The sequence below is a fragment of the Prosopis cineraria genome, unplaced genomic scaffold, assembly GCF_029017545.1.
Source record: "Prosopis cineraria cultivar Desert tree isolate PC_DT_omini unplaced genomic scaffold, ASM2901754v1 PC8, whole genome shotgun sequence".
NCBI lineage: Eukaryota > Viridiplantae > Streptophyta > Magnoliopsida > Fabales > Fabaceae > Prosopis > Prosopis cineraria.
Genome location: NW_026555339.1, coordinates 19,571,292 through 19,643,380, shown reverse-complemented (window position 1 = coordinate 19,643,380; position 72,089 = coordinate 19,571,292). Strand labels below are relative to the sequence as shown.

The following is a 72,089-nucleotide window of genomic DNA, read 5'->3' as shown; positions in this document are numbered from 1 at the left end:
AATGCATATGCCAATCAATGGCTTACGGAAAGCAGCTTGCCTATTTAAACAAAGCTGTGGAGGAACTTTTGAGTCATGAGTCATAGTGCCTATCATAATAATAGACAAATAGTAGAAAGAACAAACTGAGAGAAGAAAACATATCCAGCAACGCATCAATGAGAAGGGGGAAATAATACAGAGGAAAAGTGATTAATTGCTATTAGACTCTCATGTTAATAGCTGATTGCACTGAAAAACACACTCATAGAAGATTCAACCAAATTACCATATTTAAATAAAAAAGCAAAAGCATAAAATCTTTGGGTTATGATTGATTTAAAAATTACTTATTAGATTCAAAGGAATAAAAGCATAAATTATCACACACACTCTCTCTCTCTCTAAGATCTACTACTGAAGCACGCCTTGGTCAAAATAGGCAAGCAAACACGTGAGATCAGCTATTCATTGATATAGTGTAATGAGTTTGGTCCCGTGTATCAAATACTGACTGTGAAGAGGGCAAAACAGGCATATGGGACTTTTTCTTAAAAGCAAACTGGAAAATACTACTGTGCAATAGAAACTAACTAATGGATAAACTATGTAGCCTTAATGTATTACATGCGATCATATCATTTATGGCATAGAAAAGCAAAAAAATTAAGAAGTAGGATACAAACTTCATTGTGCAACGCTCAAGGTGTCCTTCCATATCTCCATCCTAAGAAAAAGGTCCTGTCAATGGATATATATCCCGAGCTGTAAGCATATATAAGTTTCAATCCAAATAATGACAAAAGGAAGCCGAAAATCGACTGATGAAATGCCCCTGCTTGTCCCTTGTACTTCTCTGCATGAAAACAAAAAAAATGTTCAAAAACAACTAAAAAAAATAAGAATCAAGATACAGAGAAGCAAACTAGTTGTCAGTCTACCTCGCACAATGAAGCCCTCTAATCAAGTGACCCTTTCTTGATGTCATTGCTTTCATTGAAGATGAGGATGCTAAGTAGTGAAGAAGCTAATATTTACTAATGGATAAAATGAAGCATATATACTGGTCATGCAATGAAAGTTGATGGGAGATAAATATAAGCATATAAATAAAGGGGACTGGCGAGAACAAAATTGAAGAGCCCAAATAGCAAGAGAACACATGACAGTACTTTATATAACCACCATGCAAGAGAAACTAACTTATGGATAAACCAATATATATTACACGACAATACTTTATTTATGAAACAGGGGAAAAAAGAAGAAGCAGGAAGCAGTCACAGAGTCTTGGTTGCATAGTGCTATGGGATATCAATGGTATTAGTAGCTCAAATTTTTTTTTCATGCTATGGGAAAAACAAAAACAGAAAGCAACTGATTCAAGTCATCAAGGCAACCAAAACAAAAATAAAATACAATCAGATTCATTGGAAAAATACAAAAACAGAAAGCAAGTCCTTCTGAAAAGTGGTTGCACAATGCTCCCTGACCCTATAAACCTTCAAACTAATAGCCATGCCTCGACATGTTTGGCAAAGTAAAAAAGTTTTATTTAATGCATAGAGCTGTTAGGATTGCCTACATGATTTAGCCCAGGACTCACGCTTATGTTGCAGATTCTTAATAATTTTAGACTCTAAAATATATAGAAATGAGAGATTAAAAGAGATTACACAAATTCTGACGAAACATGTGGGGCAAAATTAAAAGGTAGAAACATTATATTATATTTATATTAATTACAAACAAATGAAAATATTATATGAGAAAATATGAATATAATCAGTTTAATTACTCAATTTGTGGGATCGGACATCAATATACCAATTCAAGTCATCAAGGCAACTAAAAAGAAAAAATAAAATAATCAGATTCATTGGAAAAGTAATCTCTATATAATCATAAATTAGATCAAGGAGAGATAGAATTACAGTGTCTGAATGCAAGTATCTAGTCTGAAAAAATTCCATTTGCTTGGGTCTTAGGAGTCGATCTTGCTATACTTGCTCCTCCTTACTGCCGTTTCGCTGAGATTTGGAAAAAGTTGACAACAAAGAAATTTCAAGTTATAGATAACCATACCACATTGCCTTGCTCTAGAGTTAGATATTAACCATGCTTAGCCTATATGAATAACATAAGAGAAGTCAATAATCAACTTTTAAAACACCCAAATAATATAAACCTTTAAGAATGTAAAACACATCAAGATGCACTTAAAAATGCCTATCAGCAAGAATAAATGGGTTCATGTACCTAAAAAGAATAAGAATTGATATTTATTTTATAAGTAATTATAGGTATATAATTATAAATCTCAGTACATCATTATAAGTAATACAACAATAATTTAATCATAGTAAAAAAAAATCAGGGGTCCAGGCTTAGCAGTAAGTGAAAGATAGCCTATTTTGGAACCCAATGGACTTTGTTAAACTAAGAGACCCCAAGCCACGAAGGCTCAAGCAGTGCCATTTCAACAAAATCAATTCTTTATTAAAAAAAGAAGAAGAAGCAATTATTCGTGTTTGACCATAATATCATAAACTAATGAACATATCTTTAATAAGGTGAATAAAATGAATAAAACGATAAGCACCTGTAGTGGATCCGTACTATCCTTCGTGACATCATTAGTTGTCTCTCCCGCCTCACAATCTTCAGCAGCATTAGACTCCAGCTCATGTGGCCTTGTTATTCTTCCTCTGTATCTGATAGAGAAGGTTGGAGAATGCAGTAGTCTCGGCTGCCATCGTTGGTGAGATGAACGTGATGAGAAACAGAACAAACAGGAGGATCTGTGGCTTGTCCATAGGGTCGGAGGCTACGATCTATTATAGGGAGCAATGATTGAGGGAAAACTAAATTTATGCTGCTCACTTCAATTTCTCCTTATGTCCATAGCAGAGTAATGGGATGAGATAAAGGAAGGAAGGAAAGATGAGATTAGTTAGAGAGAAAAAGGTTGTCCATACCTACATAAAAGGAAGCGGTGGTCGGAGGAATCAGAGGATCTGTGGCTTAGTGGAAGCTGTGGTCGGAGTCGGAAGAGTTGGAGGACTTTTGGCTTTGCCGATTGGGGTTGCAAGCAATGATCTGAAATGGAAACCTCATAACCGATAGATGAAAAAGAATAAGGGGAGCAGTGTAGGGGTCACATGAAAAGACATCTCTACACGGAGCTTGAAATCTAGGCTCAAAATAATTATCATCTTTTTTAACAAATTTTAAAAGGATGAAGGGAGTTTTGGAAATTAAAAAGAAGAAAGAAGAGCACTTTTTTTTTAAAAAAAAAAAGGTTGCTCATGCACCCCAATATAGAAGCTGTTAGTGTTCATTGAGCCAAATAGCCCTATGAACAATAAAACGTGAGAAGAGCCATATTGTTGGAGTGACTTGTCTGGACTAGATTTATTTGTTAGATTGATTTGTACTTTTTGTGCTGTTCAGTACCTGTAGCTAAGTTATATCAACAACTTTCATTGAGTTGCTATTCTGAGTCTCTAAATCTATGTTTTTTGTTGACAACAAAGGCATGTTTCTCATACCAAAATAAGGTCAAATAGGAGTATCTTTTAGCTTGCCTTAGTTATTAAGCCTTTGCATATACAAGGATACAAATTATCATACAAAACAAAACTCAAAACATCATACATTAAGATTAAGTCAGCACCCAAACATCAGTTATGACAAAGATGAGTTTCTCATGTAAAAACAATGCTAACATCTCATGCCTTTGAATTTAAACAAGTTTTAATCGTCACTACAAAGACCTGATGGTGCTTATATACCATTAAAAGTAATACTTTAATGTACACACGCAACAGAGGAACTACTAACACTCCCAAGAATACAGTCATTCAAGCAAGGAATTGAAAAGAAGAACACCGGAAAAAATATATCCACTCAAACTACAAATCATGACAGCAACCACTGCTTTTAGTTCGAAAACAATTGGGCAGTAAACTTCCCAATGGACAGGAGTTTCACACGATATCACAATATGAATTACAATTCAGACATGTAAGGAGCCAAGAGATAGTCATTAATGTTCTGAGGAGCAGCATTGAAAACTTACAAACAACATCACCGTGTTACAACATCTTTTAAAAGTCACAATGTCCATTAAGCATTTAATCAAGCCAAGGAAATGCAAGAGAATGAATGCCTCATAGTTATGAACAATATTTAACAAATCTAAAACCAATTTGACTTACCAAATGAACTCTATAGATATGAAAGTTTGTAACATAATAAAACTAAGAACACAGAAGAACATAGATGAAAATTCCAGCTCAGAATCACTTTTGTGTAAATACAAAAAAATTCATAAAGTTGGCCGTAAATTCAAAAGAAGGCATTTTAACCGGCTCTCAAAACCAACCTATTTAACTAGACATGTGGACTCAACAACACAAGAAATTTCTGTCAAAATAAGCATGTGGAGAATCAATTCAAAATATCTACTTAACAACTGAAAATCTAATATCCATTCATAACATCAAATATTTGGAGGGCTATCACACCTCAAAAATGGAGAATGACCATCATGAGATATTGATATTAAAGCCTAGGTTTTTATATGATTATGTTGAGAAAGAAATTTCAGTGTGGTCTCAATTATCATTATGAACTTAGGCATAATTATAATTGATGCATCATTGAAGGTTCTATAGGAAGTTTTTGAATATTTGTTTCTTGTCATTGGTTTCTTTTATTGCATAGAATTGTATTTTGAATTAGATATTTCTTTTGTTTCCTTATATAATGAAATATGCCACCCAGACGTCGAGTGTCTACGAGGAGTTCTACTAGCAGTAGGGCCTCTAGTAGAATTCCTTTAACAGATGATGTGCCCTTGAAAGGTAGAGGATGATTCAGAATAGGATTAGGACTAGGAGTGGTCAAACCCTCAGGTCCCTTCAAAATATTCCTTCTAAAGATGAATGAGTAAGTTCTTAGTCTGAGGAACAGACTGCCTCTTTAACACATGACATGCAAGAGGAAAGTCCTGTAGTTAAATTGTCAAAATTTATGAAGTTAAATCTACCTTCTTTTTCTGGGATTAATGCATCAGAAGATCCAATTAAGTTTCTTGAAGTGATTGAAAAGAGGTGTCATTAAAATGCCCTGATGTGCAGTATGTTGGATTTGTAATATTTCAGCTTCAAGGCATGGCAAATGCTTGGATAACAACTGTGCCAGTATAATGGTAATCAGAGTACCATCCTTGTTGTGGGATGAGTTTAAGACTATTTTTTAAAGCACTATTTACCCTAAAGTACTAGAGATACAAAGATTGAAGAGTTTTAACCTTGAAGTGTAGTAAGGGAATGTCAATAGCAAAGTATGATAAAAAATTTACAGAATTGTCTTCTTCTTATATCATGCCAACTGAGAGGGAACGAATTAGCAGATTTATACACGAGTTGCTATTAGGTATACACGATTCTATAGCTTTTATGCTAGATTACTTTAACACTTATGATGAAGCTGTACATAGTGGATTTAGAAATGAAATCATCATAAGGAAGACGAGACTGCTTCTAAGAAATGCAAATAGAAATAGATGAGAAATTTCAAGGCTTTTCCTTTAGAAATCAATGATTTCAAAACCAATCTCACTTTTGTGCCATGCAACCTAAACTGAATCATATGGTTTTGTCATCAACAAGCACTCCTATTATGAGATCTAATTCTAGTAATGTTAGGCCCTGGGTCCAGTTAGTTTCAAATCAATCAAGTTACACCAAAGTTCTGTATACTAGTTGTGGGAAATATGATTCAGGACCATGTCATGTCTAGTACATGTTTGAGTATTGGAAATGGGTCATTTGAGAAGAAATTATCCATATCTCTAGTCTATATCAAGCCACAGATCAGTTTGATCTCCTTCTCACCCTACTTCATCTCCAGTACCACCTCCTAGGGCTGCTTCTATTTCAGCCCGTAAAGGTATGTCTAGAAGAGGAAATAGAAAGCGAGGATAGTCTTTTTAAGGCAGGGACAAGGAAAGTATATGCTATGACAAATCAGGATGCTAGGGCTTCAAATGCTGTTATTATAGGTATTATAACTGTGTGTTCTAATCAGGCTTATGAATTATTTGATCCTAGATCAACTTATTCCTATGCATTTGTTTATTTTGCTAAGAGGTTGGGTAAAGAACCTACCAAACTTAATAATTTATTTATAATTTGTGGAATCTTTAATTGTTTCTTATGTATATAAGTCTTGTGAAGTGTATCTTAAGGGTAGAAAACCCCTTATTTATTTGATGATGCTTGATGTAATTGATTTTGATATAATTTTGAGCATAGACTGGTTAGCTTCTTATTATGCTACCATTGATTACCACTTAAAAGTGGTGAAATTTGATATTTCAGGAGAAACTCCTTTTGCATTGCAAGGGAGTTTTATAAAAAAAACTACTAATCTTATTTCAACCTTGAAAGCCTAACAACTACTGATGAAGGGTTGTTAAAGGTTCTTAGCTACGGTAAGAGACATTGATAAGTCTACTATTAGTTTGGAGCAAATCCCATCGTTTGAGAATTTCTTGATGTTTTTCTAGAAGAATTACCTTAGCTACCACCTGATCAAGAGATTAAATTTTCTATTGACTTGGTTCTAGACACTCAATAAGTTTCTATTCTGCCTTATAAAATGGCACCTTCTAAGTTGAGAAAACTAAAGATTCAATTATAAGAACTATTAGATAAGGGATTCATTTCACCTAGCACATCTCTTTAGGGAGTACTAGTACTCTTTATGAAAAAAAAAGTATGGGTCATTAAGAATTTGCATTGACTATCGATAGTTTAATAAGGTGAAGATAAAAAATAAATACCTACTACCTCAAATTGATGATCTTTTTGATTAGTTGCGAGGAGCTCAGTGTTTTTCTAAAATTGACTTGCATTTGGCTTGTCACTAGTTAAAGATCAAAGAAGAGAATATACCTAAAACTACATTTAAAACTCGATATGGTTATTACAAATTTCTTGTAATGTCATTCAGGTTGACTAATGTACCAACAACATTCATGGATTTGATAAACTAGATGTTTAGACCATTCCTTGATAAGTCATGATCATTTTCCTTGATTATATTTTGATATATTCAAGGAGCCATAAAGGAGCATGAATAGCACTTGTAACTTTTTTTTACAAACGTTGAGGGAGCAGCAACTTTATGCTAAATTCTCTAAATGTGAATTTTGGCTTAATAAAGTTGCTTTCTTAAGACATGTTGTTCCTAAAGATGGTATCCAAGTGGATCCAAGCAAAGTGGAAGCAACACAGAATTGGCCACGACCCATGACAATTACAAAAATTTGCAGTTTCTTGGGTCTTGTAGGAAGTTATCATTGTTTTGTCAAGGATTTCTCCAAAATAGTTGCTCCACTAACAAGACTGACTTAAAAGAATGTGAAGTTTGAATAGGATGACAAGTGTGAAGATAGTTTTCAAAAGCTGAAGGAATGTTTGACTTTAACACCAATTTTAAGCTTACCATCAAGCACAGGGGGATATGTAATTTATTGTGATGCTTCTCATATAGGTCGAGGTTGTCTTTTAATGCAACATGGATGCGTTATTGCTTATATGTTAAGAAAACTTAAGAAGCACAAGCAAAACTACTCAACTCATGACTTAAAGATGGCAACGGTGGTTTTTGCATTGAAGATCTAGTACTATTATCTTTTTGTGAGACTTGTGAGATTTATACTCATTATAAGAGTCTTAAGTATATTTTTGAGTAGAAGGATCTTAATCTTAGACAAAAAATATAGATAAAGTTGCTTAAGGATTATAATTGTACAATTCTTTATCACCCTGGCAAGGCAAATGTCATGGTTGATATGTTAAGTAAAAAGTCAAAAAGTAGCTTAGCACATATGACTTTGATAAGAAGGCCCATTTTTATAATGTTGATAAGTATGCTCCATTGTATATTGAGGAGATTGTTTGATTGCACGGGGTCCTAGTATCTATAATTTCTAATAGAAGCCCTCAGTTTACTTCTCAGATCTAGAAATCAATCCAAGAGGCTTTAGGTACTTGACTAGATCTTAGTACTGCTTTTCATCCACAAACTAATGACCGATCTTAAAGAACCATTTGGATACTTGAAGATATGCTAAGATCTTGCATTCTAAATTTTGGTGGTAGTTAGGATCATTACTTAGCCTTGGTAGAGTTTTCTTATAACAACAGTTATCAATCTAGCACACAAATGACTCTATATGAAGCACTTTATGGCAGGTAGTGTAGGTCTCTTATCGAATGGTTTGATATTGGCAATGTTAAAAATTTAAGACTGAATTTGGTACAAGATGCTATTGAAAAAGTGAAAATAATTAGAGAAAGATTAATAACATCTCAAAGTTGATAAAAGTTGTAACATCCCAAAAAAAACTTAAGACTCAAATTTATTTTAAAAAAAATAAAATAAAATATTTATAATTAAATTAAAATTTAGAATAATTTAATAGAGGTCCAAAGTTTAAATTTTACTAAGAAAAAGTTAGGTTTTACTTTATTTTTAACTATGGGAAAAATTACCAAAGTTGACCCAGGCTTTTGTGTTATAATAAAAAATATTGGGCCCTTTATTGTAATTTTCTCCAAAGTCTAATATCAGCAATTTAAAGAGCAAGAAAATGCAGAAAACAAGAATTGAAACAAGGAAAGAAATGCACGAACGGGAGAGAGAGAGAAGAAGAAGAGAAGAGAAAGAGAGGGAGTTAGGCTTGGATTTAGGAGGCTTTATGACCATTGTGAGTTCGGCTACACGATAGGTAAACTCCCTACTTCAATCCTCTTCCCTTCCTCTTGATTTTCTTCAATTTTTAGAAGAGAAAATTTTTAAATTTTGATCTTAAAGGCTTATTCTTGTAAGCTTTTGTTTCTTTGGATCCTAAGTGATCTAATGTTTTGAGTAGATAATTGGATAAAAGAGGTGTTTTAGGCACAAATTAAACCCTGAGAGATTGGGTTTTGCTCCTCATGGTTTAAGCTTATTGATTTAGTTATAATTTTCTATTTGAGCCCAATAAGATTTAAATTAAGGTTTGATTTTCATTATAAGGGCTAATGGTGAAAGTTAGTGACATTAAGTGAAGGTTTTTAATTGATAAAAAATTATATAAATTAGAAATTAGCCTAGTGATGGCTAATAAATGATTTTGGTGGTTAAGTAGTATTATGTGAATGATTGGTTTAATATATGGACCATTATGATAGATTATGACTTATTAACTCAAGTTGTGTGGTATGAGTTATACTCTTCATTAATACTATTTGTCGTGATAAGTGATGTGGATCACTTATATGTTGTAGGGATTGTTGGTGGAATTTGTTAGGAAGTTAAGGAACAAGCCAAGTCCTATTTTGTACAAGAGAAACCTTTTGGTACTAAAGGGTTGATTGTTGTAACATCCCAATTTAAATTTTAATAGTTAATTTAGGTTAATAAAAATTTTAAAAAATATTTAGAGGTAAGCAAATTAGTAGGAGATGATTATTAAATCTAACTTAGGATATAATTCTAAATTAAAAAATTAAAAAAAATTAAAAAAATATTATTATTATAATAAAAAAAAGAAAAGAAAAGGTATGAGAAAGAGGAAGGAAAGAAAGAAGAAAAAGAAACCACTTTCGGCCGCCGCATGCATCAATAATGTGTATAAAATAATAAAAAGAAGAAGAAGAAGAAGAGAGAGGAAAGAAGAAATAATAAAAAAAATGTGAGACCCGCTGAATTTTTATAAAAACTCACCTGTTTCCTTCATTTCTTTATTCTTCCCTGTGCACGAGCGAGGCAGAGAGAGAGTGTCTATGAGCGTGATTCGCCGGTGTGGGAGATCTGAGTTTTTAAGGTAAGAGTTTTTAATAGGATATTTAGGGTGTAATTTCAAGTTTTTCAAGACTAAGTAAGTGTTTAAAATTTTTTCTTAGTCATCCTTCTTCTTTGGTTTCTGATTTTGTGGTGGTAGAAAATTTAAGATCTGGAAGAGGGATGAATTTATGTTGAATAAATATAGTTTTTGAGATTGTTAGTAGTATAATAAATGTTCTAAAGTATAAATTTGTTGATGATATTTCAATTTGTGGCTTATGGATCAAATTCTAAACTAGATCTGAAAATATATATTGATTATTGAGGTTTAGATGATTATTTGGGATGAGAAATGAATTATTATGGCTATAGGATTATGATTCTAAGCTAGAGACTTAATTTTAATTTTTGGATATTTTAGGTGTGAATATGAAATAAAAAGAAAATTTTGATAATAGAAATTAGTTTAGAAGTTGATTTTTAAATTATTAATGTTTATTGATGAGTAAAAGAGGAGTTAAAAATTTTACTTAATAGTATTAACTCTAATTTGTATTAAGATTGAGATTAGGAATTATGTTATATTTTAATTCTATTATTAGAATTATTTTATTAGTTTCAAAAATTGAAACTATATTTATAAATAATATGTTATTTGTAGATTGTATTATTGGTGAAGTTGTGGTGGAAGAGAAATTTGTAAGGAATAAATTTAAAAAGCCACGAGGTAACCATGCTTTTAATTTGTGATTAGTATTACTTTATGTTAATTAGGTGATTATTGAGAAAATTATGAATCTTGTAATATTGTATAATTGTGCAATATTATTATGAATTTATTTGATTATTGTGGGAGGTGTTAGGAGACTTGCTATTATTATTGTATTTATGTGCCACGTGGTACGCTCCTATTGGAGCTCAATAGGTGGCTTGTAAGGGCTCGGGCTAATCTACCTTTGGTCGGGTAATTTAGCACCGAGTGAGGGCTACGACTCGAGGTTAATGGAGGGATATAAGGATAGTTATTTGTGTGTATTGTAATATTTTTTATATTTATTAGAATTATATTATTTTTAATTCTCACTTAATAAGCACACACTTAACTGTTTGTATATACTATCATAAATTGGCTTTGGTTACTGGGACTTTTGAGTCTCATTATGTGGTTAACAATTTTCAGGAGAAGAGTCACGAGTGACACGTGGAGGAGTCCCAGAGGCTTAGTGGCATAGATCCACTGTCTCTTTTGGTATTTGATTTATGATTTATAATGTTTTATATTGCCAATATTAAGGCTTTTTGTTTATTGACAATTATATGAATATATAAATGTAATCATGCCTTTCAAAATATTTCTATTTTTGGTACACTTTGGATGACTGTAATTTTAATATTTGATTTACTTTAGATTGGTTATAATGGCATGATTATGAGGCTAAATAACTGGCTTGTTTTGAAAATTGACTAAATTATTTATTTTACTTGTTGGGAGTATAAGGATGGACAAATGTGATTTAGCCTAATGGCACGTGGGAGGTAAAAATTTAGCTAAAATGTTGTATTGTGCGAGTTGAAGTCAATTATAAAATATTTTTATATTGAAATTATTGATATAAAATGTGTTGGGTGGCTGTAACCCAACTATGGTTGAGTTAAATTATAAAAAAAATTTGGTGTGTTACAGTTGAGGTAACATGGGAATTTATATTTCTTATTACTTTGTTTTAGCTATTTTTGAATAAATATTACTAGCTATCATGCATTACATGTTTTAAAAAATTAAATGTGCTTTATAAGGGGTTATGGGATACTACTTTGATTATAGTGCAAATATGTTTTTCTAATTGTTTAACAATAATATTTTTATGGAAGTGAGATTTGTGTGTATGTATTGTAATCATAAAGAATAGAAGTTGCACTTAATGAAGTGTAACTAAGTAAGGTACCTTAGATAGGCTAAGGAATTGTTTAAGGGAGATTTATAAATGGTATATTACCTTAGAGTATTGAAGTGGTCAATACTCGAGAAAGGTAGACATGAATAAAAGGCATGATCTTGGTGGGAGTTCACCAATGAGAAGGTGTGGACTTTTGATATTATATGGCACACTACCAGTACTCAATGTTGCCTTACGTATTGTGGGCTCAGTGCACTAAAGTGGTTAGTGTATTGAGTGATCGAAACCTCTCAGTAGGAGAGGGAATCCGACATATGAAGTGTGAGGTTGAGTGCCTAGGCCAAGGTAGCCCTCACATGGAGAGTAAGTCGGGCTGGCTCTGGGAGGGTGTTAGCTTTGACTGCTCAGGATTTACGTCGAAAGGGCATAGGTGGTTTGGTGGATTAGATTATGCCTTAGATTATGTTTTGTTCCTGTGGAGGTATAAGTGGGTATAAGGTTTACCTACGAGTTAAAGAGTACCAGAGGGCATTCTATTAGTTATGAAAGGCCATATCGGCCTACATCATGCATTCATGCATTTTAAATGGCTAAATTATATACTATGTTGAATTTATTATTCATTTATTCAATTATGGCTTACTTTGTAATAATTAATGTAAATTTCTCTATTACTGAGACTGTGGTTGTCTCATCCTTTTCTTTTTAATATTTTCAGGTCCAGGCGAAGGAATCAGTGGAGGACGGGGAAAGGATCAGAGCTAGGGGTTGTTTGTGAATCGTAAAGAATTGTAACCCCTTTTTTTTGAACAAATCTATTGTAATGTATTTAGGATTAGGATGCCAGTAGGATGTGATTATGTATATGTGTGTGAGTATGTGTGGATTGTATGGCTTGTGTATAAATTTTTGTTTGCTTGTAGACTTGTGGCTAAGAAACTTAGCTATGGTGTGTGGTTTTGATGGATTTATTTAGTAGACTAAGTTTTCACTACAAGCAAATATTTATTTTGGTATATATGTGATTCCACAAGCAAATGCAAAGTGGTTGCATTGCAAATGGTATCCTATGGGCAAACATACATCGTGGATAGGGAGAGTGGGTGTGTGGGCCCCACAGAAATATCTGAGCTAAGTGAAAATATTTAGCGTGTGTATTCATATATGTATATGATATTTGGAATAGTTTTTGGCCACGCTTGTGTGATTTGTGCATTTTGAGGGTTTAAGGTCCATTTTAGGAAATGGTACCCAGGTGGTTAAATTTTGGTATAAAGAGTTTTTCTATCATTTAAATGTTCTATCAGGTTTTTTTAGTCTTATTTGATGTGTCCAAAGTGTTCCCATAATTTTGTGACCATTAGGATGAGATTTGGACAATTTTAAAAATAGTTTTTACCAAAAAACTGTACTTTTACATCTGGGTGTCCAAATCTTAATCCGACCGTTGGATTTCTCTAAAATTTGGGTCACAAGTAAAACCTTTTATAAGCTTCGTGTGGGCTTTGGAATCACATCAATCGGATATCAGATGGAGAAACGATGCACTCCAGAATTTGCTTCGAAGGAGCTGTCATGACAGCAAAAGTGCTGTCATGACAGCAATATTTGTTGATGTTGCAACATGTACAAAATTCAATCCGTCTGTTGGACCTTTTCAAAATTTGGTATGCTAATAGTACTATTTAAAAGTAACATGTGAGCTTTGGAATCACTCTGACCGGAGGTCGGATGATGAAATGGTGCACCTCGAAAGTTAGTCCGGAGGTGCTGTCATGACAGCTTTTTAGCTGTAATGCAGCAAAAATGACTAAATTTTTAACATGTCTAATTTTTAATCTGACCGTTGGATTTTTTTTTGAAATTTAGTACACTTATAGTACTCTTTAAATGTGACGTGTGGGATATAAAATTACTTCGATCGGAGGCCAAACGGTGAATCGGCAGCTCCTGAAAGTTTGCCCAGGAGGGCTATCATGACAGCAAAATTAATGCTGTCATGACATCAATTAACTGCCCCTGTTTGCCTTATTTGCTTTCGTGTGCTACATATTAATCCTTTAAACTTTTCTAAGAGGTTTTATACATGTGTTTTTCTATTATGTAAATTGTTATTGATTTAAATAGTTTGTTTCCTAAGTTGGTTTTAAGATTAACTCTTTAACCACACTTAGTTATTTGAATTGTGTGATTTTTAGATAACACTCAGGACAAGTGTTACAGAAGTCTTATGTTGATAATTGATGTTGGGAGCTAGAATTTATGGTCAGGGATAAGGTATTTCTTAAGGTGTCTCCTATGAAAGGAGTGAAGAGATTTGGGAAGAAAGGTAAACTAAACCCAAGGTATATAGGCCCATTTGAGATCTTAGAGAGAATTGGAGAGGTTGCTCATTGTTTGGCATTACTACCTAAATTGTTAGGTATTCATCTAGTGTTTCATGTGTCAATATTGCGAATATACTTATATAATCCTTCTCATGTGATATAAACTCAAGAAATTCAGATAGACCCAAATTTATCATTTAAAGAAGTTCCTATGGCTATTTTGGATAGACAAGTAAAGAAGTTATTATCAAAAGAAATTGCTTCGGTGAAAGCATTGTGGCATAACCATTTTCAAGAAGAAGCTACATGGGAAGTCAAAAGTGATATGCCTGCTAAGTATCCACACCTATTTAAAGATTGAGATAAGCACAAATTTAATTTGAAGGACTGAATTTCTTAATGGGGAGAATGTAATAACCCTGAAAAAACAAAAATAAATTGTAATAATAATAAATATATAATAAATTGTTTAGAATATATTTTATTTATTTATGTTTGGAATAATTATGATAATATGAGGTGTTGGTAGAGTGGAAGTATGTGTGCTAGTCATTTTTAAGGTCACAGGTTCGAATCCTCTAATGAAAAAATGGGATTTTATTTTTTTCAACTCCTCTAAAATTACCAAAATACCCCTCCCTCACCATATTTTTTTTCTTTCTCCTCTCTCTTATTTGAGTTGGCTTACAGAGTGTGAGAGAGAGGTAGAGAAGTTTGGAACTCTAGTGTAATTTATCTCTTCGTCCTTTTGTGTCTCTGTCTTTCTTCTCATTTTCAATGGTTATTGATGAGAGTGGAGGTTGTCACAGCTCTTAAATGTCCAAGAGGTTCGCCTTCGTATCTCCCATCTCTATCTTTCTTTCTCTGTCTGTTGCTCTGTCTGTGGTGTTCACATTTGAGTTACTACTGGGGTAAGAAACCAAGTCACCGGAGCTGTTGGTAGTGCTGTTGTGAGCTTGATCAGTCAACTCGTGACTCCTGCTCTCTATTTTTTTTCTTTTATTCTAAATTATTTGGGTCTTTCTCCTTCCTCTGTTCAGGTGATTGTGTGAGTATTTAGATTTTCCTCCCCTTCACTTTCATTACTATTTGTCGCCAGTGAAGACTGTGGAAGCTTTATTGGTTTTCTCCTCCCTATAACGTGTGGCAACATTGAGCTTCCTCCCCTGTTCGGTGTTAAAAAAATCTTCTTTTCTTTTCTCTATTTGTTTACCACGGTTCAGGTTAGCTAAGTTAAGGTGAGGAATTTTAGACCTTCCATTTGTTGGCTTGCTGTATGTGTGAGTGTATGTGCTGCTGTTGCTGCTCTGTGTGTGAAGTTACAACATTTTAGTTTGTTCCGCTGTTGCTGCTCATATTGTTGTAGAGAGGAGAAAATTCAAATTTTTAAGCATGGAATTTATATTGAAGTCTAATAATGATGTATGTATATATATGGTTCCAAATAATTAAGGTGAATTGATTTTTGTTGGATTGGTTAATCTTAAGCAATTGTTAGAATGAAAGTGAAAGGGAAGAGCTTAGTTGTGAAATTTGAAATTGGTGCTTATAAGATGTTTGTTAAAATGCTTGTTAAAGAAATTAAACTTGATTTTGAAATATTTTGAAATTTTATTAGTTCTTGGGATTAGTATGGTTATTGTCAAATTGTTGGACATTTAACTGAATGGTGGTAGATAATACACCTAAGGTGTTTGGTGAAAATCATAGGATAAAATTTTACCTTAATAGAATGGCATGGCTAAAGCAAATTGGAGGATATTAACGATATGAATGATAAAATTTGAGCCAACTCTAAAGTATGAATTTTACTTTTTGAAATTTTAGATGATAATGGTTAATTGAATTGTATTAGGAGTAAACGAAAGTTTTTATAAATTAAAGAAAATTTATTAAATTTTATTTACTCATATCCTTATAGAGTGTGTGGAAGAAGAGAATTCTGACAGAAATTGAAGAGAGAATAATTAATAATTTAAAACTCCGACATGTAAGTCAATGGAATCCCAGTTAATTTACTTATAATAGTCTTTTATTAAAATATTTATTTTTATATAGATCATTTTTATTTACCATGATAAGTTGGATATGCTGTAAATGAAAGTATTTTATCATGAGAAAATACAAATGGTTGCAAAGAATAACTAAGATGTGGTATGTACATATATTTTCATTCATGAGTTATATTTTCAAGATTTATGGTATTATTTCTATTTATTTGAAAATTTTTGAATATTTAATAAATGTTATCATGCACATTATTTATGAAATTTTATTTTTAATGAATATTAAATTGGAATTTGAAAGAATTCATGTGAGTTTGGTATTGATAATGCAAATTGTATTTTAGAAGTGATTATTTTTCTTGCACGTTTGAAAAATAATTTTTAAAAGACTCTAAATAGAACATTATTGCTAATGACAATTTTGTTAGCCCATAGCGTGTTATAGTTAATAACTAGCTAGTTTGTCTCGTGGGCTTGGTCATCATGTTTGTTATTTATGGGCTTCGTACTTGCATTTGATTTTCATGGCCTTGATGTCGCGTTTGGTTAGTATTATCCTTGTGGATTGTATGTCCACGTTTGTTTTATAGCTTAGGTGCACTTGGTTACTTACCCTCATAGACTATGTGTTTACATTTGTCTTCGTGACATAAGCCGTGTTTGGTTATTTACTCTCGTGAATTGTGTGTCTATATTTGTTATTTGTTATATTGAATTCTCACAATTCTAAATTTTGATTGACATGTGTTTTTAAAATTTCAATGATTCAATTAGCAAGTGTATTATTTTGATTTAAGTATGAATAATTTGTTTCTTTAAGCATGATAGAATGAAGTGCTTTCAATTGACTCTCATTTATGATTAAAAATTTATATTTTTTTAGTTATTATAATGAATTATCCCCTTTTCAATTATTGTACATGATTATTTAAACTTATTATTTTTACTCTTTTAAATTTTATTTGTGGGGTGTTATTCACAGAAAAAATTATTTTAGTCTCAAATTCACTAGCTGACACTAATTCAACCACTTACCTTTAAAGGGCATACAAATATTGGGTGAAAATTTTGTTTTGTATTGTATTGTTATCTTTTGATGTAAATATTTAAAACTCATGTATTTTAATATAGAAGTAAGATTAGTTGCTCCACATAGATTATTGTTAGTGTTTTACTTTTATATACATACTGTTTGTTGGCTAGAACGAGCTAAACTCTTGATTTAATTGATATTTTGAGTGAATTAATGTATCGTAGAGTTTTCATGAGGTCTTATATCGAGGGAAGATTCTGCCAAAATTTCTATAAATGGGTTGAAACTTTGTTGTAATGATCGGTATCAAAAGTGTTATGATTTCAATATAAATTTGATTTCATTTTTGAATTAGAATGAATTTAAGATTTGATGCTTATGAGGATGTGTGACACAATTCACATCCCATGTCAATCATTCTCCATTTTCGAGGCATGACAGGGGCATTCTATAACTAGATCATCAAGCAAATTCAAAAGTTTTTTTTAAAAAAAATTACTAGCAAAACGACTTCTAAGCATCACTAGAAAAACACAGAGCTTCCCAACTTCAATTATTTAACAAGGTTTAGCTTTAAAGTAAGTAAAATAGAACTATGTCCTTTTTCGTCAATAAATTTCAATCAGCTTTGCGCTCCAATTCCGCTCTTACTTCACACCCATTAGATATACACAGAAAAGGAGGGAGGAAGATTTAAAGACACCACACTCCCATCAACACACCATAAGAGAAAAGAGATAGAGCATTAAACTCTGACACATGACAACCCACAATAATGACAAGTATCTATTAAACTAGATGCTTGAAAAATCAGTCGTTTAATTGTGTAGTCCAACTCGTACACACAGAACATACAACCCTCTGCTAGCTACTCATGCAAATTAAATATAAATATACATGTAACTTGAATTTAAGCTACAAGACATCACCTTTTTTACTTCAACATTCCTCTATCAATCATTCTATGAAGAAGTTTTGATGCCGTATAATTTTTATTTCGCTCGAGAAGATTTTGAATAGTGATTTCAAACGTTACAAAATTAAGGAGGCAACCATTCTCTTTATGCTATAAAGCAAGGCCTCTGCTTCGTCAAGCAAACCATTTTTGCAAAGTCCATAAATCATGACATTATATACATGGACATCTAATCGATAACCTTTAGCCACAAGATAATGAAAAATCTTCCACGCATCATCTAATTGACCACCTTTGCATAAACCATCAATAGGTGCGGTGTAGGTCTCCATGGTAGGCTGAAATTCTTGATTACCAAATTTCTTAAATAGTGTGATTGCCTTATCAAGATAGCCCCTTTTGCAAAATGCGTCTAATAAGATTGTGTAAGTGATTATGTTAGGATGATGACCCCTATCACGCATCTCATAGATAACAAGGTTTTCCTTGACTTGCACAAGCCATGAATAACAGAATTATAAATTACAAGATCAGGAATCAAATTTCTGTAATGCAATTCCTTAAAAAGATCCATGGCTTCATCCACCATTTTCATCTTAAAGTATGCATTGATCAAGATACTATAACTAAAAAGGTTATGTTCCAAACCCCCTTTTATCATCTTATTAAAAACTCCCTTAGCCGTGACAATATAATTAGTCAAACAATGCCCATCTATTAAAGCACTATAGGTAACGACATTAAGTTTTTTATCAATCTTCATCATCCTAGCAAAAATAGCCCCAACTTTTATAATCCCTCCTTCTTTACATAATGCATCAACTAGGATGTTAGAGGTATAAACATTAGGAGAGATGTCTTTCAATACTGTTAGGTTATCTACCTTTAGTGGATCAAGCCCATATAAAAGCCCAAATTGAGGAATGGGGCTCTTATGACAATTATGAGAAATGTTTGGGTTCAATGTCCAATTTACTCAAGGTCTCAAATGTAATATTCTCCAACCTTTGAATTTGAGTCATGAACGATTAAGAAGAAACTGCCACACGTTCCCATAAGAGATGGTTATGGGTGCAGTTCTCAGTTAGTTTTGTTTTTTGTGTGAAAGAAAGAACCAAATGCTTTTGTTTTCTTGGCTTCTCATTCTCTCAAAGTGTGCATTTGCTGTGTATATCCAAATGAAGTTCGACCAGTGTAGCTTTATTCTCACATACGTACATTTAAATCAATGACTCAAGGTATGTTTTCCTCCTTAAATTCTCACATTGGTATTAGAGCTTTCATCTTTCCTAGGCTATGTTTCCTATGTCTAAAGAATCTATAATGATTTGCTTAACCATATACATGCAAATCTATAAGCTTAGTTTTTTTATTTTCTTACTATGTTTATGCATGAGTCTATCTCTATCTATCTTTAAGATTATTACTGCTAAAATGAATGTATTTATATGCTTCTTGGTTAATATGAGTGTTTCACATATAGCTATACATGTTTTACATGCAATCAACAGTGACAAACATAATGATTGAAAACAAACCAAATAATGGGTGTTTGAAAAATAAGTTTTTTAAACAAAAGGATTGTATAAACATGTAGAGCTCAAAAAAATGAAGAAAACGACACCAAGAATGCGTAAAATGGAGACTAGACGGAGGAGATATAGCCTCTAAAAGTATCGGGTCTGATGGACCCGACCCACTAAAGGAATTGGGTCAAGTTGACCCAGTTGGAGAGATGACAACAAAAACAATGTGTCATTTCTGTCCTCATCAAAACAACACGTCATGTTAATGTGTCGTCCTAAAAAAAAGAAAAGCAATACTTTTGGGCTATGAGCCTAGAAGCCCCCAAAAAAAAAAAGGAAAGGTCTTGGGCTTGGAAGCCCAACCAAAAAAAAATTGGGTTTATAGGTCTACGGGTCGTGTATGTAAACCCAACCTAGTTTAAAAAAATAAATAAAAATATATATTTAATTCATTTTTTTGAAAAATAAAATATAAAAATGGACATGTGGTGCATGGGACCCATTGGGAGACTCCATCGGCATGTGGTTGACCCCACCATGAAGTTGTCGACGCGTGGAGAACAACGGTCTAATGCATGTCATCACTAGAGCATGATAAGGCGGCACGTGTTGTATACGCGCCTCCCCAAGAGTGGAACTTTTTTCTCCTAGAATTTCTTGATCCAAAATCATTCGTAGGGCACGTGCCAGTGCGTGTGGGATTAGATTAGGACAAAATTTGTCTTAAAAAATTCCTAAATTCGAGATCTACATTTTGATATATATTTTTCATATTTTAGAGACAAAAAAGAATTTATTTTTTGAATTATCTAGTGCTGTTTATGAGTTTAAAAAAATTTCTAATTTTTTTTCTTCTTTCTTATTTTTTTTGACAAATATGAAGCAAGAGGCTTCTAGCAGCACTGATAACTCAAAAAATTATTCTATTAGCATTGAGCATCTGGAAGAACCAGATTATGAGACTTTGAGTGAGGATTTCGACCCGAAATCCTTCGTAGAGGAGGAGGAGGAATATGAACCTCGAAGTGAGGATTCTAATTTTGATCCTGAAGAAGATTCCAATGTTCATCTTGAAAATGTGTTGGAAGAACTTAAAGAGGTGTGCATGCTGTCAGGACCAAAACATAAATCAGAGGGTGATGAGAATGTTCAAAATGAAAATGAAGATTTCAAACAACCTTTCACACCCTTAGTGATCATAAATATAGCAAAAAGAGAAGCTAAAAGAATAAAAAAAATTGGATCAAATTTCTCCAATAGTGAGAGCATATTTAAGTTTCATAACAAAAGAAAAACAAACTGTAGTTGTAGGAGAAATTTTCAAACAATTTAAGAAGGAGCTTGTGCAACATATGAAGCGAAACAAGTCATACTCTAGAAATCCTCTATAAAATAGAGCCATCAAGGGGATGAAAGTACAAGAAAAATATAAAGATATAATTGAGAGTTGTCTTTTTAGGTCTGCACCTCAAGCATAGTTTTGTTTTTCAAGAATTTATTTTTTATGCTGTATTAAGACCTTGATGATTTATGAAATATATGAAGCATGTTGTTTTATGTTTAATTGCTTTATATATACTTTATTTGAGTAGGAGCTCTAAAGTGATAAATCATTTAAGAGCCATATATAAAGATTATGAAAATATTTGTAAAATTCTTTATAGACGATAGTGATTTTGTTAGAATCAATATGATGGGAGATACAAACGTAGCCTCCTAATTGTTGACCTAATAGAGTTGTTATCACTCTAATAAAGAATAATACAAATATAAGACATTGTATGTTTCTCATAAGTATTTTATTCTTGGTTTAATATAGAAAACTATTAATGTGGGATAGTTTCATCTCAAAACTAAGAATGACAACAAAAAGCATTACCGCTAAATTAAATAAGGGTGACAAATTAAATGGGGATAACTGGAATATCTGGCACCATAAGGTGTCATATATTTTAGAAGAATAAGATGCTGTTAAGCCACTGATTGTAGTCATGGCCGAGCCTAAGGTAGGAAACTTGGCTCAGCATAGGAAAGACCAAGAGGCATTTGAGGCATGGAAATGAAAAAATAGCATCACACGAATAACACTTCTAAATGCTATGACGGACGATTTAATGTGCGAATTTGAGAAAAACTCCACTGTCCAAGCCATGTGGGCTACCTTAAAAGAAAAATTTGATGATACCTTAACTACCAAACTGAGAAAACTTATAATTAAATTCAACACTTATAAACTAAAGCCGAATACTCATATGTGACAGCACCTTATAGAGATAGCTAACATGATCCATAAACTTAAAAAAGCCGGGCACAATCTTTCTGATGAATAGCAACTACATGTTATAATCAGATCACTTCCAACCAACTGGGAGCATATGAAAGTTAATTTAATCCACAATGAAAACATCGTTAACTTTAACGATGTGCCTAAGCACCTGGAGCTAGAGGTTGAACATTTGGAGGCTTACAAGTCATCTAGACAGGCTTACCTTATCGATGAAGGTAGTCTTTCAAAATCTAAGCCTAAAAGGGGCAAGAAGCAATAAAAGAAGGGTAATAAGAGTGGCCTTAAAGTAAAGAATGGCAAAAAAATTTTCAAGAAAAAGGGCAAGAAGAGCGGTAAAAAGAGAATTAATCTTAAAAAGGTCAAATGTTTCGCTTGTCAAAAGATGGGCCATTTTGCAAAGGACTGTCCTGAACAAAGTGGACGTGATTAGATACTTGTGAATCATGTGAATTCACATTTTTTATATGTTTCCAGTAATGTTTTTCTAACGAAAACTATTTTCTCTTCTTAGGTTGTAAACTCAAGGTCTACAAACCACATAAGCAAGGATCGTGGATCTTTCGTAGAGTACCGTTAATTGGTGAATCAAAGCAAGTGACTTTACGTTAGCAACAACGTGAGGATCGAGGTAAAAGGCATTGGAACTTGCGAGTTGATCTTGCGAGGTGGAAAAACCTTAATTCTCCACAATGTTTTACATGCATCGGACATCTGACGGAACTTAATTTCAATTGCTTGCCTTTTAGAATTTAGGTTTGTAATTAATTTTCATGACAAGATTGTTGACATTATGTACAATTCAACTTTTTATGGTTGTGCTTTTCTTTCAAAAAGGTTCTTTATTATAGATATTGTTAACAAATTTTATTTTCATGATTGCTTTACTACCTCTTTCAATAATGTAGATATGAATATTTGGCATGCTAGACTAGGGCATATTAATCAAAATAGAATGATTAAGCTAGTTAAAGAAGGAATGCTAGGTCTAATTACAAACATAAAAATGTCTTTATGTAAAAATTGTCTAGCAGGTAAAGCAACGAGAAAACCTTTTAGTAAAGGTGTTAGGGCTGTAAATCTATTGAAATTAATCCATTCTGATATATGTGGTCGTATGAGTATAAGGGCAAAACATGGAACTTGGTATTTTTTTACTTTTATTGATGATTTTTCACGTTTTGGTTATGTCTATTTGATATCACAAAAGTTTGAAGCTCTTGAATGCTTTAGATGATACATTAATGAGGTTGAAAATTAAATGGACAATAAAATTAAAGCATTATGAACTAATCAAGGACGTGAATACTTGTTTGATCAATTTAAAGAATTCTATGAAGAAAAGGAAATAATTAGACAACTAACTATTCCTAGCACTCCGCAACAAAATGAAGTTGCTAAAAGAAGAAATAGGACTCTTTTAGACATGGTTAGGTCAATGATGGTGCAAGCAAATCTTCCAATCTCATATTAGGGGGACGCTTTACTAATTGTAACCTTCATACTTAATTGTATGCCCTCGAAATCATTTACTTCCACACCCTGAGTTATGGATAAAACGCAAACCGGATTTAAATATCTTAAGACTATAGGGGTTAGTTACATATGTCCATGATGATTCTCATAAATATGGAAAATTAGGTCCAAGAGGGAAGAAATGTATGTTTGTAAGATATTCTGAGCAATCAAAAAATTATGTTTTCATTAGTGAAAATGATGATGGAACTGTAACTGAATTTGAATCTAGGAATATCACATTTTTAAAAAATGAGTTTCCTAGCATGGGAGAAATTGATCAAACTGTATCTCTTTATGAGACACGAGAGCAGCATAATATAGAACACAAAAAGGCTTGAATCATCGTAAAATTCTTATCTAAGTGGGAGCTCTAAAAGGTCTGCCAGAAGACCTAAAAAGAATTAAAATCCACAAGAGACCCCACTTTAAAAAAGTAATAGAGAAAGTGTGCCAAAAAGACGCTTCCAAATTAAGGGTGAAGCATTGGTGGTAACTCCTCTAAATGATGATGAGCCATGTTCTGTAAATGAAGTTTTATCAAGACTTGTTAAGAATAAGTGGAAGAAAGCAATGGATGAAGAAATGGATTTCATGAGGACCAACCAAGTATGGAAATTACTTAATTTACCACATAGCCGAAAGGCTATTGGGAATAAATGGGTTCTCCAAATCAAAAGAAAAGTGGATAGATCAATTAATAAATACAATGCTCGCTTAGTAGCAAAATGGTATACACAATAAGAGGGAATAGATTATGAGGATACATTTTCTCCTGTTGTACGCTTCAATTCTATCAAACTAATTATGGTAATAGTAAATAGTCTGGACTTAGAGTTGCACTAGATGGATGTAAAAATGGTGATCTAGATGAAGAAATTTATATGCAACAGCCATTAGGTTTTATTGAAGAAGGAAAAGAAGATAAAGTATGTAAATTAAATAGATCAATTTATAGACTAAAACAATCATCCAGATAGTGGTATTTAAGGTTGCACAGAGCAATAACCTCATACAACTTTCAAATAATTGAGGAAGACCACTGTGTTTACATCAAGAGGTTCAACGAGAACTTTGTAATATTATCTCTTTATGTAAATGATATTTTACTAGCGGAAAATAGTCTGGATTTGATAATCGCTATTAAAGAATAGCTTTTGTTGAATTTTGAAATGAAAGACATGGGTAAAGCATAATACATTCTTGGAGTTAAAATCTAAAGAAATTGCTCTAAGAAGCTTCTTTCTCTATCACAAGAGAATTATATAAGGAAAATTTTTGAGCATTTTAATATGAAAAATTGTAAACCCATAGATACCCTAGTAGCTTCAGGTGTGAAGCTTAATCTTGATATGGGTCCTAAAACTGAGATAGCCAAAAGGAAAATGGAAAGAGTTTCATATGCTAGTGTAGTCAGAAGTTTGATGTATGTAATGATGTGTACAAGACCAGATATCTGTTATGCCATAGGACTTGTGAGTTGCTACCAATCCAACCCTAGAGAATGACATTGGAAGGCTGTAAAGAGGATCTTAAGATACTTCAAAGATACTGTTGACTATGTACTATGTTATCAAGGGAGTGATCTACACCTAACAGGATACATCGACACAGATTTAGGTGAAGATGAAGATTAACAAAGATTAACTTCAAGCTACGCTTTCTTACTAAACAATAGGGCTATTTGTTGGAGCAACAAGAAGTAGACATGCATTTCCCTACACTCTATGAAAGCTAAGTTTGTAGCATGTACTGCAGTAGTGCAAAAGGCTATATGGCTTAAAAGATTTTTAGTACACCTTGGGTTTGGAAATGAAAGTACAAATCTAGTGTTAATTCATTGTGACAACACTGCAGCCATAGCCTATACCAAAAATCCTAAATATCATAGCAAAACCAAACACATAAACATTAAGTACAATTTTGTAAGGGATTATATAGCGCAAAAGGTTATCACTGTTCAACACATTTTCATGAAATGTATGATAGTAGATCCTTTAACAAAACCCATAGCCAAGGAGATATTTGAAAAACATGTAAGGGTTCTTGGCATGGCTAGATTGACTTAATGTAATATATTGGTTATATTAATGAGAATCTTTATTATTTCTATATGTGTACAATTGAGAATATACAATGTCTAGTATGTCGTACAGGTTGATAAGGTTGACTCTCTTATACGAGCAACTACCTTTGACATTCAAATCAAAGATGAGACATTAATGTTCACCAGCAAGGCAACAAAAATGTTGCTACAGTAGAGCAGAAACACAAATCATATATTGCCTTGATCAAAGAGCAAGTCGAGATAAGATCCGTAAGCATACTTGGATCGAGTCATGGATCTCCATATCCGTGATACCTATAGCCAAACAATAAATTCTTCTAAATTGATGTCATGTGAGATCAATAAAAAAAGAAGAATTTGGGTTTAGGTCCAATAAATATTTGAACTTAAGTTTGTATGGTGTTAATAATAAATAAAAATGATATACTCTTACAAGCAAGAGTAACACCATAACATGTGTTTCATATAACATATGCTTAAGAATCACAATAGGAAGCAAGAGAATAAATCCCTGCTTCATTGCTGTGTGAGTCTTAGAAAGGAAAAATCCTTTCAATGATGTCCTTTGACTTTGACATTATTATGGAGATATGTTACAGTGTCTGCTACTTTAACATACAGCTTATGGTCATAATTGATGCGACCTAAAGGTTTCATGTTAGGAAAGCGACTGTTTCCTATTAAAGTGGTATATGGGCGAGAGAAAGATTATCTTAAATATACATGTTTATGCTCGTATTCAAGACATGTCCCTTATGAAATAATTTGTGAATTCATAAGTGTGGATATTACATATATAAGAGAGACTATCTGAGTCTTGAATTGACTTAAGAGGGATCAAATCAGTCATAATGAGAAAAAGTATATATTGATAAATCTAGGACATTAAGGCACAAATTTAATTAAAAATAGATTTAACTTTAAGGTTATTTGTGCTAGTCCTTTATAGGATTTCCTAATACAAACAACCGAAACAAAGACGTCAAGCTTAAGCGGTCACAGAAAAGCACCTTGTATGAAGAGAAGAAAGAGAAAGATATAGGACTGACATTATCTTCTCCACCAAGTGTGAGTCGAAGATGTTGGGTTATCCACCTTTAGTGGATCAAGCCCATATAAAAACCCAACTTGAGGAATGGGGCTCTTGTGATAATTATAAGAAATGTTTAGGTTCAGTGTGCAATTTACTCATGGCTTCAAATGTAATATTCTCCAACCTTTGAATTTGAGTTATGAACAGTTAATAAGAAACTGCCGCACGTTCCCATGAGAGATGGTTATAGATGCAGTTCTCAATTAGTTTTGTTTTCTGTGTGAAAGAAAGAAACGAACGCTTTTGTTTTCCTGGCTTCTCATTCTCTTAGAGTGTGCATTTCTTATGTGTATCTGAACAAAGTTCGACCGGTGTAGCTTTGTTCTCGCATATGTACGTATAAATCAATGACTCAAGGTATGTTTTCCTCCTCAGATTCTCACAAATACCATTTTAGTGAGTACTTGATTTGCTTCTTGCCACTTGTGCATAATACAAAAACCATAGATTAGATTGTTATACGTAACAACATTTGGTGATATCCCATGATCAACCCTATCATAACACAAACCAAGTGCTTCAGTAACAAGTCCATTTTTGCAAAAGTGCACCAATGATTGTGTTGTAGACAACTACGTTAGGTTTCACTGACTTTTTTTCCATCATTTGCAACAATTTAATAGTAGATCTTGTTTTCCCTGATTTACATAGCCCATTGCTCAACGTGGCATAAGTAAACTAGTCCAACTGAAATCCTTTAGCCATTATGTCATCATAGAAATCCAGTGCCTGGCCAATGTTTTGATTTAAACACAGTCCCTTTACTAGCATATTCAACGTTACCACACTCGGATGATAACCTAACTTAAAAAATTTCCCCAACGTAGAGAAAGCAGAATTCATCCGACCAATGTGGTAGTAGCAGTTCATCAAGATGTTCAGGGTAACTAAATTCCGTGTGAATCCGTTCAACTCAGATTGTGCAAAAAGTAGGATGGCAGCAGCAAAATATTTCATCTTAGCCATGCATCCTAAAATCTTATTAACTTGGGGTCCGGAGGCAAGGGGCCGCTCATGAAGGATGTGGTGGAATGAAGCGATGGTGCCGTGGATGCTGTATGGATTTGAGGGATGGGAATGAAGATAACATGTGAGAGAGAAGGAAGAAGGGAAAGAGAGAAGGAAGGTTGGGGTGGAAAAGAGAGGGAATCTGGTGATGTACCTTGTCCTTAAACTTGAAGCAGCAGAAGATAACATATTAGGATCATAGATTGAAAGAAGACTACCTCCGATGCTTCAGAATGCTTCCTCCACGAGATTCCAGTTAGGGCTTCACCGAAAGGAAGACGCATCAAGCAAATATTCATGAATAACAAAATATTCTGTTGTTAGCCGTTAGTAATTAATAATGCTAACTACGATGAATTCAATAGTCATTGAGGGAAAGAAATATTCTTGAAGCCAAATTATTTATATCCATTTTTTCTGCATATTTATATCCATTTTTTTGTCAAATGAATAACAAAATATGCCTAAATTTTTTATAAACAATTATTTTTACAAAATAAAATTTTCATATTCATTAAATGGGCGTACGTATTTGATAGGAAATAAACTGATAATTTATATTCTGTATTTCCTATCTTATTTAAATGATGAATTCAAATGTTGCAAAAACATTTAATAAATCCAAACTATTTATATTAAATTTAAATATTTTCCATGTTAGGTAGCTTCAAATTTTTTTAAAACTAGTATGTGGCGCATGCGATGTACCGAGCTTTAAAGAAAATAAAAAAATAAATAATAATTGTTCATAATATATTATTTTATTTGGTCAAAATAAATTTTATAGTGCTAGCTATTGACATTTACAAAGCATAAGCTAATTCTAAACTAAAATTTATAAATATCACAATAATGTTTCTTATTAACTTCTAAATAAAATAATTTGTGATGCATATGATATTTTTAGGTTTATTTTTGTAATTGTAATTATGATACAATTAAGAAATTATGATACAATTAAGATCAATTAAATTTAAAGCAACCTTCTAAAATAAGTTTGAAAATGATAATCCAATAATTAATCTTCTATTGATTTAAAAAATATTGAAAATGGTTCAAATTAGTTTACGCCAAAAATTAATTTCACATCAATTTGTTTTTCACTGAATTTTATGAACAATTATTATATTTTATTGAAAAAACATAACTTTAGGTCCATACACTTTGCTCAAATTTTACTATTAATCCCTATACTTTTTTTGGTGTTTTAGGTTCTTCTAAGATCCCTATACTTTGTTCATGAAAGGATCTAAAACAATGAAAAAATAAAAGTACAGGGACCAAAAATATCATAAAAAAGTACAGGCATCAAAGTACAGGGACCTAAAGTTATATTTTTTTTATTTTATTTATTTAAGAAGAACTTGCTATGAATAAAAAAGGAATGAATATAAGGAGCAAAAGATCATGGTTGCCAAAAAATAATTTAGAAATCTTGAATCTTTACTAATTTAGACAGAAAAATTCATAAAGTTGGCTATAAATATGAAAGAAGGCTTTTTAACCAACTCTTAAAACCAACCCATTTGACTAGACATATGGACTTAACACGTGAAATTTATATGTCAAAATAGCATGCTAAGAATCAATCAATAAACTAACAATATCTATTATTTGGTTGAAAGTTGTTGAAAGCCATTTGACGCACCCAAAATGCAACTTGAACGGTGCGCAAGGGTGGAAGTTTTGGCTTTCAAAGTGAAAATTAATGAAATAGAAGTCGTCATCAAAATTTTAAGAAAAATATTGGATAACCATTTAAAGAAAATAAGGATGGTCTGTAAAATTAAAAAACAGGTTCAGAAGTCGATTAAGTATGGGAAAGGTGTTAGGTGTCTTATAACACCCATTTGTGAGAACGGTTACCTAAAGTTAATTGTGCTAAAATAATATGACTTTAAAGTTATTTTAATTATCCCTTTCTTATTCACATGTTTCATATATATAAGAAATGATAATAATAAAATAAGAAATATTTATTTATTTATTTATTTATTTATTTATAAGGGACGACTTGACTCAGAATCAGACTCTAAGATTTACATACCTTGCGATGAGAATCAAAGTCCATGTAATTTGGGATTATAAATTGTTGGTGAAAAATTTTTTGAAGAGAAATTAATTAAAAATAATTTACCATTTTGCAAATAAAATAATTTTCTGAAATTTCGATATGTATGTTTTAAATTATAAAAAGTGATTTAATTTTAATTATTTTTTCAATTTTTGAAATTTTAAAATAAGAAAAAAGGAGAAGATTTTAAAATTGTTTTGTTTATTTTTTTTATTTTTCATATATTTAACTGTTATACTTGTGGAGCCTTATTGGCTTATATGGTAAAACAATTACTCTAAATATATGTGAAGATTCTGAAATCTCGCACAACAAAAGAGTCTATCGGCTTAATTTATTTTACTCAATGTCTTTAAGTATTAATAATAAATTTCTAAGCATGTGTGTGTGTGTATTTTTTTAAAGAATCTTAATCATCATACCTGCAAAACCTTATTAACTTATACAGTAATATGATTATCTTAAATATTTGTGGAGATTCAAAATCCTCACACAATCAAGAATTAAATAAAATTCATTTAAGTATATGTTTAATTTAATTGATTTATCATGTATGTATATAATTTATATATTTCTTTAAAAAACTTAATCATTATACCTGCAGAGTCTTATTGATTCATGCAATAATATGATTATTTTAGAAATCTATAGAGATTTACAATCTCACCTGATCAAAAGATTTAATATTTAATATTCAAATCCAATAATTAATTAGTTAGTTTTTATTATGTCAATATTATTATTTACAAAATGTGTTTATTTATTTACTATATAAATTAGTAATTGCAATAGTTATGAGGACTTATTATCCCACATAATAAGGCGATTAATTCAAATATTTACAGAGATTTAAAAATCCCACATGACCAAAGATCACATCGGGTAAACATGATTATAATTTAAATACATTAATTTAATTAATTGATTTGTTGTTTTTTAAAGGTGTCGATTATATTATTATTTACAAAATCCATTCATTTGTTTACTATATAAATTAATAATCGAGACATTTGCGAGGATTTATTATCACATGATGATATGATTAATTTAAGTCTCTATGAATATTCTTGAAATCTTACATGAGATTTAAATATTTTATTGATTTAAAATTATAAAATAGAGAATTAATTTTAATGATCAGCCATTGAAACCCATTCTTAATATATACAATATTGATCCTCATACCTACGAAATCTTATTGATTTACATAGTATGAAATTATTCTAGATGCCTACGAAGATTCTTAAAATTTCATATAACAAATAGGTAATTGAAATATTTGCATTTGCAATCGGTGCATAAAATGAATGTTTGCTAAAAAATTTATGCAATAAAGGCAATGGATGGAATAGAGAAATAAACTATTTTGATAATTCACCCTTCTTTTGACTTGAGGATATATTTTTTTAAAAAAAATCCAGATTTGTCCTAATGCTTGGTTGGAATTCAGAGAGGAAATAACGTGAATAATGGCACCATATCTGAATGTTTAAAATCAAAAATGATATTCACGTAACAACATTGCTACCAATCACCCAATTCATCTCTAATAGAAATTAAAAACAAATTGATATCTTAGCCTTAAAAAAAGAAAGAGATGCGAATTAGGATTTTCTTCAATGTTTGAATCAAAACCATCATGGGAATGCATCAAAACTAACTCAAACACAATTAAATCAGTAGCCAAAAAATTATTTGGGAGCTTTCTTTCAAACCGAAAATAACCAAGAACGCAATCAATGCATGATACATATTTTAGAGATTAGGGGGGAAAGAAAAAGATCAAGTGCAATAATACAACTTGAAATCTAGATTAAGAAAATAGGAACATCTAACTTAAAAACACAATAGTGTAGCCATTACTTTGAAGTTCTTTTTTTCAAAAAATGGAGATCATGTTTTCACTTGCAAATTTTAAGCAGATCTAGCACATCAAACAAATTTTTAACAAGATCATAGCTAGAGTCGGGCAAACGGGTTGAGCCAGCGGGCTAACCCGTTTAACCTGCACAATTTGATGGGTTGGGTTGAAAAAATTAGCTCATTTTTTCAAACGACCCAACCCACAAAATTAGCGACCCAACCCACAAAATTAGCGGGCTGAAACGGGCTAACCCGCGAGCTAAACGGGTTGACCCGCAAACTAGCATATTTTTTAAAAAATAATTTTTTATTTTTTAAATATATTATATCTTTTTTTAAATCTACAATAATGATAATATTTCTTAAATATATAATTTATGACTCTCAAATATATTCTTTACATTTGAAATATAGTGTAAATTCTTTTTACAATTTGTAAATAAAATTTTTGTTATAGTTTGTGAAGATGATTTATTGGTTTTTATAGAAATATTTTAAATATATATTATTTATTAATCTCATAAAATCTATTGATTGAAATTATAAATATGAATTCACTGAGAAAAATAATATGAGTTTATATTTAAATTTTCTTTTCAGTGACAAAGATAGCACACCTAAGCGAGAAGATGATTGATAGTAAAAATCTAGCAAAATGAATTTACTTGGTTGAATTCTATGTTTATTTTATTTATTTACAAGTTTTTTAATTGCTAATTTGCTTTAAAATATGAAATAAATAAATATATTTATATTATAAAAATTTTAAATTATTAAAAAAAATTAGATAATTTTTTGCAGGCTAGCTGGCGAGTTGGCTAGTCCGCTAGAAAATGGGTTGGGTTGGATTTTTCAGCTCATTTTATCTAGCGGGCTGGCCCAACTCAACTCACAAAAATACCATCCCGTGTGGGTTAGCCTGCAAGTTGGCCCGTAAATCATTTGCCCAGTACTAATTATAGTCACAGTAGATATGGCTTCAAGCCATAATCAATTCCACAAATTATCAACAATATTATAAGTTTTTTGTTTGTCAAACACCTCTCGAGTATGTTCTAAATTTTGCAAAAAAAAATTGATTCTTGAATCTTTAATGCTTAAACATCCATCCAAATTAGTTCACACCCTCAATATCTATTAATATATATATATATATATATATATATATGTTACTTGATGAATCTAGATTAAGGAAAATGACATAATTTAAATGGTATTTGATTTAAAATATGGATCCCGAAATGTCCTTATCATTCCTCTTCTGCTCTGATCTAGCTTGAACTCTTCTGAAAGCATCCCACTCAGAATGCTTGATCACATTCTTCTGACCCTCTAGCTTCTTCTTTCTCTGTGACTTCTTTCAAGCTAAGACCTCCTCTGCCTCCGGCTTCTCTAATTTTGGCCTCCCTTAAACTCTGCCCTTCTTCTCTCAAACTCAGATCCTTCTAGAAATTCCCTCAATCTCCCTTACTCCCTCTTGTGTCGAACTCTGTGGTTCTTATATAGGCAAAGGAGGTTGGATTTTCGAAGGTTATCATGAGTATTTATCGCCTCTGCTTCTCTAATTCCTCATGCTTCAACATCTCAGACTCACTTTTCACCTTTCCTTCTGAACTTTCAGCCACTGAGGTTCCACTATGCTTCAATCCTTCATCCTCCTCTAAGCTCGCCGCCCTTGCTTTTCTTCCTTTCACTTGCGTGTGCCTCTACTCACTTGCTCTTCTCGCTTTTTCCTGCCTCCTCTGTGTTTTCTTCTGCATGCGGTGAAAGCATTTAGGGCTGTGGTGAAACACTGCATCATTAGCGTTTCACCCATCCCATTATATTTTTTTAATGCTTTTTTTTTATCTTATGTTAATTAATTTTAGAAATTAGATTAAGAGAGAAAAAATATAATTTTAAATTAAACAAGAATATCTTTTTTTCTAATGAAAAACAACAAAATTTAAGGAAAGAAATTTAAAAATATTGAACTCTCAAAAATTTGATTCTCATTATCTTCAAATTGTTGAGATAATTTGGGAGATATTTTTCAAATATTTAAGCAAGAATTTTTTTTCTCATTTTTAAAATTGATTCTGAAGAGAGATTAAATTGATTTATCTTTTTTTATTTTTTTTAAAAATAATCCTAAAAAGGATTAAATTTCATTTTTTATAATTATTAAATTTTTTTTGGAATATAATTCTTAAAAGAATTAAATTTCATCATTTTCATCACTTATTTTTAAATTTTTTTGAAATATAATTCTTAAAAAATAATTAGTATTTCTTTTACAAATTAACTCTTGAAGAAAGAATTAAATTTTTGTATTATTTTTTATATATTTTTAGTTGTTTCAACTAACTAAAAAAAATTTGTTAAAAAAACTAACTAAAAAAAAATAAAATCCTAACCAATAGAAGATTACTTAGGCTAAAAATAAAATCAATCCTTATTTAGTTAATTAATTTTTTTCATTTTATCTATATTACTAAAACTTCATTGTTTTGTTAAATTTGTTATTATTATTATATTTAAAAAATATTTGGATAAAATATAGTGTTCACACCATTAATGGTGTTTTAATGAGTTTATTGTTGTTGATTAGAGCTAATGGAAATTTGTAAACAAAATGGTTGTTGTTAAGCTCAAGAGTTCAGAGTTTTGGGTGTTCAAAGTGATGGAAATGAGAGTTGGAAGAGTGTTCATGATGATATTAATGGTATTTGGTATGGTTAATTGTAGCTTAGTTTTGTTGGGCACCATTAGAAATTGATCAAGTGAATTAATATTGAGGGGTAAATCTTTGATGACCTATTAAAGGTTTGAGATTATTGGAGGAAAATCTTCTTTTATGCATTTGCTTGTTAATCATTTGATTGTAGAACCTTGTAAATATGCTTTTGAATATGTGAATTTGAGTTTATATTTTCTAAAAGAGAGCACATATTTTTTAAAAGAATAAATGCAAGTATGTGATTTTGAAATTTATGTTCAAAGTGAACTTGAGTAAAATAAGTTTAAATGAGACTTTACAATGAGCATTATAATGATTTATGTAATTTGTGGATAATGTAGTTGTTCATGAGGAAGCTTGTAATTGTTATATCATTGCAATGAGATATTACAAGATGAGATGATGGTTTTCGAGGCATAAGGTTATGGGCTGGGTCATAAGTGATGACAATTGAAATGAGACGATAAGTATCATGTGCAGTATTGTTTTGAGCATGATGGATTGAATACTGACATGCTATTTTTTTTAAGCATGTACATTACATGATCATGATTGGTGAAAGTTTGTCTTAAGAAGAGGAGTAGTATAAATCTACATAATATGGCTACCTTTCGATAACCGAAGGCTAGCCTTTGTCTTACTATTTGTCAAGGGATCATCCCACTATTTGTTGAGGGATTTGAATCAAACTTGTTTGCACTTGTTTATCGAGGAGACTAGCTTAAGGATAATGATGCCCTAGGAATTTAAAAATGAAAAAAAAAACCATAGTCCAAGAGTGAGTGTAATGACCGTTGGTCGGGTTGCTTCTCACAACTAGTGAGCTTAGGTAATCCATTCACATAAATGGAATCCTATTTGATTTAATAGCTCATTGTTTCAGTCAAAGATATCAAGAGGTTAAAAGGGGGTGTTGATCATGCATTTCATGGTTAAATTATCACACAGTTGATAAATTTGTGACAGGATTATATTTGTGCTTGATGAAAATGTGATTATGAGATTAGTAGTGGAATATGTGAATTGTAGTGATTTTAATTTCTAGATGAATCTATGCCCCTTTACAATTACTACTTATTAATTGACATGCATATGCCTTAATTAGATGTGCCTTAGCTATTAAGAACTTGTACTCACCATCTAAAGATTTTATAGGCACTAGCATGGCATAAGATAAAGGAAAAGCACTGGAGGCTCAGGAATAGTGTTGCCTAACTGTAGGTCTCCCATATTTTAATTTATATGTGCATTTAAATTGATAATGCTAACTAGGAATTTCATATCTTGAGAATTACTTGCACTATTGATTATCAATGTTGAATTGTGTATTTTGGACTCTTGAGTTCGTGTATGGTAATTTGATGTATTTAGATAAGATCAAAATATTAGTGTAAACAAGAATTTGACTAAATTTGAAAGTCCAGTCTATTTCAAGGTAAAATTAATGACTTAATCATATCTTGTTGGTTTTGGTAAAGTAGTTAAAGGTGTCTTATAATGGAAAGAAGGTGAGTATGTAGCATCTTTAAACTCAAGCTTCAAGCATTATTGAAGCTCAAAAATATTTGGGATAAAAAATTTTAGTCAAATAAGCAACCAAGACAGATCGAGAACAAATCATGTCTTGAAACTCACAGACTTAAAAGCAATAAAAAGTGCCCAAAAAAAATGCAAACTATGCATCCAAAAATAGGCCAAAGCCTAGATAAGAGGGTCAAATCATTAAAATAAAATTGAGTAAGATGGTCTTACCTTCCTTTTGTTTCACCTCAAGTACAGATATGTCCCTTCTGGTTTTCTAACATATATGAACCTCCCCCTAGTATAAATAGTTTTAAAACACAAATATCTTTATTTTTAAAATTTTATTTTCATCCATCCAATTGTTAGTCACATATGTCAAACAAAAACATCCTTCTTCAAATATAAATATTATCCAAAAATCACTCAAGTTACCCAAAAAAATTTAATCATAAATTTGCTAAAATATTATTCAAACATGGAAGTAGTTGAAAAGTTTATGAAATAAGAATTTAATATAATAGATTACTCAATGAAATTTATGTTTATTTTGCAAGAAAATTGTGTATAGGCCTCGTGGAACACACTTATTTATAAATAAACCCCCCAAAATTTAGAAATTACAACTAGGTCTCTTGAAATTTAAGTGTAATTTAAAATTAAAATAAGTAGACAATAATTCCCCTAATTAATTATTTGACTGATATATTGTGAAGTCACAGTTATAAAATGTTAAAGTTATAGTTGTAAATTATTGATGAAGTCGTTATAAATAATTAATGTTAAACTTTATTAGTAACACATGATTTAAATATTAGATATATAAAATTACAGTTGTAAAAAGTTAAAATTATAGTTATAAATCGCTGAGAAAGTAGTTGTAAATTAATTATTTAATTAACATAATGTATGTTTAATAAGGGCATTATTGTCTTTATAGTCTAATTTCAAATTATACTCAGGTCTCTTGAGACTTGGCTGTGATATTTCAATTTTACAAGACTTTTTTGTAAATAAGTCTGTTCCATGCGACTTATATGTAATTTTCCCTTTTTTTTAAATTTCATTAATTTTAACACAAAAATTTTAAATTATTTATTTAAACATTAACATGCTTAATTATTTAAAGTTTCTTAAATTTGGAAAGACACTAGGCAATCAGATCATAAAGGAAGATTAATAATTTTAAAATTTTCAAAATGAAAATTAAGCATTTTATAATTTTTAGTGGGATATTCCTAAAAGATTAGACTAAAATATAAGTTTTGAAAATAGAGGAGATGTCCCTACAACTTCAGCAAAACGAAGGAAGGTCACTATATTTACTCAATAAAATTCTAAAAAAATATTTGTATTGATAAACAGAATTACAATTTTTAATGTTTTATTTATTCATTAAGTTTCCTATTTCACGCTACTAATCATGTCCTTTATCCAAATTTTAGCCGAAAAATTCGGCAAGTTAATATTTCGCATGTATATATTTTTGAAACAAAAGAGCAAGAAAAATACTTTCTTAATTCTTAAACGAATTAATGCTTCCCAAATCATCATTGTTTATGAGCCCTGACCAGAAGTCCACAAAGCCATTTATGACAATACTTTTTAATAAATTTAAAATATTGTGTCCGTTTCCCAGATTTTTTTTTTTTTTTGCGAGCAAAAATTGATAACAACATCTTATCAAAAATTTCGAATCAAAGTCACCGAGAAAAATCAAATCAATCTTGCTAAGCAGTTAAATATGGATATTCAATAAAACGAATAAAATATTATCTTATATTTATTAATTTTTATAGCATAATTAATAATTTTAATAGCAATTATGGACTCAACTGTTTCTGATTAAAAAAAGTATTTTCAAGAATATTTAGAGATTTCATAGAGAATATATTGTGCTAAATAATATGCAGATTGTGAAAATCATCGAATATAATGCGTGATCATTTTAAATCCCTCTCGCCCTTATCTTCTTAAATATATTGGATGTATTAATACTCACTATAATTCATTATTAAAATTCAAATTTTAACATGTTTAACAAACAGTAAAATTAATATACAATATTTATATCAAAGAAATCAATGACAATTATAATAGGTAGATTCCAGTCTACGAAGAGTGGATAAAGACTCCAATTTTGAATTCAAAGATGCGAATGAAAATAATGGACAGTACTTTAATTCAAAACATTATGGAAGATTTGCATCGTAAATAACAAATAAGTATATTTAATTGTAGATTTTTTAAGATAATTGGACTTTAAAGTTCAATGACGTTAGAGGTAGCAATTTAATAAATATTTAAAATCGGTAATAATTATACAAAACAGAATATTTCGATCAATGTATTTAATTTAATAATATCAATTACTTAATTTTACTAATTATGTTTTGCAATTCAAAAAATAATAAGATATTGCAAAATAATAGGTCGATGATGAATAACCCGAACCCGTAGTCTAATATCGCGTCATCTTTTTAAAGCTGCATCACCCAAGTCTTCTTAATTACTAGAGAAAAGGACAGAAAAATCCTATCTATGAAATATAATTGAAAAAAAGGATTATTGCCATCAATTGTCTTCGAATAACAATATTATCACAGATTTAGTTGAGATTCTAAGTTTGACAATAAAATAAAACCATATCTCATGAGATTTGAAAACGTGCAGGAGTTTGTTTAAAAGGAAAATTAGGTATACATCTTGTGAGGCAGACTTATTTATTAATAAGTTCTATAAATTTGAAAATCATAGCTAAGTTTCTTGAGATTTAAAATTAGAATGTAAAAATAATAATATTCTTATCAAACATATATTACATCAATCAAATAATTAATTTACAATTATTTCATCAGCAATTTACAACTATAATTTTGACCTTTTACAATTGTAATTTTACATATTTAAAGTTAAATTGATATGTGAAATTACAATTGTAAAAAATTAAAATTATAGTTACAAAATACTAATAAAGTAACTATAAATTATTTAATTGATGTAATGTATATATATGTTTGATATGGTCATTATTGTCTTCTCATTCCAATTTCAAATTACACTTAGGTTTCAAAGGACCCAGTTCTGGTCTTTAAATTTTATGGGACCTATTTATAAATAAATTTATTCAATGGGACCTATAAAATTTTCCCTAGTTAAAAAGATCTATAAATAGGAGCGACTTATTGGAGAAAAATTATACGTGCTTTTCAATTGGAGTGAAGCGATTCTTGTCACCGAAGAAAACGAAGATGGATGAAGACTATTCTAATTGTTCACAGAAATCTGAGGGGCAAAATGAACACAGGCAACAAGAGGTACGTATTAGCAATTGCTTTTAAAATCAAAACATCCTTTGTTTGATTAATTTCTGTGACTGTTATGAAGATGGAAGCATTGGATGAAGAAGTAAGGAGAAAGAGAAGGAGGAATGAAGAGCTAGTGACTATGCTGCGTGAGTACAGTATGTCAATAACATTGGCTACTTATACAAAACTGCTGAAACGTGACGATACTGATTTGAATCCACCATATAACCGGAGCAAGAGCATTGAAGATGCAAAGGAAAGATTAAAGATTCTTGAGGAACTTGATTACCATTCAACGTGTGCTTCTTATCACGAAAGCAAGCATGACGAAGCAATGGAGGTTTTATATGATTATTACGAAAAACGTGAGAGGAATGAAGACTTAGAGAAAGAGCTCGAGATGCTACAGGAATCAACGCGTGCGGCTGAGACGGCTATATATCATTTCAAGAAGGAACGGGAAGCAATCGTTGCCTTTGGAGAAGAAACGTAACTATCCTAAAAGTCATCCTCTCCCAGAATGCATTAAGAAAATTAAATATCTTACTATCAAAGATTGAACAATTATCATTGATTAGAGAAGCATCGACTTGCTAGCCCATCAAACATCTCGTGATAGTTTTGATAGTATGATTTTAGATAATTTGATTATAGTCTCTTTAAGCCTTGTTAAAAAAAAAGGTCAATTTCATTAATGATCATGCCTATTATTTTCCTTTAATGTTTAAATGACCTTAAAAATGCTAATTATTTACAAGAATGTAACCGATGGAAATGACAAAATTTTAACATTCAGTTTTTTTTCCAATTTATTGTCAATTATGTAATAATTTGCAACTCATGTTTTAAAATTTATTAAGTGATAATTATAAATGGAATTTTATTTTTTTGATAAAATATGAATGAAATTTGATATCCACTCCACCATATATCTCATATTTTGGAAGTTGTATCATAATAAAGGTCGCCAATTGTGAGTTTAATTAAATTTAAATAAATTCTGCAAATTTTCTCGCCCACAACTGGCTCTGTCATTCTCAATCATCATTATGTATGTAAAAGTGGGATTAAAGGCTATGAAAAAAATTACATGTTTATTTTTAAGTTTGTCGCAATTTTATACTTTAAGATGCCTTTCTTGTGATTCTCTGGAGTCAAGTTTGGGGTTCGATTCAAAATTTTTTATTATTTTTTAATGTATACAAAATATATTATTTAAGGTTGGAGTTAGGTGTAGGATAAATTATTAATTTTTAAACATATACAAAAATTATTTAGATTTAAATTAATATTTATCTATTTAAAGTTTTCATTCACCCTAAAAATATGCCAAAAATTATTATTTTATATTTTTTATACAATTCTAAAATTATATTTTATTAAAATTAATTTGCCATGTATGTGGAAGATTTTTTTGAAAATATCTATCTATTTGAATCTAAATTAATATATATATATATATATATATATAAAAGAATCTGTGTTTAAAATTTTTGATCTATCTTAATCATTTCCTAAAATTAAGCCTCAAATAGGCATATTATTTTTGAAATCTTCCGTAAAATCTATTTGACATTTATTTTTCTTTAGCTAGATCTATCTTTTTTGATTGCACATATATTAAAAAGAAATAGAATTAAAAAAATATTGAAGTAAAGCATATTATATATTCAGTTAAATTATTCCTATTAAATAAAATTCTTTAAATTAAAAAATTTGTAAAGGAATATTAAATTTGAATCATAAAAAGTTCTATTGCTGACAAGGCCTAGTTAACTAAACATTTTTTGCTCACATTCAAAATTGGCGTCCAAGTTAACAAAGGACTAGATCTGATATCAAATTTAGGATACATATATGTCGGAATAATGAAATTTGATTATTCTAGGAAATTTGATTATACTACAGTTCTGCAACAGTGACCATGTGTTCATAATAACAGTGTCATTTGTAATTTTTGTGTTGCTCAGTACTTGTAGAAAATTTATATCAATAACTTTCATTTTGAGTTGTTGTTCTCAGTCTGTAAATCTGTGTTTTCTTTTTTCTAACAACAAAGGCATGTTTCTCATACCAAAATAAGGCCAAATAGAAGTATCTTTTAGTTTGGCTTAGTTATCAAGCCTCTGCATACACAAGGAACAAATTATCATATAAAATATAATTCAAAAGATATATATTGAGATTTCATCAGCACCCAAACGTTAGTTATATAACAATGACAAGTTTCACATCACACACAAAAACAAAGCCAAATAACGATGCCTTTGAACTAAAACAAGTTATAATCATCACTATATATTATGACCTGCTTTCGCTTATTTACTATTGAAAGCAGCAATACCTTGATGTACACACGCAACAGAGGAACCGGAAGGACCCCCAAGAATACAGTCATTTAAGCAAGGAATTTCAAAAAACAAAACCGGCAAAAGTATAATCATTAGATTTAAAACTACAAGTCATTACAAGAAGCATAGCTTTCAGTTCGAAAACAATTGGGCAGTAAACTTCATAAAGGACTGGAGTTTCACATTCGTAATAACCCAAAATTTTTTTTTAAAAAAATTAAAAATTAAAATTAAAATTAAAATTTAAAAATACATAATATAGTGTTTAAGTGTATTTATATTAATTTTGGAATAAATTAGTAAGGAGAAGAGTTTGTCTAGTGGCAATTATATTGCTACTTATTTAGTAGGTCATGAGTTTGAATCTTATGGGCCAAGAGTGCAAATTTTTCATATTTTTTCTTTTGCTTCAACCTATTGACAAAATTACAATAATGCCCTTCTGAAAAAAGAAAAAGACAGAGACAGAGACCTAAATGCGTGGCTTCTTCCGTTCTTATATTTTTCTTTTCTCCGCCGAAGAGTCCAGAAACAACGGAGAGAGACAGGGAGCTTCGATTTCCTCCAGTCCACTGTCATTCCTTCCCTTCTTCTGTCGTCCTCCACTGTACTTTATCTCTCCCCTCTAGTTTCCGGTGATCGCGCGGTGAAAGTGGAGACTCGGCGTCTCTATGTGATGCCCAGGTTGTCCGTCGTGCTTCCCTGTCTCTACGTGTCTTCTTTGTTGCTTCTCTGTTCTCGCTGTTCACGTACACGTAGCTGGGGTCCGAGAATCAGGTCGCCGGAGCTGGTAGGGTTGTTCGCGAGCTCATCTCTGTTTGGTCTAGTGCTGTGATTCTGTTTTCTTCCTTTCGTGTGTACCCTGTCTCTGATTCGTTCCCTGTGCAGCTCGTGATCTTCTTTTTCCTTCTTCTTCTATTGTTGCTGTGGTTGAGTGCATCTGGTCTTTGACTCCCTTTAGCCTGCTTGTGCATTTCCGAAGAGAGAAAGAGGAGTGGTCTGCCATTGGTTGAAGCTGGAAACAGGAGAACTCCTCTCCCTGTTCTGTCGGCTTCTTCTCGTTCTCTCCCTCCTCTGTTACTGTTGGTACTTAAGGTGAGGATTTTTGAACTCTTCTTGATAATTTGGTGTAAGAAGATTTTGAATAGTGATTTTAAACGTTATAAAGCTAGGGAGGCAACCATTCTCTTCCATTCTACAAAGCAAGGCCTCTGCTTCATCAAGCAAACCCTGTTTGCAAAGTCCATGAATCATAGCATTATATATATGGACATCGAGTCAATAACATTTGGCCACAGGATAATGAAAATTCTTCCATGCATCATCTAATCTACCACCTTTGCATAGACCATCAATAAGTACGGTGTAGGTCTTCATGGTAGGCTGAAAATCCTTGATTAACCAATTGCTTAAATGGTGTGATTGCCTTATCAAGAGAACCTCTTTTGCAAAATGCGTCTAATAAGATTGTGTAAGTGATTATATTAGGATGATGACCCCTATCATGCATCTCATAGATAACATCTTGGCCACGTGACATTTTCCCATATTTGCACAAGCCATCAATAACAGAATTATAAATTACAACATTAGGAATCAAATTTTCATAATGCAATTCCTTAAAGAGATCCATGGCTTCATCCACCATTTTCATCTTAAAGTATGCATTGATCAAGATACTATAATTAAAAAAGGTTAGGTTCCAAACCCACTTTTATCATCCTATTAAAAACTCCCTTAACCGCGACAGTATTATTAGTCAAACAATGCCCATCCATTAAACCACTATAGGCAAATCACATTAGGTTTTTTTATCACTCTTCATCATCCTAGCAAAAATAGTCTCAGGTTCTATAATCCTTCCTTATTTACATAATGCATCAACTTGGATGTTAAAGGTATAAACATCAGCAGAGATGTCTTTCAATACCATTTCATTGAGCAATTGATTTGCTTCTTGCCACTGATGCATAATGCAAAAACAGTAGATTAGACTATTGTGTGTAACAACATTTGGTGATATCCCATGATCAATCATTTCATAACACAAACCACGTGCATCAGTGTCCTGTCCATCTTTGCAAAGTGTATCAATGATTGTGTTGTAGACAAATACATTAGGTTTCACTAACTGTCTTTCCATCATTTGCAACAATTTAATGGCAGATCTTGTTTTCCCCGATTTACATAGCCCATTGATCAACGTGGCATAAGTAAATTGGTCCAACTGAAATCCTTTAGCCATTATGTCATCATAGAAGTCTAGTGCCTGGCCAATGTTTTGATTTAAACACAGTCCTTATGCTAGCGTATTCAAAGTTACCACACACGGATGATAACCCAACTTGAAAATTTTCCCCAAACAGAGAAAGCATAATCCATCTGACCAACGTGGCTGTAGCAGTTCATCAAGAATTTGTAATAATTTTTCACAAAAGTTTTAAATAATTTATGCCATTTTTTTATGAACACAATTTTTGTGATTTTTACATGCAAATATGATTTGTGGGTTTTAAATCTTACAAAATCCCATAGTTCTGTTTAGAAGTTGGATAGTTACAAGGCATGTGAAACAGAAGAATGGGTAGTAATGAAAAGCCTTCGGTTAGTTCGGGATATGGGATTCAATAATGTTCTTTTTATGAATGGATTAAAGATTGTTTTGTTAGAATTTGATTGTAAGCATCTAGTTGATCATGTTAACAATGAAAGCGCCAGCAAAGACGTGTACAGTCTGCACAGTACAAATCTCATCAAGGTTGATTGATGAACATGAAAGATAAACTCATTACTCAAAATGCTTTAGTGTAATTGGAAAGTGAAAATCTTGTAATTTTTTTTTTTTTTGTAAAAAGGACAAATTATATTAATTAGACAGATAAAAGTATATGTTATGAATATCATATCAAGGGGCTTCAGTGAAGTAGGGTTTATAAGTTCAAAAAATTCTTCCTCCTAACAAGTTAGTCTTGTAAAATGTTTTCTTGAACTTGTTCTCATAACATTGATGTTTTTATTAAAATGCTAGACAAGTGAAGTGCAGTAAATCAAAACTACTGTATATGTTGGTTTTTGAATGAGGTGACATTATCATGGCTCCTGCATCACGGTAAATCAAATATAGAAGAAGCCAAAATAAAGAGTTATTTGAAGATTTGCAAGACCCAATCCTTCTTTTGTGGGACTGCAATGTGACCGTATTTGATGAAGAGAACGATGATATGTTTTTGGATGAATGATTTCATTTCCCCTTGACCATTTGTTGTGAGCAGTAATGATATATTAAGTCCAAACCAAATCGCTCAAGCAAAATCATGTGTCATGGATTTCAACCTCCCAAGCTTGTAATTTTTCATTGTGTCGAACTTAGTCCACTTCTTTATCAAAATAGAATTATGTTCCTGTATTGGGGTAAAAATGCTTAATTATCTCTCCCCTGATGTTAATAGGCTTGTTTCCTTCTTCTAGGTGGTTAATATTTTTCTGCTGAGGCATTTAGAGGCTTTCATCCTTAGTTCAAATGATCATGTAATGAGAAAGAATATGTATGTGGAGTATGCATCTCTCCCTAGAATAACTTTTTTTATTTTTTTCACCAAGAAGTTCTATTGATTCTTTAACATCAATTGGTTGGGACCTCTACTTAGTTTTACTCAAGTTTCACCCTAGTCATAGATAGATCACCTAAGTTTGGGTCCATAAGCAGTGACAATTGTCCTATGAAAATTTGTTTTTGATATGGCTTTGGTGGATGCCCTTAACCAAGCCATTGCTTCTGAGTCGCCAGCTAATTTTTCAACAGGCACGTGACAGAGCCCCAAGCTCCTCCCACTGCTTGGTGGCTTACAATTGTCACTGTGATCAAGTTTCGTGAAGTTAAATTCTTTCACACTACACAACGTTGCTTCAATTCTTTTTTATTAATAACGATTAAAATAAAAGTCATCTTAAAATTTCAAGGATAGACATTCAATAAAATAAAACCGAGAGATATAATTAAGATTTTGTTCTGTACAATATTAAGAAAAAATGATACTTCAACAATAGGGACTTGAAGCAGTAGAGTTGTCATGCACTATAAAATATTTATTATGTATAATATTTTTGTCAATTTAAGTATGTGTAATAATAAATATACTCATAAATAAAAATATTAATTCTTTCATTAAAAATGTAAGGCATTTTTAATCGAATTTTATCGTCTAATAAAAAAATTATTTTTTTTCAAACTAATCTTATGTTTCTATGTTTACTTCTATTTAATAGGGTGTTTCACTTTAAAATAAATATAAAGTAATTTATTCAATAAGAACACTTTAAAAAAAAATGTAATGATTACTTCTTAAAAAAATTAAAAATGTTTTATATTTTTAAATATTTAATTTTTTTAAAAATATTTTATATTTTTAAATGAAGGGAGTATTTATTATAGAAAGAGAATAGAAAAGTGATTTATCTACTGTTAACATTCACATGGACTTGAGTTTCACACAACACAGACTATGGATTTGTTATAAAGTATATTTAAATCTGAATCTTTCATAATAATTTTAGATAGTGAATTTATAAAAATTTAAAAAATTAATATTAAATTTGAATTATTCAAATTAAATATGAACTATTGATTTGTTATAAAGTAGATTTTATTAAAAAATTTGTAATTTATATAACTTTTTTATTTTAATATATATATATATATATATAAATTTGAAAGTTTAAACATGGAACCTCCAAATTAAATTTAAATGGTTCAGATTCATATATCGAGGCAATGAACAGTATGCCGCCCATCTCGGTTAAAAGCGCAGTCGAAGGTGGACCCTGGTTATTGTGTTCAATTCGGCTACGGAACTGGAAAAAACAAATATAAAGTTTTATCTTTCTGGCCATCTTTTCAACTCAACTTTTGAAATGTTAAAATATATATATATATATATATATATATGATCGAATATTGGTCGATCGAGAAGAGATTAGATTAAAACAAGCTGAGAGGAAAACTAGTTGAACGCCATGAGAAGTGAAGAAGATCAGGTGAAGGTATTAAGCTTTTATTTGAGTCCAGTTTGTTGCAGAGTTGTGTGGGCTCTGAGACTGAAGGGCGTTGATTATGAGTATGTTGAAGAAGACATCTTCAACAAAAGCAACCTTCTTCTGCAAATGAATCCTCTTCATAAGAAAGTTCCTGTTCTGATTCATCGTCTTAGGCCAGTCTCTGACTCACTCATCATCCTCGAATACATCGATGAGACTTGGATCACCCAGAATCCATTGTTGCCTCAGCATCCTCATCACAGATCCCTTGCTCGCTTTTGGGCTAAATTTGCTGAAGAAAAGGTATGCAATATATTTTTAAATTCAACTCAACAATGAGTTGTTCTAGCCTTCTAGGAGCAATGCCCCTTTTCTTACTTAGAAGAGATATGGATTCAACTCAACTCAATTTTTTTTATTTTTTTTAAATTTAATCCTAATCTAAACGATGCATGCACCTAAACATGTCAAGGTTAAGTTTTAATTTGAGATCTCTTCTAAGTAAGAGAGATCATTTGTCACTAGAATAACTAGCCAATGACTTAAAGCTTTTTATCTAGATATGTTAACATAAATTTGTTTTTTTAAATCTTTCTACTTCATATTATTTATCTGTATTTTTTTAAAAAAACTGTGGCCTTTCTAATTTATCTTTAATATGCTTCCAAAAAATATCTACCATAATCAAATAAATTTTAAACAATTATAAAGACTAAAGATTATGGTGAGTTTCTTTTTTAAATTGAATTTTCATTTATATAATTTCATTTATATTTCTTAATTTTTAAATAGAAAGCATTAGAAAGCATCATTGATGAATGATATTATCATCCTAATCAGGCATTCATCAACATTTGTTCACTATTGTCATATATTCAATATTTCTTTTAAAAGAATCTATTTCAAAGTTTTATAGTATTATAATATATAATTTTTTTATAACAGGGAAAGACTAAGAGACAGAAATATTAAATATTATAATTTATAAATTAAAAAATATATTAATATAGTAGTGACCAGTCTGACGACTATTTAATTATGGTCTGATTAATGAATTGTAAATCATTGTCTTGTCTGATTTAATATTCGGTTTAGTTTTTGATATTCTTTGGTGCTTATATTACTTAACTTAGAAGTCATGATGACATGTAATGTTATTGTGTATTTATATCTTGAAACATCACAGAGATATTATGAAATAGGCTTCCTAGGCCCAATCACCAGGCCCAAGGCTTTCCATGTACATGAATATTTTCACCATTTGAAAAAAAAATCCACCCGTAATTAGAAATGACACACATGTATAGACACGCAGGCCAACCCCCTGAGAAGCTACATCAACAATCTTATGAGTAATAAAACAAAAGGTTGAATGGTAAATTAACTCTTAAACTATTATTCAATAGTATTTGAAATTTTAAATTTGTTTTTCATATAACATTTATCTTTCATTTTTTAAAACAGTCCAACATTGTCTCTATAGTTATTAATTTTTAACTTATTTATAAAAAAATTATAAAAAAGAATCGCAAAAATTACAGCAAAAGACTAAGGAATTTTTCTTGATCTTTTTTTTGTAATTTTTTGATCATTTTCTGTAATTTTTTTGGAATCCTTTTTGCATTTTTGAGCTCTTTTTCTATAATTTTTTAGTCAATTAATTGTCAAAGTTAATTTTTATTGAGGATAAGAGTGAAATTTCACCTTTTTAAAAATTAAAGAAAAATATTATATTAAAAAGGAGTTTAGGACGTTAGACATTTCTTGATTTATAATTTAAAAGTAAAATTGTCTTTTAACCTTAGAACAAATTAAGGATCCAACAATCATGGGACCAAATTACAAATTTTGTAAACTATATGAACCAAATTAAATTAAATGTTTTTTAACTATTCAATTTAATATGACAGATTTTGTACGGTGCATTTCGGGCCATGGGTTCTGATGGGGATAACAAAGAAAATGCAGCAAAATTAGTACGAGAAGACATGGAGAAGATCGAAGAACTAATAAAGGGAAAGAAATTCTTCGGAGGCGAAAATATTGGGTACCTTGACATTGCGTTTGGATGGATGTCTTATTGGCTTCCAGTATGGGAACAAGTTGGAAATATGCAAATATTGGATCCTTTCAAATGTCCAAACTTGGCCTTATGGATGAGCAATTTCCTTAATGACCCAATTGTCAAGGACACTTTACCTCCAAGGGACAAAATGGTCCTTTACTTCCATGATCGTTTCGTGGCACGTAATAATTAGACAATGACAATAGTTCATGATTATAATAAATGATTAGAGGAGATTACTTGTAATGCATAGAGTTTGAAAAATAAGGCACATTATATTGTTATAACTCACGGATTAATACAAATTATCTTTGTATTTAACTAGTATTTGGTAGTTTCACGGTCAAGTATTTGTACTATTGTGTGGCTATATTCATTACTTATTTTATTAATATCTAGCAAATTATGTCAAGTTTCAATGTAAAGGAAATGTAGAGGTTTTATGGGTTAGAATACTCATTCATACATTTAGGTTAAAATAAAGTTAGTTTAACATAACAATCGACTATTTAACATTTCTATTACTGTTAAACATAATAGCACACCATTCCCAAGAAAAAAATTCATCAATGATCATATTGTTGCCACAAGCTACAATCTCTATGCACCATGTACAAATAGTTGCCAATCTCTACACAACATTCCTAGAAAGAGAGAAAAAAAAAAAAGGATTGAATACATTGTCTACAATTCATCTTCTTCACTGGTTATGCATTTTCAGTCACCATGTTTTATGGTATCTACAATAAAACTCATGAGCCTACCAGAAGCCTTGTTGAGTGGGTGCGTACTCAGTCAATTTATAATGCCCAAACGCATGTCAAACAATTGCTCCTGTTACCAAAAAAAAAACCATCAAAGCTAGTAACCCCTCTAAAAGATAATTATTTTGTATTCAGCATTTACCACATGACTTAAGCTTTAAAATTTGACAAATAACTTACATTGGTGAACGTAGGTATTGTTAGTCCGTCCCATTCTTCTTTAGCGTCATTCTCCCAGCGTCTTAAACAATAGACAACATATAATTCATAAGAAAATCTGTGCAAATTTTGTTAACATTATGTCATAAAACCTTTTACCAGGTTAAATAACCAATTAGCATATTTCAACTTACATATCGAGTTAGGTAACCATCTTCACAATTTTGACTTTCAAGTCCTTTAACTGGCTATATGTCTCTCCTTTCAATTTCTTCAAAAGCACAATAAATTTATCATTCAAGCAAGTTAAATAAACAATGTAAGTAATAACAACAAATCTTATTTACAATACAATAAAAATAGATAGAAGTCATACCATCACTTGAACCATCATGGGTTCTTGATTTTGTCTCCTTCACTTTCATACATTGACTTTTTTCTTTGTCTTTTATTACTCACATTAGAGCTATCCACCATTTTCAATGAATCCAACACAAACATTTTACCTATTTTTTGTTCTAACACATAGCATGACCAATGATTATTTACATTTATAGGCGCAAACATCAATTCATATTTGCTAGATTATATCTCACGTATCTAGGCATTAGGTTCTCCAAATTAGATTCCAACTACAATGGATATGGAGAACAATTAGTTAGAAAATCCATTATTGAAATAAAACATACAATTTATGATCTCACTATTGAATTGACAAAATACACAATCACTCACTACAAAAAACATTGAATTATTTCTTACTAAAAATTAGGGTCCACAATATGTCATTCTGCATATATGTGTTTCACTTTCTGCTCCTCCATTAACAATTTACCCATTAAAGTTATCACCTGCACAAAACAAAACATAATTAGTTGTATGCTTTTAAATAGATTATAATTCAAGGAAATATGTACAAAATAGGAACCTATTTTTCCATTTACTGATTTTCTGAGTTCAAGACTTTGACTTTCGCCCCTTATCATGTAGTAACTATCAACCTCAATAATAGTCCTACATACCAGTTAATAGATGTTACATTTAATGCCTTCTTACCTTGTCACACCCCAATACTAAAGATATGATCGGTATGGAATATGATGTGGATTCACATTCCATAAGCCTTGATTATCTAGAAATTAAGTTAAATTGGCAATATATGCAAGTTATATATAACAATAAAGTTCTTAAAGTTTTTAAAATTTTTGTAGAAATTTCAACAGTCTCCCTTATAATTTGAACCTCCCGAAATTTCTACAACAACTACAGAACCTATCAATTAAACTAGCAAGGAGACTAACTCCATTCCAGAAACTTTCACAATAACAAAATAAAACTAAGATCCAACTATGAGATACGTGAAGCACTAACTTATAATTTGCAAAATACAATATAAGATTTCACCGAAAAGAGTAATCACCATGTACTTCCTTTATCCAAAAAGCAAGAATGACCCTCAATGGTCGGTCAGAAGCACAGGGTCAACTACAATATCTGAGACAAAAAATTTATCAGTGAGTAGTGTCCTAATCCAAATTTTAATAAAGAAGATATATAAAGACAATAAATAACAAATTTAAGTTCAAATAATTTAATGAAATAATGAATTATCAAAAATTTTAAACAAATAATGATTTTTTATAATAGTGTGATTATGAATTTAGACAAGATTGAAGGAATCACATATGTGTATTAAAAATTTCACTGTTCACAAAATATAAAGACTTACAATAAACACAGTTCGATAAAGTATTTTCAAAAAATTTTATGAAAATGATAAATTTAAACTTGAAATTTTAAGAGGGCTTTATCAAACGAGTAACAAGCATGTACATATAGTCCATGAGAATAAATAACCAATTAAACGTGGTTAAAGGCCATGAAAACAAGTGCAGCAAAAGCCATGAATCAAGCGCAGGCATGAAACCCACGAAAACAAGCATGAGTACAGCACTCACAGATACCATCCCTTCAATCCACGTGCATTAGCCTTCGCATAAGGCTAGCACCCCCTATAAGTACCCTACTAGCTAGGTGAACTATGACATGCCAAGAGCTAATGAAACTATCGTTAGCATCCAGTGTTTTAAATTCAGTCCCCCTAATTAAAATCAAGCATGCATAGAGAGTTGAAAACCATTTCAAAGTTTTCACTTTCAAAATATATGATTTGGTTGTCATATTTCATTCCCATATTCATTGTCATTTCATCCATGCACGAATTGCTGTACTAAAGGTTTGCATATCGAACATAAAGTTAAAAAAATTGAGTTTTTTTTTTGAAAAATAACATCGTTTGTCGTGTACCAACTTTAATTATTACTTATCAATAGTATAAATCATTAGAAAAATCAAGATATCATCATTAATAAAATAATTATAAAAAAATAGAATTGACAGGAACATTTACATAACAAATAAAGAAATAGTATTAAAATCTAAATAAAGAAATTTTTTTATAAATAATTGCTTGAAATTCATTCGGAACGCTATCCACTCATTTGAGTATTTTTCAAACATTCTAAAACTTGCTTCTTTTAACTCGTTGACCTCTATTCTAATGATGCCCTCAATATCCTAGCAAATAAGTTAAAATTTAAATCATTTATCAAATAATTTTTCAAGTATTTAATGGGTATCACTATTTAATCTAGTCAATGCTAAAAATACTATATCCAATTACACTACAAGTACACTTGAGTTAACCCAATCATTTGAGAAATAATTTTTTCAAATACTTAATGGGTATCACTATTTAATCTAGTCAATGTTAATGATACTATATCTAATTACACTGCAAGAACACTTAAGTTAACCTAATCATTTGATAATCCTGAATATATATACTCATATCCTCTTATGACTCATACTCATTCATAAATTATTATAAATCATATCAATCATTTTAAAGCTTCCTAAGCACATTTCTTTATTAAAAATAAATTAAAATCCTTAAAACAAATCCTAAACCTTTGGTACTAGTCTTTAAACATTGAATATACTTATTTCCTCTACTTCGATTTTTCTACACATTTTCTCAACACCTTAAGGCGTTAACATTCAAACCACATCATCAACTATTTATATATTACTCTAGACCAGCAAAAGAAAACCCAAGAATTCCCTTTTTATTCAATCGTCCAGCGGCAACAGAGCAAAGAAATTCTCATCTAACATATAGAAGACAGAAAAGATTTAATCCTAGGCCAAACTTCTAACCCAAGTGCAATACTTCAATTCTAGCTACAAGTAACACAGGGAGAATAAAGAACAGAGACGACGTCCATCGACTGAAGGAGGAAGAGATTAATTATGTGCTGTCATTGCACTGAAAGAGGAAAAGAAAGAACATCCGCTCACCTCCCACAAAGTTGCAATAGACAACCCAAAGCCAGCATGTGATTGGAACTGAAGACGAGAAGGAGAAGAGCTCCGATCAGTTACACGCGCGAGGAAGAAAAAGAATGAGAACTTCAACCATAACGCACAACTCAATTACCATACATGCCTAAACTTTCAACTGATTAGGAGAAAGAAAAGAGAAGCCGAAGATGGACGCAGCAATGCACCTATTTCAGCCACAACATATGAAAATAAGAGCAGAAACTTAGCAGACAGCAACAGGCGAACAACAAAAACAAAACAGTGAAAAAAGAGCCACACCGATGATGAGGAGAAGAACAAGCCGGAGGTGAGGAGGAAAAGTTCGACAACGTCGAGAAGAGAGTAATCTAAGGTCGGTGAAGAACAGGTTTCCCGAATGCTCTGTTTTCTTGCTTGCTCTCGAAGATATAATCTGATGAAAGAAAGTTTGGGGAAAATAGCAAGAAAAGGCCAAAGATAAATACAAGAAGGAGCTGGAAAATTACAAGAATAACCCAAATTCTTCTAAGATTTAAAATAAAATAAAAATCAAATTTGCTAACAAAATTCTTATTTAAATAAAATATTCTTTAGGAAATTTTTTTTTGTTAAATTTAAAATGTTGGATCATTACATACCTACTACTTTTGAATTAAAAAACTTACTCTGCTTTATCACTTAATCTTTTTTTTTTATTGTGCAATACTCATAAACCTCCTTTTTTGATAGTTGCATGAACTCTACATATTATCTTTTTCTTGCCTCTTTGTCTCTTGTGTCCTCATCTAAAGATGATTTCACAAGTAATGCCAACTGTGTGTGTAATTTTGTTGGTCCTTCTCCTTGACATTTTAGGCATGGTAAATTGTTCCTCTTCCTCAACATAGTAACCAAAACATAAATATAGATCACCAAATTACCTACCTGCAGTATGTGTTTTTGCTGGTATTCTCTTCCATCAATAGATAACCTCATTGGGAGATCTTATTGTACCGCTCCATTAGTTTCTTTTACCATCACAATTCACAATTCCTCCTATACTCATAGCTGGCAAAGCCAACACAACTTGTCATACCAAGGGCATTTTTACATATTGTTTACCACTCCCTCCAAACTGGCATATTGTTGACTTGTCTGGATCCTTCTTTCCAACACTTATGTGCATAGCTTTCTTTGTTGTTACTTCTTCTAACTTTTCATGAGCATTTTTTTTATTTTCTCTTTTTTTTGTCCTCTCTTTTTTTGGTTTGTCAATGTTGCATTAACATTTGTTTTGTACATCTTGTCATTGGTCTTCTCAATAATGTTTTGTCTTCTCTCTGTTTCCTTGATGAACCTCTTTTTTGTTCCGATTTCTTGAGTATTGTTGTCCTTCAGGTGTTTCTTCTACATCGTCACTCAATTCCTCTTTTTGGTTTCCTCTAGCACAATCAAAATCTACTAATTGTTGTGTAAATTGTTGCACAAAATCAATCAAAGTTCCATAAAACTTTCGAACACCTTATATTGTTACACGAAATAACAACCCATAATGTCTTTACAATCACACAATTTTGTACTATTTTTCATGGTTATATAAACTTTTGAATACTCACCAAATCACAAAACATTAAAACTGGTGGCAACTTCATGGAACATCTATTCCAATAATTTCCCTATAGTTGTTCTTTTTTTATATTTAAAAAAGAAAAAGAACCCCAAACAAATCAGGACACCAACATCCTAACATTATTACATTCAGATACACTAATCATAATCATAACACTATTTACATGATATAAAACCGCAATGTAAATGAATTCATAATTTCATCAATAATACAATATTTTTCTTCTAACAACAAACTCTCACTTTACAGTCCCAGATAAATAGTGGAACAAATTTGAGGAAAAAATATGAAGTTCTGAATCTAATGTTTTGATTATCATCTTGAAAATTATTTATTTGACTTAACATTAATTACTGAAATACTCATCACTATCTATAAAAGAATAGGTATAGAATAGACTATATGTTAAGAGCTATACCCTCTCGTGATCAATTCCAATGAATTCCTGCAACTATTCAATCTTCCAACTATTTATCTTTTTCTTCTAACTTAAACCCTTTAATCTATTTCTTTCACTTTTCTACAATCCTATTATTCCCTATTTTTTCTGTTCTCTTTGTTGGTTTCTCCCTCAAAATTTTATTTATAAATGAAACGAAATCCAGCTATGCTCCATGACAGAAAAGTAGAACACAAAGATGAACATAATAAACATACTTGGAGCTTACTCAAAACTATTTCAAAATTAAAAATTTCAATGCATATGTATTAAAACCAGAACAAATCACTGTGAAGCCTTATCCTTTTTCTTCTCATAACCAAAGTCCAACAAAAAGGATTTCGTACTACCATCCATTACACCATGGAAGTTCTATAAGCACAAATCAGTGGCAAATATGCTATATTACTAAAACAAATACCTGATTAAAAAAAGGATGGTAATTGAAGAAATAATCAATATCTGTTATGCTAATAAATAACCACTTTCTTCCCACAAAAACACTCTGTCCAGTTAATTTATGGAGCAACCCATTCCGAAGGTAAAAACATCAGCATTTTCATTCATCACCTGATAGATTCGGAGTCCAGAATTTCGGATACGCAAGCTAGTGGTTTGCTTCAACACTGAGATATAGAAACAAACAAGAAACGATTAGACAGCGACGCCACTACTCGGTGTTCATTAGTTATCTGCGATAATGCTGATAAGAGTCGAGGAAGATAACAATTGAGATCAAATAAAGAAGCAACTAATAAGTACAGGTTTACATAATCGAACTGAAGGAAAAGAATATGTGAAGGTAAGAAAAAAATGGAGTATTGACTGGCACGACCTGTGGCGAACCTTAGACGGTGCTGAAGATTATGTTTGTATAATAACTTATCTTAGCCAGGGATAGCCGATTCTGGTGTTACTCAATCAGTTCTCAGGTAAGGGAAATCTGTTTGACTTGCACTTCCTGATTATGCTGTGCAGTGGAAAAACTTGTAAGTCTCTCTCAGTAAGACTTGGGCCCATTAGTGATTGACTCATTACTTAACCAATGAAACCAAAAATTAACATTAAATATACGTTTAAACGGTATAATATAACAACTTTGGCATTCAGTGCAAATTATGACCACCACACATGAACAAATTCTTTTAATAATTAATTGATAAGGGTTCTTTCTTTTTAGTAAGCAATAATTCCTGAACCAATTTTCACATAAACCTACTCCAGTTGTAATAGTGATGTTAGGTTGGGTTGTTGTTACAGTCACGTAGGATGAAAAAACAAATGCAGACATATTAATTTTGAAAAACACTAACGTCAGTCTTAAAATGAGATGAACAAAGAATATTTATGGCTGTGCATGTGATTTTTTTTTTGGGTAAAAATGTATATTTTATTATAGTTCTTTGGTATATTTGTATATATGTATATATATCGTTAGTCATTATTACTGACAATGTATTAAAATAATTTAGTTTAACAAAATATATTATGAAATCCTTCACCAAAGGAAATAAATGAAAGGTTTGGATTTAAAAAAAATTTTGTTTTGAATTGCTCTTTTTTTTTAAAGCATAAGTTCCTATATTTATCAAGCATTATTTTTATATTTTTTTTATCACGGGGAGAAAGTTATATTGTTTGGGACATTAAATGAAGAAATAACATTTCCTTTTTTATACAGTTTTATAACATTTCAATAAATAATTAGTGTTTAGAGATATTAAATAACTCAACTAATGTTTTATTAGTTAAATAAGATACTTTTTAAAAAAAGAGAAACATGCAATCCGTTCCCCCGTATAACTACAGCCTTCATGAAACAAAACCCATTGCATCAGTTTGCAAAAGAATCCCGTCTTCTTCCCCTTCTCAATCTCATCCTACGTGTCAAAATATGCTTCTTAAATTGTGAGATTGGAAACGTCTTCAATCTTCATCGTCAAATACTCATTTTCTGCAATGAAATCCAAGTCTGATTTCGTTTTCTCAGCTTCAAAATCTCAAGATGCTATCATGGATCCTCCTGCTTCCAAAGAAGAGATTGACTTACTAAACAGAAATGCTTCCAAAGTAGATGAAGAACTGATAGACAAAGGATCAAAAAGCAAACAACATGGACCACATCCCATGGATATTCATGCTGAAAGTGCTCGAGACAGTGAAGAAAATCCAGGCAAGGAAAATTTACTACAAGGAATCAAAGCATTTAAAGCTCCTATTTCTTACAAGGACTCCCTTGTAGGCTTCGATGGTTGTTATGGGATCAATGAGGGAAATAACACTGAACATATTAATGAGACTCTAGTTAAGGAATTGGAGCAAAAGTGGTCTCCTGATTATACCAAGAAACTGATAGATCAATATCCTAGTGTCTAGATCTCAGATGAAGAATGGAAGAAAATCTGCTCACCATGGGTAGATGCTATAGTTATTAAAACTCTGGTTATTCAGCTCAATCCTAAATCTCTTAAGCCAAGATTGGCGAAAATGTGGCAGATCAGAGACTTTGAGCTCATTGATCTGGTTAATGGTTATTATATCATCAGAACCACAAATTAGGAAGCATACCAGAACATCTTAATAGAGGTCCATGGACAATTTTTGACCATTGTTTCATGGTCTAGTGCTAGGCACCGAGTTTCAACCTGAACACTAATCTTCTTGGTAAGGTAGCACTTTGGGTGAGATTAAACAATATTCCTATTCAATGCTATGATAAAGAAATCCTATGGAGGATAGGAAATTGTATAGGTAAAATCCTGAAGGTTGATGTCAACACTCTCTCTGAAGCTAATACCCAAAACAAGACAAGCAAAACAGAGAAGGGGAAATTTGTTCGAATTAGTGTGGAAATCGACCTTCAAAAGAAACTAGTACCATGGATCCTTATCAGAGACGAACTTTACAATGTAGAATATGAAAGTTTAAACCTTATATGTTTCCGGTGTGGTTGCTATGAACACAACAAAAGCTCTTGTCCGTATAATCCTAAGACTATAGATACAGAAAAGGAGAAGAACAAGGCCGAAGCAAGTAACAAACCACAAGATCATCCATGAGAAAACACAACCAGACAGCTACCATACCAGAAAAACTAGCAAGATGAACTCATGAAGGTTCATCGGACGCTTACTGGCTGGACGAAACTTGCGAAGAGTGGATGAAGTTTCAAAGACCAGCCTGAGCAAGAAAACTGAAGAATCCAACGGGTAATCAGCAAAATCACCCAAATCGAGGATCTAGCTTCATTAATAAATCTCAATTTGATGTGCTAGCCAACCTAGAGTACAGAGACGATGGCAAGGCGAGCTTTCCAGCTTCTTTCAACGGTTCATCTACGAAAAACCCAGTTAAGACTGTCAGAAATGTATGGGTAAGGAAAGACTTAGCAAGAAACAAGAGAAATCGTGCTGATGAGAAGGATACGGTGGCCGAAATAATCAGCAACAGCGAAATTAGCCATGAGAAAGAGTTTCAGTCTGGTTCAGTGAAAGGGAAGAAAGCCTCACATAATAGGCTGAGCTTTAATTGGGACGACCCAAAGAGTTTCAAGCTGAACGAAATTCCTTTAAGTGGGCTGTAGCCGAAGCAAACAAATTCCAGGCCCACAAAACGCATTCACACGGTTACTAAGGGAAATAAAAGAGACTTAGGCTATTCTAAGAAGCCCATCGCAGCAGACCAAGCCAACAATACTGGACTTAAAGCTATGAAGGATATTTCTTTCTCTCCTAATCCATGAACCTGGATGCAGGGATTAGGAAAAAAAATTTCTAATGTTAATTTGATTTCTCCTCCTAATTTAGCTAAGAATTATGATATTACCAAGCCTCTTGATCCTAGTAATTCCATCATTTTTGTTCCTAAAACTCAAATGAACACTGATCCAGCCAAGGCTTCTCAAAATCAATTCTTATGTGATAGAGATATGAACGGCAATGATGATGATATTATTGATGATGACCTCTTAGATGAGGATTTTGATAATGCATGCATCAATAACGACTTGGAGGATGATGAATTCAGTGATAATGAGGATGAAACCTAATCCTCCCTCCAGGTTTATTCCCTCCTATTATTTTTATTCCTTATTTTTATTTTATGGATATTATATGTTGGAATTGTAGAGGCACTTGTAGTAAAAGCTTTCCTAGTCGCATCAAAGAAATTACTTATGCTCATAACACTCAAATTCTTATTCTAATTGAAACTAGAGCTAGTGGTTCTAGAGCAGATATGATTGTTAAAAAACTAGGCTTCTCTAATTGGATCCGTGTTGAAGCTACCAGATATGCTAGAGGTATTTGGATCCTTTGGAATAATAACACTATTGAAATTGATTATATTTATTCTAATGTCCAAATTCTTCATTGTAAAGTTAATGTTTTATCCAATAATACCTCTTACCTTTTATCTTGTGTTTATAGAGATCCTAACCCTTACGAACGTGTTGCTCTTTGGGACTCCATTATGTCCTTGGCTTAAGATGTCTCTGATTCTTGGCTTATTATAGGTGATTTCAATGCCTATCTTTCCTGTGAAGATAAATGTGGAGGCAGTGGTCATAATTGAAAAGCTATGAAACAATTTAGAGACTGTATCAATTCTTCCTATCTACTTGAGCTAAACTTTACTGGTGATAAATTCACTTGGGGTAAAGGAAATGTGAAAGAAAGACTTGACTGGGCTTTCTGTAATGTTGAATGGCATATTAAATTCAACCAAGTGAATTCTTATCATCTACTCAAATATGGCTCTGATCATCAGCCTATCAGAATCCAACTTCAAAAAGGATTCAATCCTTACCATCACAAAGGACCTTTTCAGTGTCATGCTACTTGAATGGCATATTAAATTCAACCAAGTGAATTCTTATCATCTACTCAAATATGGCTCTGATCATCAGCCTATCAGAATCTAACTTCAAAAAGGATTCAATCCTTACCATCACAAAGGACCTTTTCAGTGTCATGCTACTTGGATGCTAGAAGAGTCCTTTCATCCGATTATTAAGAAATCCTGGAAAAATAATGATTAGAATGAAGGAAGAATTAAATTTGCTGATTCTGCAACATTATGGAACAAAAACAACATCAGCAGCATTCCTCTGAAAAAGAAAAGAATCCTTCGCAGACTTGAAGGAATAGACCGTTGAAGGAATCACAATGATAATTACTTTCTTATAAAGCTAGAAAATTCTTTATGGGAAGAATTCAACAAGGTCATCTTGCAAGAGCAACTAATTTGGTTTCAAAAATTCAGATGCAAATGGTTTTATTGGGGCGATCGGAATATAAAATTTTTTCATGCCACCTCTATCATTAAAAGGAAAAGAAACCAAATATTACCTCTCAAATCTGACAATGATACTTGGATCCAGGACCCTAATACTTTGAAAAGCATGGCTGTCTCTTATTTTGAAAATATTTTCAGGGAAGATGCTCCTGTAAAACACAAGCTCATCATTGATAAGGGATTTCTACCTCTCTCTACCTTACAACTCCATTCTATCCATAGAGAGGTCATCGAGGAGGAAATCAAGATCGCTGCTTTTGATATCGGAGCCTTTAAAGCCCCTGGGCCGGATGGTATCAATGCTGGTTTTATCCACAACTATTGGAATGATCTCAAAACCAGCATTGTCGAACTCATTAAAAAGGTCTTCATCAATCCGGACACGATTAGTGAGATAAATGACACCTTCATTACTCTCATTTCTAAAGTTGATAACCTTACTTATATGAAGGACTTTTGGCCTATATTTCTCTGTAATGTCAGCTATAAAATCATAACTAAAATTCTTTCTAATCGTCTTCGTCAATGTATGAATAATCTTATTGGAGATTCTTAATGTAGCTTTATTCAAGGTCAGCAAAGTAGTGATAATATCATTATCGCTCAGGAAATCATTCACTCTATGAGGATTAGGAACAAAAAGAAAGGTTTTATGGCTCTTAAAGTAGATCTTGAGAAAGCTTTCGATAGACTCTCTTAGGATTTTATTGACAACACTCTTCATTCCATTAGTTTGAATACTCACCTCAAAAAATTGATTAGAGCTGCCATCTCTACTCCTCGTATGAGAGTCCTTTAGAATGGTGAACCTACTGAGGAATTTGTTCCCTCTCACGGTATAAGACAGGGAGACCCTTTATCTCCTTATTTATTTGTTCTGTGCATCGAACGTCTTAGTCATTGTATTATTAGTTCCATTGATAAAAATGAGTGGAAGCCAATTAGACTAACAACTAATGGGCCTCCTATTTCTCATTTATTTTTTATGATGACTTGTTACTTTTTACGAAGGCATCTACTAACCAAACTATGATTATTCAACAATGACTCTCAAATTTCTGCAATGCTTTTAGACAAAAAGTTAACATTAGGAAATCTAAGCTCTTTTGTTCTAGGAACGTCAACTTTAATAGGGCTTCTCAGATCAGCTCTGAATTAGGAATTCCCTTCACGAGTAATCTTGGCAAATATCTGGAAATTCCCTTAATCCATGAAAGGGCTTCTAAATTTACCTTTGCTCCTTTACTTGACAAAGCTTGCTCTCGCCTTACCAATTGAAAAAGCCAATTTCTTAACTTCGCTGGGAAAACTATTCTTATTAATTTTGTTCTTTCAGTAATTCCTAGCTACGCCATGCAGAACATGTTATTACCTAACAATATTCTTATGGAATTGGGAAAAAATTCAAGAAACTTCCTCTGGGACTCCTCTGATGGCCATAAAAAACCTCACCTTATTTCTTGGGATTATATTACTATGGATAAATCTAATGGGGGACTTGGCATCAGAAATCTTAGGAGCCATAACATTGCCTTCATTATGAAACTTTGCTGGGGTCTTATCACTCAACCAAATCGGCTTTGGGTCAAGATTCTTTGTGACAAATATAAATGTATAAGCCCCACTATTCCCATTGTCTACAAACCTAGCTCCTCCTTTTTCACTTGGAATAGTATTTACAAAGTTTGGAATAAATTCATGGCACATGTTGGCTGGAAAATTGATAAGCAAGACCATACCTCCTTTTGGTACAGTAAGTGGTCCCCTCTTCCAGAACCTCTTGTTTTTTATGCTTATCCTAGTGTGGAGCCTATTCTTCATGCTTGTGTTTCTAATCTTAGTAATTCCGTTGGGAGATGGAATTTTAGTCTTTTGAATCGTCACCTCCTTACTGAGGTGATAAGACTCATTGTGCTGGTGAGACCACCTAATTTTGAGGGGGAGGATGATGTCATTGTTTGTAGACCATCCTCCGATGGCAACTTCTCCATTAAATTGGGCTACAAAGCTATGTCCTCTTAAAAGGATTGTAACAACACCGACATTTGGGCTAAGATTTGGAAATGGCCTACTTATAAAAAAATCAAGTGCTTTCTTTGGAAGGCTGCTTGGGACAGACTACAGCTCAATTCTACCTACACCGAAGGGAGTACACCTCTTCAAAGATCTTGCTTTTTTAGATGCAATTCTCTCAATTCCTCTATCCATATTCTACGAGACTGCATAGAAGCTCGTAACGTATGGACTAAATTGGTGAAACCCTCAAAACTTAATACTTTCTTTTCCTTTCTGTGCAGGATTGGATAATTTGAAATGTAAAAGTTAAGGCAGGAAATCTAAATACAAGAAGGATTCTTTGGCAGAGACTTTTTGCTCAGGTTTGCTGGAACATCTGGAAGACGCGTTGTAAGAATATCTATTCTGGAGATTCTCTCATAATGTCGACATTGCTTTCTCCAGTACCCAGCAAATCACCAACGATATGAGGCTTCAATCTAAAGTTAACTTCTAAGTCACAATTGCAAAAGGCTAAAGGCACGTTGGACACCCCCAGAAACAGGCTGGATTTGTCTTGACATTGATGGGGCTGTCAACTCTTTCAGAGCTGCTACTTGTGGTGGTATCATATGAGATGATAAAGGGAATTAGATCAAGGATTTTCTAAGTACCTCGGTTATCATCCTAGCACAACAGCAGAACTATTAGGCATTTTAGAAGGACTTCAACTTTATTGGAATGCCCATTTTGACAAAATCAACATTTGCTCTGATTCAGTAGAAGCACTTTCGCATATCCAACATAATTTTCCTGATAATCACCCTCTCTCTGGAATTATCAGCAAAGTCAGAACTCTTGTCATGAAAGATTGAATCATTTCCTTTGACCACACGTTCAGGGAAACAAACAGATGTGCGAACATGCTCACTCACCTTGCATCTCGAGATAATCTCAACCTTAATATTTACAATAATTCACCTCCAAGATGTAGAACCCTTATGGAATCTAACATAACCTGATTTTTCCTTCTTTTACATGGTTTTTTCGTGTCCTTGTATTCAAAAAAAAAACCCATTGCATTGAATGAAGTGTTTTTTAGAAGCAGTAAGAACAGCTTTACATTATGGCTATGAGTCACTATAATGAAAACTAAGAGAGTCCTTTTTAAAGTCTTTGCCAAGTTATCATCATCCATTGGAAAGTTTAACGTGTTTAGAGGTACCGGGGATAAATATTCACAAGGATCATAGCTAGACTTTCTTAAACTCCCGTGGAAGCAAACTTTTTGCATGATGGTAAGTTGAGTGAATCTCATTATAGATTTAATAATTAATCATAGAAAAATATCCGAAAGTAATTTTTCCTTCTGTTGCTTATTGTTTTTGTTTCGATGGATAGAGTGCCCCAGATTTCACGAAAGATCTAATTAGTTTGAGGTTATTGAGCAATGGTGATAAAAGAGGTCACACTAAGGCACAGGTACTTCGAATCTATACTGAAAAGGAGCTGGAAGATGACCAAGGCAAATAATGGATTTCTTTAATTTTAGTGGATGAAGAGGTTAGTCTAGTTACAAAATTGTTTTCTTTATATTATGAAAGATGATTGCTAACACATTTTATTAGTCCAATATTTGTTCAAAACTACACGAAGCAAACTATTATACATGGTTGATGGCCAAGACACTTGGTTTCACCGATTTTTAGGAATGTGTTAGGGGAGGGTAAGGTCTATGCTATAGAAGGTTTCATTACAAAGGAAAGCTTGTATTATGGGAAATTAGTTAAAAATTTATTGATGCTAACATTCAATGAGACCACACGGTTAAAAGAGTATACTGGTGAACATTTCCCAGAACATGTGTTAGACCTTACAAGGATCGTTGACATAGTTAAAGGTTCCGTCAGTGTAGATCGATCAATAAGTAAGATCTAGACCACTATTGTAAATGATTTCATTCTATTAATATAGCAATGAATCCTTAAAACTTTATTTAAAATTAGTCATATTGAATTCTATAATCTCATGAAGTTAATGATGTGCAGATGTGTATGGACTAATAGTAGATCTAGAATCGGGAAATAGAGGGGAACGATGGGTAGATAAAATGGTTCAGATTGTTGATAAAAGATTTGGAGTAAGTTTACTAAAGAAAGCTTTGAAATTGTATTTGCCAATACCTACTTAACTATTGACTTATGAGAAATATTCATGTCTCTCTAATAGTAACTTCATGTTGAGGTGTCTATTTAATGGAGATGTTGCTGAGGAGGCTTTTCAGGCATGGGTGAATTGTGGTAATAGGTCAATTAGTGCATTCATAAGTTATGCAAATATTGATCTTGTCCGAGGTGAGGTTAACATGATTCATTTGTTAGTTGTTTAGAAAATGCTTAAATTTGCACAATTGTTTAATAATATTTTACATGATTTTAGATCTTCATATTAGTTTAATATTATTTTGTATAATTTTATATTACAGGTATCTGTGTGATTTGCAATTATTTAAATGCAACAAAAGTAAAATTCAACCCATTCCAGTTTCACCCCTTTATTTTTCAGTTGTAGGTAGGTTATGTTTTATTTTTTGATTTTTTGATTTTTTGATAATATGTAATTGTGGCCAGTTAATACTATTGAATGGATATGTCGGTGAAATTTAATAAACTATTGGCAAACCTAGTTTACCATGGTGAGATTTCTGCCCTGTATTGTGTGGCATGTGCATAAGAATAGTAATTCACATTATTAGTTCAGTTCTAGAATGTTTGCAATATTTTACTATCCTTGTCTTATTTCTTCTTGATCATGGCATATTATAAATATGAAGGTGAGAAGTGTTAATTTTAAGGTAGTACTTGTTAGGTTTGACATGTAATAATAAGGCCGCATATAACATATAATTAATTAATAACTATTCGTCAATTGATATTTGGCATGCAAGCTTGTAATGGAATTTGCGTCAATTGTGTAAAGAAGCAGTACAAAGAAATAACTTCATGTTTGCATATAGAACATAGTGCATAAAGGTAAAATGTGACACACCATGGTTGATAATTACAGAACAATTAATCAAAGACTAATTTAAATTTAAATTCGAAGAGGACGGGTTGTAGGGTAATGAGATACAGTGTGCATGAACATGGTATTGAAACTCGAACTGGATCGGCTGGATCAACCTAAAAACTGGTGACCCAGTCCCTTGTCCCGTCTGGGTTTACTCCTAAACCGGCGAGGGAATGAACCGATATAACTCGATCAACCCGGTATAACCTGGATAACCCAGTGGGTTGATTGAGTTAACCAGATTATTATTTTTTCAGACAAAACCCTCAAAATGACATCGTTTTGGGAGATTTTTTTTCATTTTTGATTTTTCAGAGCATTGAGTTCGAAAATAAGATAAAAAAAAGTAAAATTGAAGTCAAAAAATGAAAAATTAGAGGCAAAGCACACTAAGTCCAATCCAGATTTCCAGACAGCATTTAGTTTAGCCTTTCATTTGTGTCTCTCCTCTCTCGCCCTAACTTAATCAGCGTCTTTTCTCTAGTTCAGTCTTTGTCTCTTCTCCAGGCTTCAGCTCTATCTCTGTCTTTGCTATCTCTGTCTCTTCTCCAGCTTAATCTCTGACTCTCCATCTCTTCTCTAGCTCTATCTCCGTCTCTGCTATCTCCATCTCTTCTCTAGCTTAATCTCTGACTCTCCATCTTTTCTCTAACTCTATCTTTGTCTTTGCTGTCTCCATCTCTTCTTCAGCTTTGTCTTCATCTCTTCTCTAGACTTTTGAGATTGAAGGGTTGTAATTGTAAGGATAGATATTTAAAGTGTTGTATTTTATTATTGTTAGACTTTTGAGTGGTTGGATTTGGTTGAATGTTTTTATAATTAATGTTTTTTTTATTTAAATTGTATTATTTTAATCATGATCGGTTTGCTACTGGTTCAACCTCCAATTCAACCTTAATTGAACCACTAACCCATAATTCAATATCATGATTGGTTCAATAACTGATCTAGTTTTACGTATCTTGTGCATGAATGATGCAATAGTGTGTTACTTAGTGTCTAGAAAGTCAAGTTTCCTAACAACTTTAGGTTTTGCAAAGTTATCTGTTGAGGTCTTTGAGCGTTTTCTTTTCCCATATTTATTCACTGGTCTAGGTTCTTCTGCATAGCGCATTGACAGTGACCTATCTGGATTGCTACTTGCGCTAATTTTTTGTTTCATTGGAACAGGTTCCTTCTGATGTTTTAATCTTTTCTTGATCCTTTGCATAAAAGCAATCATATGAAAATGAAATAGATGAATGATATTAGTTTCAATAGAGTAGAATGTATTTAATAAATTATTTATACATGTATATGTTCAGTATATATGTTATTAGCTTACGAGTTTTATAGTATGAGGTGCATTGCTAAAATTGGGCGGCCGTAGATGTACATTTGATGGAAGTATTTCTTGGATTAGAAATCTACAAAAGTTTCTTCTGCATATGCCAACACAAAATATGGAAGAGGTCATACTGTCAAGATCCACGCCTTCTGCTCTGGTATTACGAAGTCTGGTTGTATTTGGTTTATTCTGGCAACTTGTCAAAATGGATAGATAATTGAAAAATAAGACTTGTAAGTTGAGCACCAAGAAATATAAACAACGTAACATATCTAACGTCAGAGATATAGACATTGTGAAAGAGTTAATGAGGACTCGATAGTCGTGCAAGATGATTTGTGGAGTGGAAGTATGAAGACTAGTTGTCGTTGGATGAACAGTAGAGTTGGTATTTATACAAGACGGTTCAAGCGAGATTAATTTGAAATTTGAAAAATTCTCTATTGTTGATGTGTGTGCTAGAAAGTTCTAGGCACAATATTTTATGTATGATATTGGGTGATCACAGTTCATGCTGCTAAGTAAAATTTAACCGTGAAAATAAACTAAATTCGTTTAATAATAAATTAATGTAAAAGGTCACATGATAGAATATTTGTAATAAGAAATTGTTAAAACTTTAAAAATTATCTTATATCTATCCAAAAAAGCCATTATTAAATGACTGCATCCTTGGGACTAGATCAAGTAGATTGATGTGTAAATGAATCAGAAGATAGGCATGATGATTGTCTGGATTGTTTTATGGACTTGAATGGGAAACATTTCTGTTAAAAAATGATGTTGAATAAGGTTCGTTTGATTTTCTTTCATTTCATATTTAAAAAATAAAATTTTATTTTTAAAAAGTTAAAAGTTGTTTGGGTAAAATATTTTACAGAAAAGTACATCTTAAAATACATTCAAACAGTAGCTAAAAGTCAATTTCTGAAACATAACTATTTAAAATTTTTGAAAAGTAAATTTGAAAAGTAGAATGTTATTTAACTATACTACCCTAAGTTTAATATCTTATTTTTTATTTAAAAAATAGTTAATTCATTAAAAATATAATTATTATTTTAATAATAATAATTAGGTATCAATTTTTTTAGTATTATAAATTGAGTAATTAATCATATTAATTTTTAGCATTAATGTATAATAAAAATTATAAATCTTTATTACATCTTTTAAAATTACAAATTAAAAAATACAAATAATTAGAGATCAAATTTTTAGCATTATAGATCAAAATTTATGTTATTTATAATCTTTATTACATTTTTTAAATATTTTGAATATATTACATTTGTATAATAAAAATTATAAATCATTATAAATCAATGTCATTTTTAATAAATGTACATTTAAAAGCACATTTTACTATCACAAACCAAATAATTTTCAATATATCAAACTAATTTTAAAAAAATATATCTAAATATAAATTTTATTACAATAACTGACTTTTATTAAACTAACTTTTATTAAATAAATTTTTATCAAATAAATTTTTAATAAATTAAGAACCAAACGCGCATTAAATGCTCAATACGGCAGTTTAAGATGACATTGACAAATATAATGGGGAGAAAGTTAAAAAAAAAAAAATACTAGAATTGAGCTGTTTGGGAGGCATGGGTATTTAAGGTGCAATGTGTTAGAGTGTAGGTGTAGCTTGTGTCAGATAGGTATTGGTTGAAGTTGGAATTGATAGTAAAAACTGATTCAAGGAATGAACACGGCTTCCCATGAGGTTAGTCCTTTAATTCATGTGACTACAGAAAATCATAAATATAAAATATTATAAATTTATTACACTTGAATGTTTTGGAAATCCATAATATAAACAAGGGTAGTTCTGTGCGAAAGGAAAATTTTTTGTAATTAAATAAATACAACTTTTTAATTGTGCTAGAATCATTTTATTCTTGTTATTGAATTATATAGTTCATAGGAATTAAAAACTGAAGTTATACATATGAGCATTCTTCCAAGGCAAAAAATTTTTAATAATAGATTTTAAAAAAGAAATTGAAGTAACAAATGAATTGAAAGCTTGAATATATGTGATTTAACAATAACACGTAAGCATAATATTATAATTAAAAGATAGATTACAAGAGTTTCATTATTCAAATCAGATTGCCATATTTATTATTCACGTTAGATATAATTTGTAAACCAAAATATGTGATACTACCTTCAAGTGAAATGTAGTTATAACGAATAAAGTTATAAATGTTTGTACGATTTCACAATGTTATTCGACTGGATGATAATTAGAAAAATCTTTTGTGTATAAAATATCGAACAATTTAATTGTCAAATATTACAAAGAGATTGTCGTTACTTGAATATGCATGGAGGCGTTGGCAGAAAAAGTAGCAGCTAACACGTTTATGGTGATTAGAGAAAGTGCACTAAGTTCAAAGTACTGCAGATTTTGACACGGACGATAAAATCCAATAGAAAAAAGAATATAAAAAGAAAAATAATATTAAAGGTCTTAAAAATAAATTTTATTATAATTTAAATTTAAATGAATCTGATATTGCTCTACAGGTCTTGAGGTTTTTATTGTTAATTTTTTTTAAGACTAAAAGTATAATTGTGCCCGTTGTTTGATTTAAATTCAGAATCTGCATGAACTCTCAAAATAACTAAATAGATCATGCACGATATAATATTCACTATGCACAAGACAATGTCCACGTATTTCAATAAAAAGTCTATGCATTTTAAGTATTTCACTAGCCTTGGCTTTAGCAAAAATGACTAAACAGACCATACACGACACAACATCCACTATGCATAATACAATGTCCACATGTGTTGAACAAAAAATTTATACATTTTTAGTATTTCACTAGTTTAGGCTATAACAAAATGACATTAGGCAGACCATGCACGACACAACATTTACTATGCACAAGATAATGTCCATGCATGCTCAATAGAAAGTCTATGCATTTTCAATATTAATAAGGACAATTATATCATATATGAATAATTTTATATTGGTATTAGCCTAGGTACTAAAACAAGTACCCACATAAAATTTAACACAATATCCCAAGTTTGATATGTACAAAAAGTTAACCACTATATCCAAAATATCTAACAGTTACTTCTCCATATCACTACTATAAAAAAGGGAATAAATGACGGTTATTTTAGTCCATAAATGACAGTTAATAAGTATCATTTATTCGACTGACATTTAAAGACCCCAATAAATGGCAGTTATAAAACCATAATTTAAAATAAAATTTTTACGAAGGGAGAAGCAAATTGAGAATTTAAATGACGTGTAAATAATATACTCGTCATTTAAATAAAGTATAAATGACGGGTATATAACTTACCCGTCATTTAAAAAGACTTTAAATGACGGTTAAGTTATATACCCGTCATTTATAATTACTTTAAATGACGGGTATATAATTTACCTGTCATTTAAAGTATGGTAAAAATTATGACCATATTTTAAATGACGGGTAAATGAGATGCCCATTATTTAAAGTCAATATAAATGACGGGCATTTTTTTAACCGTCATTTATTTCAGTATAAATGACGGTTATTTATATAATCGTTATTTTTTATGTGGTTTTTTTTAATTCGTGAGCTGCCAGCCCCCTTGCAAAAAGAAATTAAAATAGCAGCAACCAACCATTCCAGATTTGAATACCAACAAAATTTATTGTATTCAATTTCAAAATTAATCAATAAACAAATGTAATTACATAAAGTAAGCTTTTTTCAAAAATAAACTACTATTAAAAAAAACTTCCTAGCTACTTCTTCAAGGTAGTTCTATTAATCTTCTTTGTATGAAGTCCACACTTGAAAAATATATTGATACCATTCTTCAATTACCTCATTTATTTCTGCATCCTCAAATTCTTCAACATAAGAATCATCATAGTACTGTAATATATAAATGATTCAACATATATTAATATAATTTTAATACACTGAATATTTTTGTAATTTAAAAGTTAATATTTTGGACATACCATCTCGAGAATTATGCTCTCGTTATGGATAATAATGTCCTTCAAGAACCTCATGACGTAATAGCCACAATTCAAGTTATTTTTATTTTGTCTTGGACACTAAAAATTAAAGAATATATGAATATGTATTAATGCATTAAATTTTAATTTAATAAATGATTCCATTACCTTAATTATATTTCAAGTGTAGGCCACATCAAAATTTGTAAAGGACCTTAGAATTGATTGTTTTGTGTTAGTGCGATGTAACACACAATCGCCCTAATGAAACAATAAAAAATATGTTAGTATGAAATTTAAATAATTAAATAAATATATAAAATACTTATATATGCACTTACGTATTAATCAACTCTAATAAAATTTGTCTCCTCCCTGGTTCCCCTCCAAGAGAATCGAGATAATATATCTTTGAAGTGTTGCCGAATGGTTCAGCGACAATCAACATCTAATGGTCCCTAATAGTATTAACAAGTGAGGCAAAATTATAATTAATCCATTAAATTAAAAATAAAAAATATTAACATAAGTGAGAATTTCGTTATCCTTGACAGTATGGTATTATGAATAATGTTCCCTTTCAAGCCCTTGCTTTGAAATTTTTGCTTAATGCCTTTGCTTGTTCTAAAATTTTGTCGCTTTTAATTAAGGCATGTGCACCTACTTCATGAGGACTAATAAAGATGAACTTCATTTGTAGATCAAAAGAGACAACAAATTTGTCATACAAGCACCTATTATAAATACAAGAAATAGATTAGTTTATATTTAAAATATTAACTATTCATATATGGAAAAAAATTACTGTATGTAGAAGCTGAGAACAGTGAGACTGGTCATATCATGTTGAAGCACTTCATCAACAACATCAAGTGAAAGCATATCATATCGGTCTTTGCCATATATACCAGCCTCGAATGGGATTTGCAGGACTGGAGGATTAGACTTATGTACCGTTGCATATGCTTGGAGCAAATTTCTATGTTGGCTTGGAAATTGAGGCTCTTGTTCAGGTATAGCTTTATGGGAGACTGCCTTTTTAGAGGAGAGCCTAGATCGGGGTATCATCTTTTTTTTTTACTGTGCATCTTTGCTAGTCTTTTTTGGACTTGGCATCCTAACTTGACTAGCTTGCCATCCAACAAAACTACCCATCGCCTCTCCAACAATCCCTGCATCCTCGGTGGGAATAGGTAGCGGATAGTTCAAATCCTTCGACACATCAATAGCAACACATACATAGGACGCAAGGAGTGGCATATTATGTAACATGTCTCCTAGCAAATTGAACACCCAACCAATAGCAACCACATGACGATTCGGGCTATTTGCCAACAACTCACATAGGTTCTCACCCTATATTAATAAGTAATATACTATATTAAAGTTATGGGAAATAGAAATAATGAAATATATGTGAAATAAATTAATAATGTTTTACCTTAGGGAGATTTTTAATAGGCTGCATAACATTGTAACTACCTTTCCCGCTAAGACTAATATGAAACTCTGCCTCTCGCCTCTCCTTGTCTTTTGCAAAGCTTCAATCATGTCCCGTTGCCTAGATAGCTCCTCTTTCAGGGTGGTAATCTCAGCCCTTGCACCCACATCCTCTGTTGACCTTGCTTTCTT

At 31.5% G+C, this 72,089-nt stretch overlaps 3 protein-coding genes and 4 long non-coding RNA genes across 8 annotated transcripts; 3 read left to right on the top strand and 4 right to left on the bottom strand.

Annotated features, from left to right (window-relative positions):
- Nucleotides 1-18,121: 18,121 nt before the first annotated feature.
- On the bottom strand, nt 18,122-27,457 carry LOC129317439 (pentatricopeptide repeat-containing protein At1g63400-like). Its single transcript, XM_054961764.1, has 3 exons — nt 27,275-27,457; nt 18,532-18,888; nt 18,122-18,490 (listed from the first exon to the last, which is right to left on the bottom strand). Exons 1-3 carry the CDS (start codon nt 27,455-27,457, stop codon nt 18,122-18,124), a joined length of 909 nt encoding a protein of 302 aa, XP_054817739.1.
- Nucleotides 27,458-38,900: 11,443 nt separating this feature from the next.
- Nucleotides 38,901-39,477, top strand: LOC129317438 (uncharacterized). The gene is made up of 2 exons (XM_054961763.1): nt 38,901-38,993; nt 39,064-39,477. Exons 1-2 carry the CDS (start codon nt 38,928-38,930, stop codon nt 39,475-39,477), a joined length of 480 nt encoding a protein of 159 aa, XP_054817738.1. The 5' UTR covers nt 38,901-38,927.
- Nucleotides 39,478-41,876: 2,399 nt separating this feature from the next.
- LOC129317158 (uncharacterized) lies at nt 41,877-44,866 on the top strand. The gene is made up of 3 exons (XR_008594954.1): nt 41,877-42,125; nt 42,224-42,430; nt 44,364-44,866. It is a non-coding gene; the product is annotated as an uncharacterized LOC129317158 (long non-coding RNA).
- Nucleotides 44,867-46,288: 1,422 nt separating this feature from the next.
- LOC129318840 (probable glutathione S-transferase) lies at nt 46,289-48,755 on the top strand. The gene is made up of 2 exons (XM_054963813.1): nt 46,289-46,672; nt 48,280-48,755. Exons 1-2 carry the CDS (start codon nt 46,349-46,351, stop codon nt 48,625-48,627), a joined length of 672 nt encoding a protein of 223 aa, XP_054819788.1. The 5' UTR covers nt 46,289-46,348; the 3' UTR covers nt 48,628-48,755.
- Nucleotides 48,756-49,023: 268 nt separating this feature from the next.
- LOC129317921 (uncharacterized) lies at nt 49,024-49,791 on the bottom strand. Its single transcript, XR_008595092.1, has 3 exons — nt 49,552-49,791; nt 49,379-49,439; nt 49,024-49,268 (listed from the first exon to the last, which is right to left on the bottom strand). It is a non-coding gene; the product is annotated as an uncharacterized LOC129317921 (long non-coding RNA).
- Nucleotides 49,792-50,094: 303 nt separating this feature from the next.
- Nucleotides 50,095-52,747, bottom strand: LOC129317901 (uncharacterized). Its single transcript, XR_008595086.1, has 3 exons — nt 52,718-52,747; nt 50,778-50,851; nt 50,095-50,208 (listed from the first exon to the last, which is right to left on the bottom strand). It is a non-coding gene; the product is annotated as an uncharacterized LOC129317901 (long non-coding RNA).
- Nucleotides 52,748-56,419: 3,672 nt separating this feature from the next.
- LOC129317054 (uncharacterized) lies at nt 56,420-58,266 on the bottom strand. 2 transcript variants are annotated; one of them, XR_008594905.1, is made up of 2 exons: nt 57,855-58,266; nt 56,420-56,791 (listed from the first exon to the last, which is right to left on the bottom strand). It is a non-coding gene; the product is annotated as an uncharacterized LOC129317054 (long non-coding RNA). The 2 variants fall into 2 exon arrangements; XR_008594904.1 differs by having other exon boundaries at nt 57,902-58,266.
- Nucleotides 58,267-72,089: the final 13,823 nt, after the last annotated feature.

Coding starts and splice junctions, on each gene's coding strand:
- LOC129318840 (XM_054963813.1), top strand. CDS start 46,349: ATGAGAAGTGAAGAAGATCAGGTGAAGGTATTAAGCTTTTATTTGAGT. Junction 46,673..48,279: donor CTAAATTTGCTGAAGAAAAG/GTATGCAATATA, acceptor TTAATATGACAG/ATTTTGTACGGTGCATTTCG.
- LOC129317439 (XM_054961764.1), bottom strand. CDS start 27,457: ATGGCTAAGATGAAATATTTTGCTGCTGCCATCCTACTTTTTGCACAA. Junction 18,889..27,274: donor TAGGTTATCATCCGAGTGTG/GTAACGTTGAAT, acceptor GATCCACTAAAG/GTAGATAACCTAACAGTATT. Junction 18,491..18,531: donor GAAATTTGATTCCTGATCTT/GTAATTTATAAT, acceptor GTGCAAGTCAAG/GAAAACCTTGTTATCTATGA.
- LOC129317438 (XM_054961763.1), top strand. CDS start 38,928: ATGGATGAAGACTATTCTAATTGTTCACAGAAATCTGAGGGGCAAAAT. Junction 38,994..39,063: donor ATGAACACAGGCAACAAGAG/GTACGTATTAGC, acceptor ACTGTTATGAAG/ATGGAAGCATTGGATGAAGA.